The sequence below is a fragment of the Harpia harpyja genome, unplaced genomic scaffold, assembly GCF_026419915.1.
Source record: "Harpia harpyja isolate bHarHar1 unplaced genomic scaffold, bHarHar1 primary haplotype scaffold_55, whole genome shotgun sequence".
NCBI classification, from domain to species: Eukaryota; Metazoa; Chordata; class Aves; order Accipitriformes; family Accipitridae; genus Harpia; species Harpia harpyja.
Window position 1 is genome coordinate 602,853 of NW_026293415.1, and position 71,058 is coordinate 673,910.

Below are 71,058 nucleotides of genomic sequence, written 5' to 3' on the forward strand. Positions count from 1 at the left end.
AAGTCTCAGGGAAGACTTACCCTTACCCAGCTGTGCATGCCATCTCCCAGACATCAATATAGCCAGGCAGTTGTTCTCAGTCCCTGTGCTCTACTGCAGGAGGCTCCTATCAGACTTACTGATCCCTCAGAGTTACAGCTCAGGCATCTCAGTGACTTGTTCAAGCATGACAGCTCCTTTTCCATTTCTCCTAAAAATTCCCCTAGAGTAGGAAACTGAAAAAACAGACTCAGGAAAGATCTCTATGATATAGTAATCCCTGCTTCGACCTTGCCCTTGAAAGGTTGTCTTGAAATTTCCTGGGATGATGTGGAGCTGTGAGTGATCAACACAGCACCCTCTTGTCAGCAGAAGAACCCCGCCCTGCTGCAAGTTGCTTCTTTCATCCACAGCTTCTCCGCACTCTGCTGTTAGAGCTCCCCAGGCAGGCAGAGTACTTACCCTGACCAGCGGCAGAGTCCCTGCCCCAGCACACAGCCCCTGGGGTGCAGGGACCCTGCTCAGAAGGACAGCCCTGGGCACCCCTGGCTGCACACCCAGCTTCACACTCCGCAGCCATCCCCGGGTGAAGGCAGCTGTCATGCCCTGTCCCTCTGAGGGTGCAGCAGGGAAGCTGTGCTCCAAAGCGCGACCTTTTTCTCTACGCTGCACAAACTGTGAGAGTTTTCCTGACAGATCCACTAGGCTGTGGGATGTGCCAGCTTCAGGAGATCATTCCAGGAACCACAGATGCATTGCCCTGCAGCAAGACACTTACCCTGTTAAGGGCTGTGAAAAATTGTCTCCAAGTCAGCTCTTCTCTGTCCTCCCACCCCAGACTGCCTTTAAAATCTCTCTCTGCCTCACTTCTCTCCCCTCGGTGCCTGCAGGCAGTGCCCTCAGCCCTGCTGCGCTTTGCAGAGGAGCTGCTCCTGGGCAGAGCTGTCTCTCTGCAGTGCTGCCTGCTTGCCATGAGCTCCCTCCATCCCAGGTGCCCAGCCTAGCTCAGGAGCAGAGGACCAGCCCAAGGCAGCACTTTCTCTGCCCCCTCTGGGCTCCCTCCAGGTGTCCCTGGGGCTCCAGGGGAACCTGCTGGGAAACAGGCTGAAGCAATCACTGGTGTTGCCTCCCTCAGCTGGGGAGAGACACTTCTTTCCTGAATTAAAATTCTCCTCTCAGAGACAAAGTTACATCTATATGCCACATTTTTTGGTCATATTGTTAGACAGGATACCCAGAGAGAGGCAGGCAGGGATCTCCTTTACCCCTGCTGAGGGAAGGGATCTATGGGTCAATGGAGGCATCTCATCCTGCGTTTCTACTCATGGCATTTGAAGGAGGCTCAGCTCCCTCCCATGCACACCACAAAGCCACAGGAGGTGGGATTCCTCTTGCCTCAGTTCAGGTGTGAGCAAAATAGACACCTGCATGTGAGCTCCTTGTCTCAGCTCCTATCTGAATTAATGGAGAGGAAAGGCAGGAGTCAGGTGTTCAGATGCAAATCCCTGGTGACATTTGAACTGCCCAAGGTGGTCCAAGATACATGTAGGTAACAGCAAACTGTAATGGAGAAGTTCATAGAGACAGGGCAACATCTTGGGAATCACGTATGAGCCTGGTGGGAAATTCCTTTGGCCAAGTGACATGACAGCTTATGCCCAACTAAAGGCCAAAAGAACCTTTTCCTACTCCTTATCTTCATGGCACTTGATACAGGTATTCATATGAACAACTGCAGTCATGTACCATAGCTACAACTGTGTCTCTCTCTTTTCCATCAGCTGAATTTACTATACCTCCACTGACTGTAATGGCATGTGTCCCATGTTCGTCCCCACACTGCCTAACAGAATTCAGGGCAGGTACTCTATTTAATGTCCAGATCCAGGGCCACAGAGCTACATGAGATGCCAAGCCTGGCAGGGACCTCACAGGAGCTACAGGAAAGCAATTCCCATTCAGGGTTGGGTGCGTCATAGACATCCCAGACGACATCACAGAGAGTGCGATTTGGTGCCTGTTTGCCATACACTAAAGCCATCAGTCAGAGGTATCAGTCATCAGACGCCGTCAGAGAGGCAAGGTCTGCTCCTTCTCCACCCAAGAGCTGCAGGCGTTGCATGAACATGAAGCATGTCACACAGGAGTTTTTACTCACTCCCTTGATGATCCAATCAATGAAAAGACCAAGAATTCTCAGAGTGTGCCTGGATACATCTTGTCTGCAAGGACATCATCTTCCAAGCACAGCAATGGTCCATATCAAAACTCAGTGGAAACTCAAAAAGGGTTTCAAGGGCACCAAGATGAACTTTTGATACTTCGGGAACTGTTACAGAAGAAAAAGAGATAAGGTAGGACCACTGCTGAAATGAGGAAATGTAGCTCTAGATAGATCTGAGGTACTCTACGTCACAGCCTCGGTTAATACCAGCCAGGTCTCCCAGGCCTTTGAGCTGTGAGGCAGGACTCTGGAGGAGAACAACCAGCAGTGGATGGGGATCAAGCGCGGGGTTACTCAAGCAAACTACACCCTTACCAGTCCCTGGGAACAATAGGGGCTGCATCCAAGGGTGCTGAGAGTGTTTTTTTCTCGAGGAGGTGCTGGTCTGTTATGACCCCAGTAAGAAAGGAACTCGGACACTGTGGGCTACATTTTAAAATTATGTTCATCATCATTAACACTATAAGGAGAGAATCATACAGATCATCTTAGGTCCCTTTAGATGGTGGGAACCCCAGGTGGTGTAGCATTGAATGGGCCTTCTACCTGACTGCAGCAAACCATGCAGACCCCATCCATAGAAGACAGTCTCCTGTTTTGGTCATTCAAGCTACTGTAGGATTTTCTTACAAGGAACAACTCTACTCATCGTCTCAACAGTCAAACAGAAATGATGTTTTCATGAGAATGTTTTGCTGCACTGTTAGGTACAGGCAAGGCCACGCAGGAGGCATGATGTCCAGGACAGAGTGGGACCTGCCTGCAGGGTCTTGTGTGATAATATGCTGCTGAGGTTGTCCTGTGGCCAAGGGATCTGTGCAGCATAACACAGGTTTGATGGCCGTGCTGTAAGTGCAGCAGGGTGCAGCGCAGTGCAGCCCTAAGAACTCGATGTTCAATATTTTTCTGGTCAGGACCAGAGTTCAGGTTTCCCTGTGGGAAGTCTGTGGTCCACGATGCTGCCACAGCTGAGATGTCGTGGCCCAAATGTGCACTGCCAGGAGGAGCTGGAGACCCATGGCTTGTCACAGAACTGTGATGGTTTTGGATTAAATGAGACGTGGTGGGACAGCTTGCTGAGCTGTGGTGCTGCAATGGAGGGCTACAGGCTCTGCCCAGGGAGCAGCAGGGAGGACAAGGACTATGTCCCTGTATGAAGGGGAAGCTTGGATTTGTGGGGGTCCTCTCTGTGACAGACAACAGGTTGGACTAGCTTTTGTCATTTAGGATCAGAGCAGGAGTCTGCAAGAGTGACCTTGTGTTGGAAGTTGCAAACTGCTTGCTCAGGGAGAGGAAACAGAAAAAGTCTTTTTTCAGCAACCCCAGGAAGGCTCCAGGTTCATGAGCAGGCTCTGTGGAGGGTGGGTGAGGAGGCAACGAGGCACTGGAGCTCTAAGAACCTCATGTCCTTTTGCATGTAGAGAGTGTTTACTGCTGGTGACTACATCCTACGATCAGTACTGGGCTGTGTGCCACCCCCTGCTCTCTACAAGACTCAGGAACTGCCAGGTCTGTCTCCTTTGCTAGGGGGATTTCTGTCAGCTACAGTAATCATTTCAGTCATGACGCAGATACTGTTCTGTGGCCCCAGTGGAGTGGACCACTTCCTCTGTCATTTCGCCCCATTGCTGGAGCTTTCACACACTGGCACTGTGACACTCATGTTCTTTGCTGTCATGACCTGCTTTTTAGATCCCACCCTCCCCTTCCTGTTCACATGGTCATCCTGTGGGCATCAGAGCTGCCACCCTGAGGAACGTCTCCCATCCGGCGCGGGCAGGCAGAAAGACTTCTCCACCTGCTCCTCCCGCCTCACTAGTGCCACTCTTTTCTATGACACCCTCATCCTTGGGTGTGTGATGCCCAGAAGAACCCTCCTGAGATAGGTTGACAAAGCCCCTTGTCTACACCATCCTCACATCCCTGTTCAATCGTCTCATCTGCAGCCTGTGGACCAGAAAGATTGGGGAAGGGGGACACTGAGAAAAATGCTCAGCGAAGCTGTGAGCTGCACGGAGAGCCCATGGGAGTTGTGGGCCTGCAGGAAGAGATCGCTTCTGGTTCTCTTTTAAACCAGCCCAGGGGACCTGGACTGGCACGTGCGGTGTCCTGGGCATTCCCCTGCAAGTGTGGGATATGAAGACGGCTTTTGGTGTGCGATGCAGCAGAGAGGTGCTGGTGGAGCTGGCTGGTGTCATCACGAGGCCTCTCTCAAACATCTTGGAAGGGGCAGAGAGATCAGGGAGGTTCCAAGATCCTCAGAAAAGGCAAATCTCAAACCCGTCTTCAAGAAGGGCGAAAAGGAGGATTGGGAGTGTTACAGGTTGGCCACCTTCACCTCAGTCCCTGGCAAGGTGACAGGGAAAATGCTCTTGCAGCCACCTCCATCATTTGAAGGACAAGAAAAGGATTGCTGAACCCATGTGGGAGGGGAAAGAAGGGCATGCTGTGTACCTGGACTTTTGCAAGTCCTTGGATGTGGTTTCCCATAGTCTCCTTAGAGCGGATTGTTGACATCTGGACTGAAGACATGGACGATGCAGTGCATGGGAAGTTGGCTGGATGATCAGGAATGCATTCCATCAGTGGTACAAAGTCCTCTGAGGAGCCAGATACTAGCAGCACCCCTCCGTGATCAGCAAAATTTCATAAAAGATCATTAAAAGATGGAAATTAAGACTTTTTCTGCTATTCCATAGATTTCTTTTTCAGCATAGGCTTAAATATTTTTCTAAAATTTACATTCTGGTCTTGATTCAGTTGTCCGCACAGAGGTGGCCATGGCATCCAAGCTGCCCTGTGGTAACAGAAGCACCCATGTGGGAAAAGTGATGCAGGAATCCTTCGGATGCACAAGTGGGTTTGCAGGCAGGGAACCTCTGGGGTGGTGCAGGGCATCACCTTCCTCCAGTGCTGCTGGGTAGGCTGTGAAGAGGCCTCTCAAGCACAGCAGACAGTATGTCCCCTTGGATGGTGGCTGTGAGGTCACTTCTCACTGGTCAGCAGCAGCAGGGAGAGAGATACTCTGAGGTCATGAAGGTCATCAAGAAGCTGCCCTCTACAAGATGACACGTTTGGGGAGGTCAGGAGGAGCCTGGGCAAAAGAAATGGGAGTTTTGGGGGAGGGAAGAGGGCCTTGACCAACAGACACGAAAGATTTTGAAGAGGTAAAATGGGTTAAGGGGACGTTGCTGTGAAAACACTGACTGTGAAAACATTCCTGTTAAGGCCTTACATTATATCTAGCCAGTAACCTTAAGCCCTAACCCTACGCCTAAACACTACTCCTCCCCCTGACAGTAATCCACTGTTACTAACCTAGCTGAGCTTAGGCTATCCCTAACCTCAAAGTTTACATCTAAGCCAAATCCCAAACCCGTAACCCCTTACCCTTACACTTACCCGCTTGCTCACCCTAGCCCCTTGCCTCTACCCCTAGTATTAACATGTTGGCCTTAATCCTAGCCCTCACCCCAGCCCTAAACAAAACCCTAACCCACCATGCTAGCCCGCACCTTAAACACTAGCCAGGGAACCTCAGCAGAACACCAAACTCTCTGCCGAAGCCTTTGCCTAATCCCCAACCCTGAAAGGTGAGCTCTAATCCCTAAGCTCCAACCTGAACACTGAATCCCTGAAGCTCTCTTTCCCATGCTCTACTGCCCTCATCTTGGTCACCTCTCCTCAACCTCACTTAAGCTGTCTGGCCCCGTGGGACCGGGGCAGGGATCGTGAGGTCCCAGAACAGTCGCATGGCATTGGGAGAGGAATGTGAGGTGACCTGTATCTGATGAGCTCGTAGGCCACAAGGAGGAGATGGGTGGGAATGCTATGGTGAGATGAGCTGTGCCTCAGGATCTCATGGGACAGCAGGAGGCACAAGGCTGGGAAGGTGGCTGGGAGGTCCCTTCAGTCCTTGGAGTTGACAGGCCAGCAGCAGCAACATGGCTGGGAAAGGGACTGTGAGGTCACTTCTTTCTGAAGGAGCTGCTAGGTCAGCCCTTGACTCATGGCTGGGATATGTGCTTTTATGCTCACATCTGCCAGACCAGCAAAAGCGTGTTGATTGTGAGAATCCCTTTCTCTAAGTACCTGGTAGGCCCGTCCAGGACGAGGGCTCGGGTATGGGTTCTCACACCTCTTCTGCCTGAGTACATGACGGGACAGCAGCAGGCACGTGGCTTGGAAGATCACGGTGAGGTTACTTCTGTCTGGTCAGTTGACATGCCACAAGAAGGCTGATGGGTTGGGCTATCACTCCGACATCAATTATGTCTGAGAAGCTCATAGGCCAGTAGGAGGCACATGGCCATGAAGGCGAGTGTGAGGTCATGGGAACCTCCAATCTCTTGGGGTCATTGGCCATCAGCAGACACATGGCTGGTATGTCGACTATGACATCACTTCTGCCTGAGAATCTGATAGCCAGCAGCAGGCACGTGACTTGGTGGTTGTTCCGTACCTGGAGGTTCTGGTTTCTTACGTCCCCAGTAAGAAAGGCATGCAGCCTCGGTGCAGTATCATTTAAAATGCCATTTGATAGAGCAAACGCTACAAACAGTGAATAAGGCCAACTGCATACAGGGCTGTATTAGGAGAGGCGTGGCCACCCAGGCAAGGGTGTTCTCATCCCTCGGGCCTTGGCACTGGTGTGGCCACATCTGGACTAGTGTGTCTGGGTGTGGGGATCCCCAGTCTGGAGGAGGGGGGAAGAACTGGAGCGGTCCCAGAGGACATCTGCCAGGATGGGGCCTCTTTGGAGAGGCTGAGGGACTTGGGCTTCTTTAGCCTGGTGAAGTGAAGGCTCACGGCACTATAGTAGTAGAGTGTACCTGCTTGAAGGGTGGCTTCAGAGATGATGGAGCTTTTCTTGGTAGTGGGAAGAGAAGGAAACCTGCACAAAGGGCAGCTTGGAAGGCTCAGACTGGATGTGTTGAGAAAGAAATGTCACTCAAAGGGTAGCCTTGTGGTGCAAGAGGTCACCCAGAGAGAGCCCGGATCAGCCCATGGCGTTGTGTTTCAAGGAAAATCCAGCCAGGCTGGAGAGACATCAGTGAAGGAACAGAAATGCTGAGGTGAGAGCTCGGTGGGAAAGCAAGATGGACATCAACAGCCTGAAGGGAAGGAGATAAGGCATGGGACAGGTTATGACAGCCTGCAGTAGAGATGGCCAAGTGCCCTGGCAAGGCTGAAAGGCCAAACAGGTCCAAGGGATTTGTCATCTTGGATTTGACAGTAGCTTCTGTCACTGAGGCCTACCAGGTAAAACTTGTTTTGAGGCTCTGGACTTAGTTTCTTCCTCACCCCTGCTTGGGGAAACCAGGATGCACTGTACAGTTTTCCTACATTTGGCATTGCTCACCCTCACATCTCACTGCCCCCAGGAAGAGCCCTGACTCACCTGTGAGGGACAGAATCTGTCTTCCCAAGGCCTGGAGATCAGGGCTTGGCCTTTCTGCTTTATAAAACAAACCAAATATTTTCTCAGCATTATAGCCACCTTCATAGTGCTTTTGTCTACCTGCAATCACAGCCTCCAATTATCTGCTCTAACGAGTCCCTGGGGAGGCTTTGTCAGTAATGGCCCTCAGTAGGCCCCATTAATGCTTCAAGGTACTTTGCTTCTGGCTTTGGCTTCTTGAGAAGCTTCTTTCAGTCTGCTCTCAGTAGCTAAGGTTCATGGACTCAGCCTCAAACACACCATGGGGCTCATTAAAATACAGAAAGTTCTAACGAGCCTTGTTTCTTCCTGCAATTTTCTCCAAGTCTTCAAGACTTGTGCAGCTAATTAGAAAAATTTCATAGTGTAGTTAAGGAGGAAGATTTCAAACTGCACCTATACCCATGATTTTTTTCTTTTAAAGGATAGTTTTTCTTACTCTTCAGTTTCGAGAAGAGGTGATAGAAGCATTCTCCAAGTGATAATGATCCAGAGTGTCTCCTCAGGAGGTCTGGACAGCTAGGAAAAGCAGTCCCTTGAGCTCTGACACTGTATGGACACCCTTGCTCCTCACCTCTCCAACCTCACCACTTCTGACATTGGCCACCTGGGGCTTACACCACTGTTCCTTGCCTCAGACTTCTCCACTGATCTCTACAGCTGGAGGTTACAGCTCCATTGCATCATCTCCCCCCTGCTCTCCTTAGAGAACTGGCTGCACACAGGCCCAGAAGAATTTTTCCTATTTGCAAGCAAAGCAAAGCAAATCATAATCAAGTTTCATAAACAATAAGTCGCACTCCTCAACAACTTGCAAAGTACAAGCTGCCCCTAATGAGACTGCCTTTCTACAAGGGATAATCTTATGAGAAATGTTTGTGATGGATACGAAAACGTTAGATATAAACACAATTAAAGAATTGGCTAAAGAGACTATTAGACTAGTGGAAGACAGGCAAGCTTTTAACTCCCTGAAGCTCAAAGCAGCTGCATAGGGGAGAGGTATCTGAATGAACAAAGAGCAAGGGAAGGAGAGAAGTGGAGCATAATGGAAAGGGCCTTTGCCTAGGCAGTCTGCATCTGAAAAGATGACTTTCACAAATGGTCGTTTTGTCAGGACAGGTGTAACTACATGAAAGACTAGAGAAACTAGCTACACTGTAGGACAGGCAGAATAGTTGTAACGAAGTTACAGAGAAAGACTGATATTTCTTTGGAATGTCCTCTGTAAAGGGTCATGGAATTGGTAGGGGTCTCTTGAGAGTGAAGACAAAACCAATGTTGCACCCATCTTCTAAAGAGGCCAGAAGTGCAACGCAGGGAACCACAGGCTGTACAAGGTCACTTTGATGAGGAGCGTGCCATTGAATGACTCCTCATGGGTGACATTTCTGGGCACCGAAAAAAGGAGAACATCGGCATGGACTTCCCAAGGGTAAATCAGGCCTTGCCAACCTGACTGCTGTCATGATGAAGGAAGTGCATTTGTGCACGAGGGGAGCACAGTGGATGTTGTTTACCTCCACTTCAGCAAGACTTTTGGCATGGTCTCCCTCAATATTCTTCTGCTCAAGTTAGGACATTGCGGTCTGGATGGATAGACAAAGAGATGGGCAAAACACCAGTTGGATGATGAGGCTGAAGGCGCAGTGGTGAAGGGGCCATACCCTACCTGGAGGCCAGTGGGACATATTGGGGTATTGTGGGGCTGCACAGGGGACTCTCCTGGGCGCTGTGCAGTTTTACACCTGTACCCATGACCCAGAGGAGGCAACTCTCACCACATTTGTTGATGGCACTATATTGGGAGGACTATTCCTGTGCCTTGGGATGCCATTCAGGGGAACCTAACAGGCAGAAGGACTGTCCTGTCAGGAACGTTGTGAGACACAAAAATGACAAAGTCCAGAACCTGTGCCTGGGATAGACTAAAACCCTGCAGTGGCAAGGGAAGGGGACTGCCTGGCCAGAGAGCATCTCTGAGGAAACAGCTCTGGTGGTGGGGGGGGACAGAAGGCAAAACACGATCCAGCAGTGATCCACACGATCCAGGGCTACCTGGTAGCAAAGGTGGCCAGCAGTGTCCTGGAGAGTAGAAAGAGGCACCTCACCAAAAGAGTGAGGGAAAATATTGTCTCCCCTGCCCATCACTTGTCAAACCACCTGTACATTACTGTGTCCATTTTTGGGACCCTGGTTCAAGTGTCCCGGGTCTGGCGGGGGTGGGGTTCACTTTCTTCATAGCAGCCCCTATGGTGTTCTGTTTTGCATTGGTGCCTAAACCAGTGTTGATAACACACCAGTGTTTTAGCTGTTGCTGAATAGTGTTTGCACAGCGTCAAGGCCTTCTCTGTTTCTCACTCTGCTCCCTCCCAGTGAGTAGGCTGGGGGTGGGCGAGAAGTTGGGGGACAATGGGACACAGCCAGGCCAGATGACCCCATCTGACCAAAGGGATATTCCATACCATATGATGTCATGCTCAGGAATAAAATCTCGGGCAGAGGAAGAAGGCGGTGGAGTTTCCTGTTCGTTCAAGGTGTCTGTTGAAGGGAGACTGGCTGGGTGTCAGTCTGCTTGTGGGAGGTGGTAAGTGATTGTCTTTGCATTGCCTGTTGGGTTGGGTTTATATTTGTTTTAATCTTTTTTCATTTACCTATTATATGTTTTCATCCCAACCCACAAGCTGCACAACAACTCCATGCAGCAGCATGGGTAGGGACCTGGCCGGCTAAGGAGTGCTCTGAGGAGAAGGGCCTAGGCAGCAGAATGATGCCATGTGAGCCAGTGGGCCTCCCATTTCAAAAGGAGAGTGGAGAAACTGGAGAAGGTGCGGAGGAGGTCTGCCAAGGTGGAGTGAGGGGCTTAAGGCACAAGCTGTGAGGTGAGTCTGAAGGAACTGAGCCTCTCTAGCCTGCCGAAGGAGGCATGGGGCCACCAAAGAAGAGCCTACAGCTACCTGGAGAGATGGTGGAGCCAAGCTTTCTTCTGCAGTGGCCAATGGTATGACAGAGGCAACAGCCACAAATTGCCTCTTGGGAGCTTTAGGCTGAGCTTTAGGAAAAATAAAATGCACTAGGAGGAGTGTTGTTAGTGATCTCCACCTTTGGAGCTCTTCTTTGCTCCTCAAAGTCACAGCCAGCCTGGAGGCTGGACTAGACACTCCCCAACAGTCTCTCTCCCACCAGCCCTTCCAGAAGCCTGTGCCTTGGCACATGCTAAACAAGAAGAGATCGAGTTGGAGGCGAGGGTCTCTACATCATACGCTTATTGGACAAATCAGGGTGGAAGGGAGCTCAGGTGGACTGTAGTCCAATGCCCAGCTGCAAGCAGGGCCAGCTCTGAGGTCAGACCAGGTTGCTCAGTAAATGTCAGCAGCCACAGAGAGAGTTGACACATGAACCAGGCATCTAGGCCACCATTACAGAAATGGAGACAAGGCATTTGACCAGCTCCCTGAGCACAGCTATGGGTATGCCACGCCTCCTGAGATTCCTGGGAACATCCACCTTCTTGTCCACAGGAGTGGGTTCCTTCTGCAAGTTTCCTGGCATAGCTGCAGACCAATGGGGTGCTTTAGGCTGCAAACAGAATTGAAAGAAAACCTGGGACTGGGGCACTATCAGCTTAATTGCTAAAAGAGAGGGAGATGGAAGGAACTCAGAGCTTCCAGGTTCCTGCTGAAGATTTAAGGTCTCTGAAATAACAGCAGAAGATAACAGTTTTGAACTGGTGTAGCCTTTAGATCATTTCACATGTGATGGCTCTGCTCCCCCAGTTCAATCATTGGCACCTGGAAACCACCCCTGCTTTTCCTTCCTCTCCTCCCAAAACCTGACCAAGTGATGACAGGAAGAAAGGAAGCAGAAAGTCCCTAGGCCTCCATGAATCAGCTGGGGTCTGGCACTTGGAGGGCCACAGAGTCCTTCCATTGTACAACCCATAAAGAATCAAGGTGGGACGTGAGCCTGCAAGTCCGAATCAACGAGGTCCATGGACAGGCAAGGCTGTGTCTATGGCTGTGTCTGGAGACCAGCAGCCCTACAGCATAGATCAAGCTGGGGCTGAAACTCAGGCCTAGGCTTCAGTTGTCTCCTGCGCCCATGGACAGAGGTGTGGGTGGAGGCCGCAGGTGATGCTGCCCAGGGCCCTGACACTGCCATCTTAGACCCCACCTGCCAGTGCCCTCAATTGGCCAAATTCTCATTCCCTGATGTCCAGGGTCTGCTCTCTGCTATTCTCCTTCTTCACATCCCTGGGGATCTGGGAGACCACAATTTCATGGTCACTATGGCCACGGCTGACACCAGTCTTCACATCCCTGACCAGCTCTTCCTCTTCTGGGAGTTCCAGGTCCAGGTGAACATCAGACTGGATGACCTATTTAGAAGCTGACTCACACAGAAGCTCCCACCCAATCAGTTGCCTGTCCCATAGAGAATGTCCACACATATCTGAGCTGCCCTGACATCACACAAGGCATCCCCTGCTTCTCATCTCCTCCGTCGGTCTTTCCTAAACATGTTGTGTCTCCATTCACCAAATAACCCGTGGGAGCCGTCCTTCCTCACCTCAGCAGCTCTTATTCCACTCATGTCACAGCTCTGTCATGGCACACAGGTCTCCCGCTGTCCATGCCCCAGCTGGTGGGCATTGATGCCCATTAGGACTGCAGCACCTCAGATGTGGCACCAGGGCCAAGGGAAGACTTGTAACAAGGAAACCTTCTGCCAGGTGATGGGATCCCTTGTCTAGAAAGGCTTTGCTTCTCAGCAGAGGCATGCTGGAGTAGATGGCAGGTGGCAACATCATGATGAATGAGGTTCCCCCAAAGAGCAAAAGCTGCAGTCCCCAAGGCCAGAGAGAAAGAGGCCTGGGCTGTGCAGCCCTGGCAGGAGAGGGGTTTGCTGTCCCAGGTGACTCTGCAGCACTGTGGGACCTGTGCCAGAGGTGAAGGTCACCTTCAGGAAGGACAAGTCCCTCAGGGAGGACAGCCTGTGATCCAACCACACTGTGGACATCATGCTGGGCTCGACTAGGTACATAGCAGCTCCACAGAGAAGGACCTTGAGGTCCCAGAGGACAAGCAGCTGAGCATGAGCGAGCAATGCACCCTCATGGCGAAGGCCAACAGCCTCCTGGGCTGCATTAGGAGAAGCATTGCTGGCAGAGGGAGGGAGGTGATCCTTCCCCTCTACTCAGCACTGCTGAGGCCACAGCTGGAGTGCTGTGCTGCCCAGTGCATCATACTTGTTGACCTACTCAAGCAAGTCCAGCAAAGGGCCACAAAGCTGGTTTAAGGGACTGGAGCATCTTTCCTAGCAGAAAAGTCTGAAAGATGTGGGACTGTTCAGCCTGAAGAAGAAAAGGCTGAGGGGGATCTTATTAATGTGTATAGAATTCCATCTGAACCCAAGAAAACAGTATTTGACTGTGTGGGTGGTTAAACACTGGAACAGGCTGCCCAGAGAGGTTGTGGAGTCCCCCTCCATGGAGTTATTCCGTACTCACCTAGATAAGGTGCTGAGCAACATACTCCAGCTGACCCTTCCTCAGCTGAGGGGTTGAACTAGATGATCCCCAGAGGTCCCTTCCAATTGCAACATATCTGTGATTCTCTGAGTATAAAGGAGAAAAGTGACACAGAAAGGAATGAACAACACATAGCCTTGACTGCAAATATGGTGGGATCCCATGGAGAAGATCCAAGCTGGAACAGGGGACAGCGTGAGGAGGAAGGAGCAGCAGAGTTGTTCTTTAGTGACTGTTAACCCCCTCTTCACCATCCCCCATCCTCCTCTTGGGGTTGGGATGATGTTGTGGTTTAACCCCAGCCAGCAACTAAGCACCACGCAGCTGCTCACTCACTCCCGCCCACCCAGTGGGATGGGGAAGAAAATCGGGAAAAGAAGTAAAACTCATGGGTTGAGATAAGAACAGTTTAATAGAACAGAAAAGAAGAAACCAATAATGACAGTGATAACAATAATAAAATGACAACAGTAATAATAAAAGGATTGGAATGTACAAATGATACGCAGTGCAATTGCTCTCCACCCACAGATCGACACCCAGTCAGTCCCCAAGCGGCGATTCCCCCCACCCCCACTTCCCCCAGTTTATATACTAGATGTGACGTCACATGGTATGGAATACCCTGTTGGCCACTTTGGGTCAGCTGCCCTGGCTGTGTCTTGTGCCAACTTCTTGTGTCCCTCCAGCTTTTTTGCTGGCTGGGCTTGAGAAGCTAAAAATCCTTGACTTTAGACTAAACACTACTTAGCAACAACTGAAAACATCAGTGTTATCAACGTTCTTCTCATAGTAAATGCAAAACATAGCACTATACCAGCTACTAGATAGAAAATTAACTCTACCCCAGCCAAAACCAGGAAAACATCACACTGAGGAGAGCACACACTACACTGGAGGGCAGGGCTGCCATCTCACAAGGACACAGACAGGCTGGAGGGATGGGCCAAAAGGAACATCATGATATCCAATAAAGACAAATCCAAAGTCCATCCCCCAAGGTGAACTAAGCCCCTGCAATGACAGAGGCCAGGGGCTGCATGCCTCATTAGCAGCTCTATGGGAAAGGCTCTGGTGGTCCTTGGGTTTCATTAGGCAAAAGATGAGCCATCAGCAAAGGCGGCCAATGGCATCCTGGGTGTATGAGAAGGAGCACAGACAGTGGAAGTGATTATCCCCCTCTGCTCAGCACATTTTAGAACAGATCCAGAATACTTGCCAAGGTTTTGACCCCACAATACCCGAGAGATATTGGTAAACTGGAGCCAGTTCAAAGGAGGGGCACCACAGTGGTCAGGGCAGGAGCACTTGGAATGTGAAAAGAAGCTAAAAGAGCTGGGCTTGTTTGGCCGGGAGAAAAGAAGATCTTGGGGGAACGTGCAGCAGCATTGCAGTGTTCCCAGGAAGACTGAGTCAGGCTCATGTCCATGGTACAAGACACAAGGACAAGAAGCAATGGGCTGAAACAAGAGAAGGTCAGGGTACATGCAGGAAGAAACCTTTCCAACATGACAACAGTCAAGTGCTGGAAGGCATTACCCAGAGACTGTGTGCCAGCTCTATCCCAGAAAGTGACCAAGCCGTGTTTGGATGAAGCCCTGCGGAATCTGGTCTGACACTGTCTTGGGCAGGAGGTTGGTCAAGAAACTTCCCAAGGTCCTTTCCAGCCTGAATGATGCTGTCCTTCCTTCCCCTTCATGTCTTCAAATGAGAGAAAGCTCTCAGGTTCTCCCTGACCACAGAAGTACTTCACATCAGGTGCAGGGCTGCTTCACAGGTGTCCCCAAACAGCCCTGACCACATCCTTTGCTTCCCTTTTCATTTCCCTCTGCCCAAGCTGTTCTCTGCTACCCTCCAATAGAATAGCCTGCCATGATAATCCTTTCCCCATTGGCCCTGCACCTCTTGTTTTGTACCCTCTTATAGTACTTCTGAGATGGTTGCTGTAATGTTTATGACCATGGGTGTCACTCAGTTAACCACATCGTTGTCTTTCTCTACCCGTAGTGTCCTGCAGTTCCCCATATTGCTATCTTGCCAGAGGCATTGGCCCACAAATCTTAAATGTTGACACATTGGAGTTTCTGTCCAGAGGCACTTTCACGCCCTTGTGGCTTTGGCCAACAGAAACCTCCTGAAGTTTTTCAAGGGGAAGGGGGCAAGGTCTGCACTGGGAGCGGAATAAACCCCATGATGTTTCAGCCAACCTGACCCTGGAACTGGCGATACCCCACCCTTTGCTGGGAGGCTGGACCAGAGATCCCAGCACTCCCTTTCCCAACAACCCTTCCATAAGCCTCTGCCTTGCAGTGTGCCCCAGGAGAAAGGATTCAGCTGGAGGTGGGGGTCTCTACAGCAGAGGGTCATAGGACAACTCAGGGTGGAATGGTCATGTACTCAGGAGGTCTCAAGTTCTACCTTTGATTCCAAGCAGGGCCAGCCAGCCCTCAGGTCCGAGCAGATTGCTCCATGAATGTCAGCATCCCTGTACAGAGTCTGCACATGGGCCAGGCATCGAGGCCACCATTACGGAAATGGAGACAAGGCATTTGACCAGCTCCTTGAACCCAGGAATCGGTATGCCGTGCCTCCTGAGATTCCTGGGAACACCTAAGCTTTATGTGCAGAGGAGTGTGAGTCCTCTTTTGGTGTCCTGGGCAGTCTCCTGGCAAATGCGGAGCTTCAGGCTGTGAAGAGAATCCAAAGAATCTTTTTGACTAGGTTAGTTTCATTTTACATGTTGAGATGCAGGACAGATGAAAGGAGCTCAGAGCTTCCAGGGTCTCTGCTGCACAATTTGGACTTCAGAGACTGGAAATGTGGGTAACAGTGTTGTGTTAGTGTACACCACAGGGCAATGTTGGCTTCCTTTGTGCCTTTGCACTAATCTGGGATGTGTCCCTCTGCCGCCTTTGGCTAAAAAAGAAACATCTCCCCTCTTCCATCTCCCTCTCCTCCACAAAACAGGGAGAAAAGATATGAAGCAGGCATAATTTAAAGGGCAATGCTGTCTAAGAAGTGTAACATGTAAATGATAACAAAGAGCTAGCCGTGAGAGAAAAACGACTGCTTTAAGAACTCATGCCAGAGGCTAACTACCGAGAACTTATGGCTCTTTTGTCATGTGAAAACGAATGTTGGGAATGAAATGAAAGTGCTTTAATTAATCATAATGAAGAATAAGAAGGAATTCCCTTACAGCACTGTGCTGTTACTGTTCTTAGCGATAGCACTACTAATTCCACAACATCCTTGAGAGCTGCTTTATTTTTCTCATTTCCAAAGCTCAGCCTGCTCAGAACATCCAAGGACTACCTCAAATCTCTGAAGCCCAAATCTCTCCAACCTTCTCTCATCCACACGCTTTTACCCCACGACACTTCTCACCATCACTTCAATACACTGCCCAGTCTCTATTTTGCAGCTGGGTGCAGTCAGGGTATGCCCTTGCAAAGCCTTCCCTTCAAAAGTCTTTCCTATGTGCTAATCCCACTGGTGTCACCTCATGCTGTGTACCGCTCCTTCCTCCTTCTGAAAAGCTCCATTGGATGGGCAGTTTTCCTGTTTCTGTCCTATCCATTCACCTTCGCAATCTTTTTGTATTGTATGCATATCAAATATTGTCTCAGGAAACACATTTATCCCCTCCCAGCATCAGCCATTTCCAATTGCAGGCTGAGATATTGCCCCTCTTGGAGCAGACATTGTGTAAAGCTGCTCCATATGTGGAAACACACTTCAGTGCTGCACAGGCATATGGGCTAAAAACCCCCACCAGGCTAGTTTTTCAAAGAGACAGTTTCAGAGTGGCAAAGCAGATTCCGTACATAAATGCTTGTGCTGGTTTTGGCTGGGAGAGAGTTCATTTTCTCCATAGATGCTTGTGTGGGACTATGTTTTGGATTTTTGCTGAAAACAGTGTTGATAACACAGGGATGTTTTAGTTTCTGCTGAGCAGTGCTTGCACAATGTCAAGGCCTTTTCTGCTTCTCACGCCGCCCTGCCAGCGAGTAGGCTGGGGGTGCACAAGAAGTTGGGAGGGGACACAGCTGGGACAGCTGACCCCAACTGACTAAAGGGATATCCCAGACCATATGTCATCGTGCTCAGCAATAAAAGCTGGCAGAAGAAGTAAGGGGTGGGGGGGTGTTGGAGTGATGGCGTTTGTCTTCCCAAGTAACTGTTATGCATGATGGAGCCCTGCTTTCCTGGAGATGGGTGAAGACCTGCCTGCTGATAGGAAGGAGTGAATGAATTCTTTCTTTTGTTTTGATTGTGTGCCCAGCTTTTGCTTTACCTATTTAACTGCCTTTAACTCAACCCACCAGTTTTCTCACTTTTCCTCTTCCAATTCTCTCCCCCACCTCACCGCTGCGGACTGAGCGAGTAACTCTGTAGTGCTTAGTTGCCTCTTGGTGTTAAACCATGACAAACAGATACTCCACAGCTCTCTGGGATGCTGTTCCAGTGCTGGACTGTCCCCCTGGTGATCTTTTTTTATTATTCTTTATGTCAAGATAGTCAAGCATTACACAACTCAGTGCAAGACATCGTAGCAGGGGAAGATGACGTTCATGTCTTTTAACATTTTTTAGCTGGTTGCACGCAGGGACACTGTAGATAGTCCATGGGGTCTAGCAAGTGATTTTTCAAACCTGAAGGTAGTCATCTCTTCGTCGGTTGTGTCACCCTCTGGGCTTCATTGACTACAGACCATGCTTTGACTATTTCCCTTTCATATTACATAGGTCAGACACAGCTTGAAGTAGCTGTTTGCATTAAAATACTTAGGGGCACTGAAGATGCTCTAGAGTACAAAGATATTGTGGGGGGGCATGACCTAACAGGAGTGCCTCAGGACACCTTTCCCCTTCTTGAGGAGGATGAAAGCCAGGCTGGACATGTAGTTTTCTTTGAGCAAATATGGGATGCTTTTGTTCAGGCAACCACGTACCCCAGTGGAACATCTGGGACTATTTGGGACTATATTTCACATACCCCGTAGTATCACTTTGTCTGTAGGAGTCTCCTCAAGGCAATTCTCACTTCCTTATTCCTCAGGCTATAGATGACAGGGTTAAACGTGGGGGTCACAACTGTGTAAAGCAGGGCAAGGTATTTGTCAGCATCTGCAGAATCTCTTGACCGTTGCTTTAAGTAGGTGACTGTGGCTGAGCAGTAGAAGAGCATCACAACCCCGAGGTGCGAAGAGCAGGTGGAAGAGGTTTTGTGCCTGCCCAGAGCTGAAGGTATTTTCAGAATTGCCCTGATAATTTGAATGTAAGAAATAACTATTAAGGAGAAGGGAAGGATTGCAAATACCAGGATGATGGTGTACAGCATCACTTGGTGCCAGAAAGTGTCAGCACAGGCCAGTTCCAGCAGAGGGGGATCATCACAGAAAAAGTGGTGAAGGTCATGGGATGCACAGAAGGGCAAAGTGAACACCTGGTAGGTCTGTCCGACTTGCACTGGAATGACAGCCATCCACGACCCCACCACCAGTCTGATGCAGAGACCCCTGCTCATGATGAGGGTATAGTGCAGGGGGTCACATCTGGCTGTGTAGCGGTCGTAGGCCATGGCAGCCAGGAGAAGGCATTCGATGCTGCCCAACAAAACCAGGAAATACAGCTGGGCAGCACAGCCAAGGAAGGAGATCCGGCCATCTTCCATCAGGAAACCCACCAGCATTTTTGGCAGAGTGACCGACGTGTAGCAGACCTCCAGGAAGGACAAGTTCCTCAGGAAGAAATACATGGGGCTGTGGAGGCTTGAGTCCACCACTGTGATGAGAGCAATCAGGCTGTTCCCTGTGAGGACCACAAGGTAGATGACCAGGAATACTGCGAAGCACAGGCCCTGCAAGCTGGAGTGGTCAGAAAATCCCAGAAGAATGAATCCAGATCCAACAGTGTGATTCTCCAAGCCTTTTCTTTGGGACATTTTCCCTATACAGAGCAATCCAAACAACAGGCTCTTAGAGGATGCTGATGGCCTGTCCACCATCACACACACTTCAAGCCTAGAGAAAGACTACAAACATCCGCATACAGGTGATTGCAGGGTTAGGCGAGCTTGACCAAGATCGGCATGAATGTTTGCAAATCTAACACGGGTTGCTTGCTGCAGGGAGGTTTGTAAAGAGAGGAGAGAACAGAATCCTTGACCCTGAATGACTGGGTTTTGTCATCTGCAGAAAAGAAACTTGACTTTCTTTTTTAGAGAATAGAATACCTGGTGACAGCTGAGAAAAAAGGCAGAAAAGGGATAAATACTAGCCACTTCAGTAACAGTATTGCTTACATTCCTTGTCCGGATCTTGTAAGAGCTGCTTTTAGTGTAAGACAATTAAGAAGAAATAGGGTGCAAAGGAGGAAAGGGAGGAAAAAGGGAAAGGCAGAGCAAGGCAAGGCATGACTTGACTCTTAGACCTTAGTGAGAGAGGTCAGTCCCAGCTCTCCTCGCTCACATGTAAGAGCTCACCCCCTGATGTTGTGTCCACACACAAAGATCTGGGATACTATCTTAGATTCGAAGCATTAATTTTTACATGGTGAAGGGTGAATCCCATCAGAAGTAAAACAAGCTGCTATCTGCCAGTGAATCCAGTGACACTGAGGCATGCATGGGACATTTTAACAAGACAGATCAGCAGCAGTTTATGCATAAATCACAAGTTTTCAGGGTGCTAAAAGACATTCTTATGCAAGCAATCAAATAGCTTCATGCAGTTTTCAGTCATACAGAGAAGAAAGTGACCAAAAGTGGGTGATGGCCCCACGGTACCCCATTTTCCTGAACAGGTCAGGCTTTTATAACTTCTGAATGAGTCCTGGATAATTCTGCATTCTTAAACTTGCTGCTCTGTCACCTGGGTTTCTGAAGCGCTTACAAATCCAGCTGAGGGCCCATTCGCTCTGATCCCAAGCCTGCAATGCTTCCCAGTCCCCTGCAAGCCCTCGTAGAGGCAGAGCAATGCTCTTGCTGCCTGGGGAACTGAGCCTTCCCTTTGCATTTCTCACCTTCCCAGAGCATAAAGACTTCTTGCTGGACACACTTGAAGGATGTGAGCTGTAAGCAAGCAGCACTGCACTAGCGGGTCACTTCTTAGGAAGAAGTGACTCAGCTGAAAGATGTTTAAGACTCTTGGTCTGACATGGGGAAGCAATAGCCTCTTCCAGGCAGGGGACTGAGGATGCTGGCTGTGTCTCTCCAGCTATCAATAACACCCTTTGAGAAGTCTTCTTAAACTCGGACGCATTAATGATGATGAGAACAACAGGTCAGAAAACATGTGATAAAAGCATTCAGATTAGCCAAGTGAAAATTGCACGGCAGTTTTCTCACAAGAAAAATTGGAATTCACAAAAACACGTGGTCCTAATACTTTGATTGTTTTTCCAAGGTATTCCTGCCTTTTTCCTGTGAGTTTTATCTATCTCCTAAGGGTGCCATTCAACATTTACAAGTTAACATCAGGGTTTGCGTGAGGCAAAAGTCACCATGATTGTTTCCTAATCTGCCTACTTATTCATATAAATGTACAGAAAAATGAAATACTTCTATTTTCTGAAAAAAAAACCCTGTGACTTACCCACATTTATTTTAAATTAATGCTTTAACTCAAAGCTACCACTTACATGCAGATTATCCACATACCAGCATTTCCTGCTTGTTTCAAAATGTTCTCAAGCCTACAGCCTATTCTTTTTAACTCTCAGATGTGTCAGTGCTTCCCAAGATCACAGGTAGAGCACAGTTCAGCCTAGCTTTGCTCACGGGAAACTGCCAGAGTACTTCTTACGTGGTGACTATCTTACAGGTAGCATTTCTCAAAGCTGAAGGATGCCCATTCCAGTGAGCTCAGCCAAGCTGGATAGATGCCTGCAGCTGCTTCTGGTAGTGTCTGTGCTGACGCACTATCTCCATATTCCAGGGCATGCCAAAAGGGATTTACCGTTGCCAGGAGCCAAGAGGCAGGAACACGCTCCTCAGTCCATGATGCTGCAGGAGGCAGTGCTTACCTTTTTTCGCTCCTTCTTTCCCCTGGAAACCACCTGGGTATGGTTCTCCGGACACCTCTCTGTCACTCTCACCTGGTTATAAGACAGTTAGTAAGCAGCCTCAGGAGAGAAGGTGGGGACGCCGGTGCTGCCACTGCTCCTCCCTGGATGCCCACGGCACCATGAATGATTTGAGAAAGACTGTCAGAAGCATGGGCGTTAGCCTGACTAGCAACTTCCAGCATAACTATAGGTCTTTAAACAGTAGAAAAACTGAGGCGTGAGGTTTAGCTGCTCAAAGGACAAGTGGCAAACTTGTGGAAGGAAAACCAAACCAAACCAAAAAGGCAAGCAGAAAATAAGCCTATTCAACCTGTGCTTAACTTCCCTGTGCAGCAACAGAAAAGGCCTCTCTGTACCTCCACCTCCCCGGGTCCCATGTTATCCTCAAGGCGGAGGTGGCCCTGAGAGCTTGAACTCTGTTCTACGGAAGAAAGTGAAGATGGTCTTCAAGAACATGGACAAAGGGCAATGAACTAAATTTGAGATGGGCCATGAGAGACATTTTTCTTTGATGCAGCTAAATCTGCTTCTGAAGAGGAGCGCCCTAATCTTCCTAGGTATTTAGTGCTGAGAGAGAAAGGTGAAATTTGTGACTGCCAGCTAACAGAAACTTCTCCATAAGGAGATTCAAATGGTAATTAGCAGGTCCAGTGGGTCATTTAGCTCTTTTTCCTGCTGAGGAGGATGACACTGTTGAGTAGTTTTAGCCTGCTTTCAGTTCATTCTGTTATTTTGGGTATCTCTCTTGAAAATCAGCCCACAGCCTTTCTTCCACCAAGATGCTGCTCCTCTAATGATGGGAGAAGGGAGTGTTCCTTGGAGGTTTCCCCTGTATGGGGACACTGTGACCACAGATGAACTCCCTAGCTCTCTCCGAGGCTGGTCAGCACAATTTTGTCACATCTTTAAGCTGTGACCTAATCTGTAGAGGGGAAACTAGCTCTAGGAAGCTGGCTTCCTAAGGAAGAAGACATCCCTTTTTTCTGCTGTTCATGCCTGCCTGTGTATGTAGAGAAGCCATGTGGGCTTTCCAGAGTCAGGGTGCCACTAGCATGTGCTCCTCTGTTACTGCTCCCTGCAGACACTGTACAGGAGAGCCCTGTACAGTTGATTTGTTGATCTCATAAAACTGAATACTTTGTTGGGCAGAAGAAGCCTCTCTCACTTCCCTGACACCTTGAAGCTTCATCACAAGCAGATCCCATCACAGGTGGCCTCAGCTAAGCCTGCAGGATTTCTCTGCCTCCTCCCTGCCCATACCATCAGGTATTTTTCTTTTTACTCCCTAGCACTCGGTGCTGGTACCGCATGAGAAGGGAAGGTGCTGGGAGCAGCGGCTGTAGCAGTGGAGCTGTTAGCAAAGGGGCTGAGAGGTTCCTAGCAGCCAAAGTCCACCTCAAAACACAAACTCAAGAGCACTGGGGCTGTTTCCAGCCAGACTGACCTTTTCCTGGTGATGGATCTGTCTGCAGGGATTACACAAACCCCACGTGCGATCCCAGAATTGCTCATGGGGGCAGAAGGGAATGAAGTCCACACATATATACCATGGTGCGAACACGCGCACCCCTACTCCTGCAAGTCCCAACACACTGTCCACACCACATGTGCGCACGCACGTACGGAGATCTCACATTTCTCATTCAAAAGGATCCTAAGGCACGGTCAGGACTGCTCACCAGCACTGTGCACACACACACCCCCCACGTTGTCACCTGTACACAAACACAGGCACACAAAGCACACTTACTTCACAACCCACACACAAACCGCAGGCTGACCCACCTGGAGAGGAGAGCTTTAAACTAAGAACAAGAGGGGAAGGCAATGGTGACCCGCAGCCAAGTGGGGAAGGGGAGGACTTGGTTGGAATGCAAAGGGTGCTGGGTGATGTTGACAGGAGAGACCTTGAAAACCAGAAGAACGGGGCTCGGGGGGCCCCCCTCAAGTGTATGCAAACAAGTCAGGCAGTGCCAAGAGGGCAGCGAGGTGGAGGAAGCTCTCAAGCTCTGCAGCGATACGGCTGTGCCCTGGGCCTCTGTATGTCTGACACTTGGTGGGACAAGGTGTTGTGCCAGTGCACAGCCTGTAAAGATTTGGCCAGTTCTTCCTTCTGTGTTTTTACTGCACCTGGACGTGTCCCTTGGTCTTCCAAACAACAAACAAAAAGTCTCTGAGAAAATCAACAGGGTGGTTTCAGGGAAGAAGTAACGGCCGGAGGCATTAGTGTATAGCAAAAAAAATGATAATGAGGAAAAAAGCAATCCCCTAAAATCTCCATGCAAGATGACAACAATGGAGGGTGTCAGCTCTTTTTTCTCAACTAAGATGGCAGAGCAGAGCCTTTTCTGAAGAGCTGGCACCCCGGCAGGCAGTCCCTTCTGTCACTGCAGGGGCTTCGTCCACCCCAGGGCATGATTTTAGGTTTGGCCTTCTTGGCCCCTTGGGATGGCAGTGCTACCCTCTGATGCAGGATCTGCTCCCCTCAATGTGGTGCAGATTATTGGTGAAAGTCTGGTAAGACCTGAGGTCATTGATTCAAAGACATGCTTGGGCTGCTTAAGTAAGACTCTGTCCACTTCCTCACCCTGATTGCAGGTTCTTTATCTCCCACCATGATGTCTCCCTCACTGGCCTCTCCTGTGACCTTCGCCCACAAGAGCTCATCCAACTCGTTGCCTGTGCCAATGAGGAGCTCCATGCACTTGAGCAGATCCTTCACACAGAGGGCATCCCCCTCCTGTTCTTCCTGAGAAGGTCCTTGGGTATGGACATCCTGTGATCCAGCAACACCGTGCTAACCATTGGCCTGTTCCTTGATGTACCATCAATGGGATGTGTAAAGGACAGGAGAGAGAAGAACCAGCCGAGTTCGGGAGCAGAGACACACAACTGCAGACCCTGGTGGAACGTGCTTCATATTCATGCTCTGCCTGTATCTAATGGATGGAGATGGGACAGACCTTGTCCCAACACAGTGGTGGCAACCAGTCACTGGTCCACAGAAACTGAGTGTGTCTGAGATGCCCTGGGTGATGTCTGTCACACACCTGCTCTGAGTGGCGATGCCTTTCCTGTTGGTCCTGTGCTGTCCCTGCCAGTTAAATGCAGTTGTGCTGGAGAGCCCTGCCATCTCATGTACTACTGTAGGCCTGGATTTGGCCATGGTATTGAGCAGCTGCCCTGAATCGGGTTAGGTCATGGAGGGATGTACCTGAGGCCATTATTCTCAGTGGAAGCCTAGTAAAAACAGCTGATGGAGAAGAGAAGGAGAAAGGCTGAGCTCTTCCTATGTCTGGAATAACTACTGGAGGTGCCTTACTTAGAAACTAAACCTGTATTAAAGGCACGGCATTGTTCACACATTAAGGAAAGATATAACATCGAAGAAGCTTTCAGGGTGGAATGCAACTGGTATGCAAGGAATCCATTCCACAGTGGTTCCCTTGACAACATTACGTGCAAACTGACATGGAGGGTGGAACGGGGTGAAGACTCCGTGGCCAGGCTCTGTGAATCACTGCAGAAATAGGAACTTCATGGTACTATGGTACTGATAAACCGCATATTTGCCACCCTGGGCCAACGGTCTGTCATGTTTTGACAGAATGCTGTCCTTTGTGCGAACTTTGCCCATTATAATGTCATTATAATACCAAAACACACCTCCATCCCGAAGACTACCCGCATCCAAGGTGTGACCACCTCCTCACTGAGCCTGCGCTCTGAATTTTTGTTAATCTTTAATACCTTTAAAAGTGAAGTGAGAGAATTTTATACTAATCACAATAAAGGTATGTATGACTAGACTCACTCAAGCTCCACCTTGAAGTAAAAATTGTATAAAAATGACCTAAGGAAGGGGGAATGTTAGGGAAGGCAACATCGAAGACAAGTCAGGGAAGATACCATCGCGGACCACCTCTGTCTCCTGGGATCAGTCGATGGGCTGAGCCTCCCTTCCCCCCCATAGGGATGCCTTTGGCTGAGATACGGATTACTTAGTAATCTCTCCCTCTATAGAATCGCTTTTCTTTTTGATTTCATGCACTGTATTTAATGTTTGCACGTGCTTTTGCAGACAGTGTATTTATCACCGGCAATCCACAAGAACCTGTAAATCTGTTGCTTTAATTAACTGCACTATTCATTAAGCTAGCCATAAAAGTTTCTCACTGGGCTCCGCCAGCTCTCTTGGTCTGGCCGTGTGAGTCCATGGAGCGCGACTAAGCTGAAAGTGCGGTGTGCTATTAGTGAATCCGTAATCGTGAGTTCAACAAGTTGAACGCGACCAGACTAATAGTGCCAAATTGGATATCACTCAGAATCTAAACCTAGCCACCCCCAGCCCCTCTGATATCTGAGGATAAGCTGGAACGCAAGGGGGTTTATTTTCTGCCACATTACTCTACCTTTTACGCGACAACAGCCCTGAACACTGTAAGTCTCTGGGTGCAGGGCAATGCACATGACTTCCTGCAGGGATCTCCTAAAGCTGGCATAGCCCATGGTAGGTGTGCAGGAGAAGGATGAGTTTCAGAGCAGGGATTCCCTGTTGCACCGTCAGAAGGAAAGGCCATGACAGCTTACTTTTTTGGGGGAGAGCTGCAGATCGTGAAGCTGGGAGCTGTGTGGCAGTACATTCCCCCCCCACCCCCATCCTGCCAGCAGGAAACAAAACTTCTCCAGGAAGGGAGAAGGGGAAGGAAACCCTGGAGGCTGCAGGTTGAAATTTCAACTGGCTAATCGAGATGCGCCAGGTACACTGAGGTGACCCTCCTGGCCAGTAGAATTAAATGACCACAGGTCAGATTCGACAGGGGTATAAACGGGGTCCCGCCGGAGGACACGTTGGCAGTCCTCTTCGGAGCAGCGGGTCTGCAGTCAGGGACTCCCCCTCGGGCCGGGGCACTGCCTGAGGTAACTCCTCGAGGGAGAGAGCCCTCAGCTTTTAGGTGAGTGATACGCGCGTTTTGAGCCATCACTTAAATCTTGGGAATTCTTAAGTCGGCCATGTAGAATTAATTCTCTTTACATCATTGAGCCTGTGATTTTATAGAATGTTATCGGACTTCTAACTAACTTTTCCTGAAGAATAAATCTGAGTTTTAACACCTGTTGGATTTGGATAGTCGTGCATCCGTAACAATAGGGCACCAAGGGACCGTGAAGAGCAGCAACATCTTTCAGGGATTGGCCCTTCCTTGTGGGAGAAAGAGCCGGACGTTTGCCTATTCGGAAAGAGGCTGTGCTACGGCCGAACGCCATGTGATGTTGCGTCTCTGGGAAAGCACAGATCCCCAGTGCTGTTGTGCCTGTAGATAGGGTTCCAAGGGACCGTGAAGAGCAGCAAGAGCTTTCAAGGCTGGGCCCTTCCTTGTGGGAGAAGGAGCCAGACGTTTGCCTTTTTGGAAGAGACTCTGCCGCGGCCAAGCACCATGTGATGTTGCGTCCCTGGGAAAGCAGAGATCCCCAGTGCTGTTGTGCGTGTAGGTAGGGCAACAAGGGACCGTGAGGAGCAGCAACAGCTTTCAGGTCTGGGCCCTTCCTTGTGGGAGAAGGAGCCGGACGTTTGCCTTTTCGGAAAGAGGATTTGCCAAGGACGAGAGCCATGAGAAGTTGTGTCTCTGGATAAGCACAGATCCCCAGTGCTGTTGTGCCTGTGGATAGGGCGCCATGGGACCGTGAAGAGCAGCAACAGCTTTAAGGGCTGGGCCCTTCCTTGTGGGAGAAGTAGCCGGAAGTTTGCTTTTTAGGAAAGAGGATCTGCCGAGGACGAGCGCCATGAGATGTTCTTTCTCTGGGTAAGCACAGTTCCCCAGTGCTGTTGTGCCTCTAGATAGGGCGCCAAGGCACATTGAAGAGCAGCAACAGCTTTCATGGCTGGGCCCATCCTTGTGGGAAAAGGAGCCAGACGTTTGCCTTTTCGGAAAGAGGATCTGCTGAGGAAAAGCGCCATGAGATGTTGCGTCTCTAGGAAAGCACAGATCCCCAGTGCTGTTGTGCCTTAGGATAGGGTACCAAGGGACCAAGAAGAGCAGCAAGATCTTTCAGGGCTGGGCCCTTCCTTGTGGGAAAAGGAGCCGGACATTTGCCTTTTTGGAAAGAGGCTCTGCCGAGGCGGAGCGCCATGAGATCTTCTGTCTCTGGGAAAGCACAGATCCCCAGTGCTGTTGTGCCTGTAGATAGGGTGTAAAGGGACCGTGAAGAGCAGCAAGAGCTTTCAGGGCTGGGCCCTTCCTTGTGGGAGAAGGAGCCAGACCTTTGGCTTTTCGGAAAGAGGCTCTGCCGAGGACAAGCGCCATGAGATGTTCCGTCTCTGGGAAAGCACTGATACCCAGTGCTGTTGTGCCTGTATATAGGGTGCAAACAGACCATGAAGAGCAGCAACAGCTTTCAGGGCTGGGCCCTTCCTTCTGGGAGAAGGAGCCAGACGTTTGCCTTTTCGGAAAGCGTCTCTGCCGCGGCGATCTCCATGAGATTTTACCTCTCTGGTAAAGCACAGATGCCCAGTGCTGTTGTGCCTTAGGATAGGGCTCCAAGGGACCCTGAAGACCACCAGCAGCTTTCAGGGCTGGGCCCTTCCTTGTGGGAGAAGGAGCTGGATGTTTGCCTATTTGGAAAGAGGCTCAGCCGCAGACAAGCGCCATGAGATGTTCTGTCTCTGGGAAAGCACAGATTGCCAGTGCTGTTGTGCCTGTAGATAGGGTGCCAAGGGGATGTTTAGAGCAGCAAGAGCTTTCAGGGCTGGGCCCTTCCTTGTGGGAGAAGGAGCCAGACATTTGCCTATTCGGATAGAGGCTCTGCCGCGGCCGAGCTCCGAGATTTTACGTCACTGGGAAAGCACAGATCCCCAGTGCTGTTGTGCCTGTAGATAGGGCACCGAGGACAGGTTAAGACCAGCAACATCCTTCAGGCCTGGGCCCTTCCTTGTGGGAGAATGAGCCAACGTTTGCCTTTTCGGAAAGAGGCTCTGCTGTGGCTGAGCGCCATGACATGTTCCGTCTCTGGGAAAGCACAGATCCCCAGTGCTGTTGTGCCTGTAGATAGGGCACCAAGCATAGGTTAATGTGGGATACTTGGAAAGTAATGGGCTTGATACTTGAAAGTAATGGAATTGATAAATTCCATCGAGTATGGATTGATCACTACATGCCCATTACTTTCCAAGTATCCCACATTAACCTATGCTTGGTGCCCTATCTACAGGCACAACAGCACTGGGGATCTGTGCTTTCCCAGAGACGGAACATGTCATGGTCGTGGTGCTCGGCTGAGCCTCTTTCCGAAAAGACAAACATCCAGCTCCTTCTTCCACTGAGGAAGGTGCCAGCCCTGAAATCTGTTTCTGCTCTTCACCGTCCCTTGGCAGCGTATTCACAAAAAAAATAAACTTTTATGTTGCTCTTGCAAAACCTTGCGTTGGGTATTGCATATCGTTGTTGTTGGTATTGCAAAACACATTGCTGTTTCTATTGCAAAAATTTTTGGTGTTGCTATTGAAAAGACATTGTGTCTGCTATTGCAAAACATGTTGTGGTTCCTATTGCAAAACACATTGAGGTTGCTATCTCAAAACAACATTGATTTTTCTATCTCCCGATGAGACAGGGGAGAGCTCTACACAAAACCCTCTGTCTCAAACACCATTTTGATTGTGGTTTCTTAGCAATGGGAGTGCAGATGCTGACAAGCACTTTTACATTACGAGTAGTTTAATCTCAGAATTGAAATAGCAGCACTGACCCCCTGACCAACACTATTCCCAGAAATCCACTGCTGCTGAGTGGGGCTGACTCCTCGGCAGTCAGTGGGCAGAGGTCCTGCTCCTCATGGCACATTCAGCTAGCATCAACGAGAGCTCCAGCTATGGAGCTGAACATACATCTTCTTTGAAATGGAAAAGCTGTGGTGAGTATGTAGTATGAGAAATTACTTTGATTTTTGTCGGAGAATAATGCCCTAACTTCTCGCTGTCCTTTCCTCCTTGTTCAGTGCTCCACACCCAGGGGCAGCAGATATCCGACAGCAGCTCCATCACTGAGTTCCTCCTTGCTGTTGCCTCCTTCTCCTCCTGTTGCCTCCTTCAGCATCCTGCTGCCAACTCCTCTCTGTTAGTGTTGCCTCCACTTACCTCCTGTTTCATCCTATTATCTCCTCCTTTTTCTCTTTTTGTTGACTCCTGTTGCCGCCTCCTTCTTTTGTCTCTGGTCTCCTACTCTGTCCTCCTCTTGCCTCCTCTTTCTTCCTTCTCCTGTGGCCTCCTATTGCCTCCTCCTCCTCCACTTGCCTCCTCTTACCTCATCTGGCATCCTGTGGTCTCCTCCTTTTTCTCTTTCTGTTGCCTCCTCCTCCTTCTTGTCCTGCTCCCTCCTTTTGCCTCCTCCTCCTTCACCTGTCTCCAGCTGTGTCCTCCTCCTGCCTCCAGAATTCTGGCCCCCACCATTGCCTCCTCCTCCTCCTCCTGTTTCCTACTCCTACTCCTCTCGCTGACCTTTGTCTCCTGGTACCTCTTCCTCCTAAGCCCCTCTTGCCTCCTTTTGCCTCTCTCCTTTGCTTCATCTCGTAAGCCTCCTCTCCTCAACTCTTGCTTTCTGCTGCCTCCTCTTGCCTCCACTTCCTCATCCTCCTCTTCTCTCTTCTTTCTTCCTCCTGCTCCTCCTCCTCCTTTCGCTGCCTTCTCTTGACCCTTGGTATGTCCTCCTCCTCCTCCTTGCCCTCTTCCTCTTTTCTCCTCTTGCCTCCTGTTGCTACTTGTTTTGTCCTCGGCCTCCTCCTCCTCATGTTCCCTTCTCCTCCAGGAGGCAAGAGGGGATCCCAGGAGAGGGAGGGAAGAGCAGGCAGGGAAAGGCAGCAGGAGGCAAGAGGATGTGGAGACTGGAGGAAGAGGAGGATGCAACAGGAGGCAACAGCAGTCAATATTAGGAGGAGGAGGCAAGGGCAGGATGAGGTAGAGGAGCGAAAGGGAGGCAGGAGGATGCAAGAGCAGGAGGTGGAGGAGGAGGCAACAAGAAGCAAGAGGAGGCAAGAGGAAGAAAGAGAGGAGGGGGAGGAGGAGGAACAGAGAGGGAAGTAGGCAAGAGGAGGCCACCTGAGCCAGATTGGGCAGCAGGAGGCAAAGAGAGTAAAGGGGAGGAGGAAGAGGAGGCAAGAGGATGATGAGGCAAAAGAAGGCCAAAGGAGGAGAAGGAGAAGGAAATTGGAGGCAGCAGGAGGCAAGACGAGAACAGTAAAGCAGGTGGAGGAGGAGGCACTAAAAGGCCAGTGGAGCCCCTAGAAGGAGGAAGACACCTTTTCCTTCTGCCTCCTGTTGCCTCCTCCCTCGTCATGTTGTGTCCTGTTTCTCCTCTTGCCTTCACTGATTCTTCCATCCTCCTCCACCTCCTCCTCCTCCATTACCTCTTTTATCCCGTTTCCTCTTCATGCATCTTATGGCATACCGTTGCCACCTCCTGGTTTGCTTCCTCTTGCCTCCTTTTGCCTCCTCCTGCTTTACCTCTGGTGTCCTCCTCTGTCCGCTCTTGCCTCAAGTTTGTCTTACTTCTAGTGCCTCCTGTTGCCTCCTGTGGCCTCCTCCTCCTTTTCCTGTTGATTTGATTTGTAGTAAATTAAATTGATTTTGTTTCTTCCTCAAGTTGAGCCTGTCTTTTGCCCGTGACCATAAGTGGTGAGTGGTCCCTCCCAGTCCTTATCTCGACCCAGGCACCTGCCTTTTTATTTCTCCTCATCCCACCGGGGGCAAGGGGGAGGGAGTGAGCAGCTGCATGGTGCTTTGATACTGGCTGGGCTTAAACCATGACAGCCTCCTGGTACCTCTTCCTCCTAAGACCCTCTTGCCTACTGTTGCCTCTCACCTTTGATCCTTCCCGTAGGCCTCCTCTCCTCAACTGTTGCCTTCTGCTGCCTCCTCTTGCCTCCACTTCTTCATCCTCCTCTTGTCTCCTCTTGCTTCCTCCTCCCCCTCCCCTTCTTGCTCATTTCTCCTCTTGCCTCCTCTTGCCACTTGTTTTTTCCTGTTGCCTCCTCCTCCTCTTCACTTCGCCTCTTACTCTTGCATCATGTTGCATCCTCCTCTGTGCATCCTGTTGCCTCTTACTGCCCCTAATGCCTACTCCTCCACCTCCTCCAGATTTGTACTCTTGCCTCCTCTTGTCTCCTCCTCTTCCCTATATTGTCTCCTCTTGCCTCCTCTTGTCTTCTACTTCACCTGCTCATCATCAACATCCTCCTGTTGCTTTCTCTTACCTCCTTTTTACTCCTTCTGTATGTACCTCCTTTTGCTTCCTTCTCCTCCTGTTGCTTCCTGTCCCCTTCTCCTCCTCCTCCTCTGTTTGCCTCATTTTCATGTCCTTTTTCCTTGTCCTCTTGTTTCCTCCTGTGCTCTCCTTTTCCTGTTGCCTCTTATTGTCTCCTCCTTCTGTTTCCTCCACCAGCTTTCTCCTGCTCCTCCTCAGCTATTTCTCCTTTTGCCTACTCTTGCCTCCTGTTTTTGTTCAATCCTACTCATGTTGCCTCTGGTCTCCTCATTCTTCCATTTCCTCCTCCTCCTTATCCTCCTCATATTACCTCTTCCTTCTCTTGCCACCTTTTCCCTTCCATTGTCTCTTGTTTCCTCCTCTTGCCGCCTTCTCTTTCTCCTCCTGTTGCCTCTTGTTGGTTCCTTTTCCCTTCTCTCCTGTGTGCTGCTTTGTCCTTCTATTGACTCCTCTTTTTCCTTCTCCTCTTAACTCCTGTTGACTTACTGCCTCTTCCTCCTCCTCCTGTTGCCTCCTCCTGCCTCTCGTTTCATCCTGTTGTCTCCTTTTTCTGTTTTTCTTGCCCCCTCTGGCCTCCTTCTCCTTTTCCTCCTGGGTCCTCCTGTTGCCTCCTGGCTTTTTATAGACAGAGCACTGTCTGTAGATCAAGCATTTACAAGTCCTAAGGGGGCAACTTGGACTGGAACTGCTGCAGGACAGTGAGATCTGTGACACCCCTGTGGCCAGGGATGCCTCCACCATTGTCTGCTTCTGCTGAGGACTGAGGCAGTGACTCATATTCTTTTATATGGGTTTCAAGTCCAGATTAGGATTCTTGTACTGAGACAGCAAGCCACGTACTCAGATTTGACCTGATCTGCAGAGGGTCCAGGTAGTTAGGAAACATAAGTTAAGTTATATTAGGATCCAGGTGATTAGAATTTATAAGTTCAGTTGTATTATAAATTCTGTATTATGATACTTATAAATTGTTCTACATTGATTCTGCTTGTAGAAATCCTGTGCTATTCTACTCATAAATTTGGCGCTCTACTAATCCTAGTATCCTATTAAGAAAAGAAAGCTTAATTATAACTATGATTTAGTGCCATAATCATTCTGGCAAGAATTCCTAAAAGAACCTGTCTGTCCCCTTAGTCTCGGCTGATACTCTTGCACACAGTTCTCCACAATGTGCCATGGGAAGGAGGTGGCTCATGATAGCTGCTTGTAGTTCAGCAGCTCAAACTTGACATCGTCTGCAAAGAGGAGGAATGTCGTCACTGCTACAGCAGGTAAAATTTCCAGGAAAGATTCATAACAAAGTTCTAGAGAAAAGGTCATTTACAGAAACAGCTTTTGGGGAGTCAGTTGTTTTGCAGGAGCTCAAGCTGTCCCCTGACCTTTGGTGGTAATTGTCTACTTCTCCCAGCCCTTTCCAAGGAACAGGAAGCACACAATCCACGATCCCCAAGACCTTGAGAGGGAAAGGGGAGGGCAGCTGCTTCCTTCTCCCCAGGGATAATCACTGTGGGGAACGCAAGCTCCCGCAGCCATCATTCATCAATATCCAGCTGGAAGATGGGTCTGTGAACCACAAATATGACTCATTTGCCGTGGAATTGCTCTTGGACCACAGCAAAGATCCTGAGGTTCCTGAGTCCTGCAAGGAGAACACGCTGCCCAGGGAAAAGACAAAAAGGCTGATGAGTGAGTACTTTAGAGATAGGAAAAGTGAAAGCTTTTGAAAAAAACCCCCATGTTCTCCATTTTTTTCTTTCACCTCCTTAAAATATTTGCTGACATCTCTTGGCTAGAGAAGATCCAAGGCATTTCCACATGTGGAATACCCCTAAGACTTATTCCCATGGATTATCTTTGGCACAGACCCAGCATCATCCCCTGTCTCTCTGCTTGGTCTCTCCACTGACCGCAGGGAAGAGTGAAGCCCTGTGGGGTGCTGAATACCTTCTCAGACTGGATCGCGACTTGTTTTCTCTCCCGGTTTGCCAAGAAGCTGCTCTGGGCACATGAGGTGATCTCAGTGTGCTGCTGTGATGCTCAGGGAAGGATCGCTCCTCAGGGCCCAGGTTCTCAGGAAGACTGAAGCCCTACAGGGCGAGGGGGACCAGGATGCCAGCCCACCTTGTCCAGCTTCAGCTGTGCCAGCATGTAATCAGACACAGCTCCCCAGACAGCCACTATCTCTGGAAAGTAAGGAAAAGAGGTCCCAGGCTCCAGGCTAGACAGCTCACGGACTCTTGGCAAGCTCCTTGCCCCGGGCATGGCAGATGCTGGCGTACACAGAGAGCCCAGAAAAACACTGCCATGGCTGTGGAGCTCCCAGAGAAAGCTGGCTCGGAATGGTCCCACTTTTGAGGGGACTGAGCCCTGCCCACAGGAGCCTCGATACTCAGGGCAGCCCCAGTACCAGGACCTGGCAGTCCTGGCAGCCACATTGTCCCCCGAGCCCGGTGGAATCCACAGGCAGGGCTCTCGTGACAGTCCCCAGCCCTGTCCAGCCTCCCCACAGCCCAGCTTTTGACAGCTGACAGCCCCACTGCGACCCCTGGGGAAGGAGCTCCCCAAACCCTCACCCTTGGTGGAAAGCTGCAGGAGTGTGGGCAACAAGCAGCCCAGCTCCAAGCTGATGGCCATGGTGCAGCAGCCCTCCATTCACCTTGCTGCTTGCCCTCAGCTCAGGAGAAGGGACACTCTTCCCGGCTCCTCACCCCAAACTCCTCTCTGACGGTCTCCTGTCTGTCAGCGAGGGTCCCCCAGCGCATCCCTGCTGCCTCCTGACCCCGCTCTCAGCCGCGGAGCAGCTCCGAAGGGCAGCGGTGGGGAGTCCCTGAGCAGTGCCCGGCAGCACCCAAGCCTCGCTGGGAAGTGCCGGCACTGCCGTGGCGCTGGGGACACCTCCCTCTGATGCACTGCACCCCCCTGTGACATCAGCCCACGTCATTTGAAGGTCCATTGTGACATCAGCAGGGAGATGGCACAGCTGGGCAGGGAGGCGAGAGATTTTCCCCCTTGTCCTGAGAAACAGTCACCCCCTTTCTCCCCAGTCCTTTTCCAGATATTGTGTCTGCCCCCTGCACCAACAGGGCTCTGCTACTGGGACCCTCTCTGGTCAGGTGGGGTTCTGGGGTTGGCTGCAGTTGGGATGTTTTCAAGAGATGGGATTGAAGGCCCGTGGGGTACAGCAGCCCCTCCCGTGTTACTGAACACTCTCTACGTTGTCTCGCTCTCATCGTAGGAACAGCACATGCTTCACTGCACTAGTTTTGGCTGGGATGCAGTTAGTTTTCTTCATGGCAGCCCATAGGGTAATGTGGTTTGGTTTTAGGACCAAAGCAGTCCTGATAAACCACTGATGATTCAGCTATTGCTGAACAGTGCTTGCACAGCATCAAGGGCTTCTCTGTTCCTCACTCTTGCCCACCAGCAAGTAGGCTGGGGGTGGGCAAGAAGCTGCAAGGGGACATAGCCGGGACAGCTGACCCCGGCAGACCAAAGGGATATTCCATGCATTACGACGTCATGCTTAGCAATCAAACTGGGGCAAGGAGGAGTAAGGCGGTGAGGTGGGTATGTTCAAGGCTATGACGTTTGTCTTTCCAGCTAATTCCCTCAGATACTGCATATGTCCCTCAGCAGTGGTCCACTTGGTAACCTGCATGATCTTCTTTGAAGGGATACCTTTCCTTCACACTCAACTGGTGCCAACTGTAGGGGCACCTGATAGAGTTGGGGGCTGGGTCTCCGGTTTAGCCACAATGTCTGTGTGTGTGTGTTCAGATCCAGAGACCCTCTTTTCTCCTTGAGGGTGCTGAATAGTCATGAATAGTGCTCTGTAGGCACAGGCCAGGTCCCCCAACAGTGCCACAACTTGTGCCTCTGGCATAGCCAGGGCCAGGGCATGCTCTTTTCAAACATTCTGGCACTTCATTAGGATCCCACACTTGTTCGGGGGTGAAGTCCCAGACCACCAGAGGTGACAACCATTCCGGGTACCTGCCCAGATTCTTCCATGTGCCTTGCCACCTAATACTGCACTGCTTTGGGTCATATCCCTGTGCCGATCTCTCTAAAGAGCTGCTTTACCTTTGAAAGAGCAGAAACAATATTCCTGAGAAGTACCAATAGGAGTATTTTGCTCACCCAAGGATGCTCACGATACTGAAAAGTTATTGTAGGAAGAGACAAAATACTTACCTCACAGGAGAAAAAGGGGAAGGTGCCCTTCTCTTTCCTCCACTGATTGGCTCTTGGAAGAGAAAAGGGAAAAAATGTAATTGTGAAGTGTCTCCGTAAGGTGGTTCCCAAAATACAGGCAAGGCATAAATGCAGGGCTCAAATACCAAATTAGGATCAAGGCCACTGCTTTTATCATAATTCTTCCAGGCAAAACACTACCAACTGCTACACAGCACAGCAAAAAAGGGAGCATGGCACAGATCAGATTAAGCAATGTTGAGAACAGAGAAGTCAACATCATGACCAGCAACTCTTCAAGAGATGTAATAATTATAGGTTCCCTCTAGTACACTCTGGTCAAACCCTTTGAGCCCCATGTTGGGTTTAACCCCAGTAGGCAGCTAAGCATCACGCAGCTACTCGATCACTTCCCAACCTGCAATGGAAAATGGAATTATTTCTACATCTATCAAGAGTAATAATGGAAGATGAACATGAAGATTTACATGCGAGACTACATGTCATTACAACGTGACTACTCACTGCCTTTCAAAGTTCTGGGATGATACCATACACAAACTGTTATTTTGGAAAAAATACTCTCAACAGGCATTAACAACTTATTTTAGAGCCTGATACAGTTAATTCCCACTTTCAAAGTTCAGCAACTGACAACAGTTTTTGACAAGTTTAGCTACACCCTGTAAATGGACATCTCCTGGCTTCACATCTGACTGTCCACCTCATGAATCGCAGTTCCTTTGTGAGAGTTTACTATCATCTGCAGAGCTGTTCTTTCACATGTGGTATATGGTATAGGACTTCAGTACAAACTTTTGTTTCAAGATGGACTTACTGTGCCAAAGTGTCAAAACAGTATGTTTTTCAGGCTAATCTTCTATGTGTCGCGCTCTATAGAAATATCTAATAGCTAATACCAGAAGGAAGCACAATTCACTTTGTGAAGCAACTTGCACTAGAATAAAAAAATGAAACCCTACAAGACTACAGCAAAATATAGGCTTACCTTTGAACCACTGTATAACATACGTTAAATCAACGTTAACACTTGCTGCATTTTCCACTTTCCTAAATACAATTCCAAGAAACCACATTGACACATACCCACTCCTAAAAAGACAGATTCACAATCTATCATTTATGCCAGATGACAGTTATCTGGATGCTAGTGTGTACTCTCAGGAAGGGAGTAAGCAAAACAGTTTAGTTGTATGCAGCAGTTAAAGATTAGAGTCAGCCCATACTTAAGTTCTCTGAGAACTCCTCCCTGAAGTTCTCCCTTCTTTAAAAAGATCCTACATGCTCAGAACCTTGCCTGTCAGGCCTCATACCTACAAAACAATAGGTACGTAACCGAACGTCTCTCGCAGGTGACCTGAGGTGAATGAATATAAACAAAGTGCAATACTGTGGTGGGTTGACCCTGGCTGGACACCAGGGGCCCACCAAAGCCGTTCTATCACTCCCCCTCCTCAGCTGGACAGGGGAGAGAAAATAAAACAAAGAGTTTGTGGATCAAGATAAGAACAGGAGAGATCACTCACCAATTACCGTCACAGGCAAAACAGACTCAGCTTGGGGAAAATTAACTCAATTTATTACAAATCAACCAGAGTAGGGTAATGAGAAATGAAAACAAATCTTAAAACACCCTCCCTCGACCCCTCCCTTCTTCCTGGGCTGCAGCTTCACTCCCAGATTCTCTACCAACGCTCCCAACGGCGCAGGGGGATGGGGAATGGGGTTAATGATCAGTTCGTCATACGTTGTTTTCTGCCGCTTCATCATCCTAAGGGGCAGGACTCGTCACACTCTTCCCCTGCTCCAGCGTGGGGTCCCTCCCACGGGAGACAGTCCTCCACAAACTTCTCCAACGTGGGTCCTTCCCACAGGCTGCAGTTCTTCACAAACTGCTCCAGCTCTTCACGAATTGCTCCAGCATGGGTCCTTTCCATGGCGTGCAGTCCTTCAGGAGCACACTGCTCCAGCGTGGGTCCCCCACGGGGTCACAAGTCCTGCCAGAAAGCCTGCTCCAGCGTGGACTCCTCTCTCCACAGATCCGCAGGTCCTGCCAGGACCCTGCTCCAGCGTGGGGTTCCCACGGGGTCACAGCCTCCTTCGGGAACCCACCTGCTCCGGCGTGGGGTCCTCCACGGGCTGCAGGTGGATATCTGCTCCACCGTGGACCTCCATGGACTGTAGGGGGACAGCCTGCCTCACCATGGTCTTCACCACGGGCTGCAGGGGAATCTCTGCTCCGGCGCCTGGAGCATCTCCTCCCCCTCCTTCTTCACTGACCTTGGTGTCTGCAAGGTTGTTTCTCTTACATGTTCTCACTCCTCTCTCCAGCTGCCATTTCTGTCTGTCCCAACTTTTTTTTCCTTCTTAAAAATGTTATCACAGAGGCGTTACCACTATCGCTGATTGGCTCGGCCTTGGCTGGCAGCGGGTCCGTCTTAGAGCCGGCTGGTATTGGCTCTGTCGGTCATGGGGGAAGCTTCCAGGAGCTTCTCACAGAAGCCACCCCTGCAACACCCCCCATTACCAAAACCTTGCCACACAAAGCCAATACAGCAGGGCATGTTCAGACCTCCTCTGGGCACACTTCTGTTCCTCCCCACCTGCCTACAGCAGGAATTCCCATGAAGGGACACACTAGTCTGGGTGTGGCCACACCAATGCTCCCTGGAGAGGGATGAAAACTCCAGATGTCTGGGTGGCCACGCTCATCCTACTACATTCACCTAACCAGCTGGCCTTGTTCACGGTGAGCGCTCACCACTAGCCTGTATGGTGTCCCTTCTAGTGCCCAGGCCATTCTCCTGAGGGTCACTGCTCATCCAATCAGGTTCCGGTTGCCTCTGGTTTATGGGGTTATGCTTCCCCCGATGCAGGACCAGTCACTTCTTGTAAAACTTAAGAGGTTTCTGTTGGCTGAATCCCAGAGTTTGTTTCTCAAGGTCCCCCTGGACTCAAGTTCCATTTGGTCCACTCTTAATGTTTGCATGGAGGTGGCTCACCCTGGTTGTGGTGAGCCATCACCACAAGAGAACGGCATGAGGAGTTGCAGGGCACTACAATAAAAAGAGTTACTGGTTTTGTACTGTGTGAGAGACTGAAAGAGTTAATGTCTCAAACATTGTGGTGGGGCAAGTTCTGCTCAAAGACAAAGCCTGCACAGCAAGGAAACAAGGTGAAAAGCCCATCAGCTCAGGCATCAGCAACAGGAGGGGGAGGGCCTGCTGGAGGGTGCTCAGCTCCCTGTTCTGATAAGCTGTTCTGATACAAAGATCAAACCATGGCCACATCAGCAGGGAAGGAGTAGTTACTCCACAAATGACCCCCAAGCCCAAAGGCTCACAAACTGTTCATTAACCTGATGAGTTCTGGTGCCCGCCCGAAGGAGGGACAAGGATGATAAAAGGACACAAACTGAAGCCCCAGGTGGGCAAGCCCACCGGGACGGGACCCCTCGGCTGACTGAACCAACGCTGGACCCAGGACCGGTGAAATCTTTCTCTCTTCCTTTTTCTCTCTCTGTCTTCTTCTCTCTTTCCTTTTCCACAATCCTTACATCTCATCCATTTCAAGACATAAACCATTGACCAAGTCTGAGACTAAGAGTGAATCCAGCTGCCCCTAGGCCCTTCTCTGAGGAGGAGTCTAGGAAGCAAGGAGGTCTGCTCTGAACCTCAGGACTCAACGGGAGGGATCTCCTTATTCCCTGAATTGATCTCTGAAAAGATGATATGAAACCCTGGGTTACATAGTTTACAGAAGTAGTCTTATGCCAATTCCTGTTTTGAGGGACCCTGCCACCTCCTACCAAGTTCACTTTGCTTCTGTCATGAATAAAATCTTTAACTGATCCTTTGGTGCCCTTTCACCTTAATTTAGCCCAAGGGAATTTTGACTCCCTGGTCTGTCCAGTCTGGGTGGTGACACAGGGGAACCTACTGGGAAACAGGCTGAAGGTATCACTGATGTTCCCTCCCTCAGCTGGGGAGAGACACTTCTTTCCAGAAATAAAATTCTGCTCTCAATGTTACATCTACATGCCAACTTTTGGGTCTTATAATTAGACAGGATACCCTTAGAGTGAAAGGCAGGGATATCCTTTGCAGGGATCTCCTTTACTCCTGCAGAGGGAAGGGATCCATGGGTCAATGGAGGGGGTCAAGGGATGTCAGGGAGACACAAGGGGATGGCAGATAGCTTTAGCAAATCCTTACAACCATGTCTGAGCCCAGAAATGGAAAGGGTTGATGTCTGTGTGTGGAGGAGGAAGATTGTCCTGGGAAGATGGCAGGAAGGAAGGCCCTTCCTGTGCAAAGAGGGATGATAGAGACTATTCCATCTGGTGTGCATGGCTCAGCCTGGCAGAAGGGCAATGCCCACTGCTGGGGGTGAAAGTGCTCAGTAATGCCCCACGAGCTGACATGATCTCTTTTCTTCCTTCACTCCCCACACTTGGATGGACCTCCAGAAAACATCCATGAGCCTGGAGAATGCACAGACCTCCTGGGCTGATGTTGCATGACTGCAGGGGAAGAGGAAGGGTTTCTGAGACACAAGGGCATGCAGGCAGAGACTGGGGGGGGGGGTTGTGTGTTAAAGGCAGGAAGATGCCGTGAAAGAGCGGGGAGTGGGAGGGTGTCATGCTGTAGTGAAATAGGTTGAGTTTTGATTTTGAGGCAGCAGAAGGAGGATGTGCAGTTTACTGCTGGGATGTGGAGATAAATAGAGGATTCAACTGAGCTTGGGGGCTGGGACATCTTGAGTGACTGAGGAGCATTTGCAGGGCTCTGGAAGAAGCTGCACAGGTTATCGAGAATGAACAGCCTTTGGCAAAACCTCAGAAAACCACAGCTTTGTGTTTGAAGGAATAGTCAGTGAGGACAGAAAGTCATCCATAAAGCTTGGGACATCATGGGGTCAGAGCGAGGTGAGGAAGCAGGAGTGGTGGTTAAAATCTGCAGAGAAAGAGTCACGGGCATAGAGGAGTGTGTTGGGGATGGCCCCTTTGAGGGGTCAGGCATCCCCCAGCAGAACTGAAATCCTGGTCTGTTTGCCTCTGGCTGCTGTCTCTTCCACTGTAGCCCCTGAGAGGACACTAGTTCCTTACAACCCCAGCGCTTTGTTGCCTCCTCACCCCCCGTCCGTAGAGCCTGGGAGGAGTCCTATCACGGTCCTGCACTTGGCATCATCACACACCCCCACATCTCAGTGCTCCCTGCAAGAGTCCTGAGCATGCCGTGAGGGAAAGGATCCCCATTCCTAGGGTATGGGGGTCAGTGCTTGAACATCCTGCTTGATGAAACACATCAAGGACATTCACAGCTGCCTGCACGGTTGATTTTCAACCTCTAACCAGTGCCTCTGCGTCCCTGCTTCACCAGCCCCCAGGGACAGTCACCTTGTCATCTCATTCCCTCCATGATCACTTCAACTATGGCCCTCAGTGGGACTAAATAACACCTTCAGGAACTTGGAGACGTGCTGCTGACTTGTGCTTCTCTAGAGGCCAGTGAAATTTTCTTTCAGTATCTGCAGTTCAGGAACTTGGGACCAGAGGGCTCATTAACATGCCAAATGCCCTAACAAGCCAAGCCTCTTTGTATAACTTTCCTTCCTTCCTCAGTTCTTAGGTGGTTAGTTTGAAAGGTTTCTGGAGTGCAGTCCAAGTGAAAAGTTTTCAGTACCAAATATCAGTAAGAAACAATTTCATCTTTTTCCGCTTCTTATTTTTCTGCTCACACATTAAGGGATACCAGCAAACTGCAACTGATACTGACCCTCAGCATCTCCTAATGGGCTCTGAATATGCAGAGAAGCCAAGACCCTGTATGTCAGACACTCTATGGGCAGTCTTTGTCCCTGCCTCCAACCCCAACACTTCTCTCATCAGCCACCTGGGACTTACAGCACCTTTGTTCAATTCTGAGCTTTCTCCACTACAGTCTGTAGCTGCATGTTTCAGCCAATTGACACCAGTTGCCACCTGCTTCACTTGGAGAACAGGCTGCACACAGATACAGAAGGATGTTTCTTAATTGCCAAAAAACAAAACCAAAGGCAGGCGTGGTTCAAGAAAAAATAAACCACCCTCCTCTGCTGTATATTAAGTCCCCCTTACCTCCTCTGAAGTGTACTTTCCACAGTGGATGGTCTTAGAGGAATGGAAAACACATTTTTGTGTCAAGCACAGATCCCAATAACCCCAAAAGACCTCCCTGTCTCAGGCTCTGTTTGTCCATATTCACTCACAGTGAGTCACATGCTGAAGTCAGGAGCTCCCTCCATTCACAGAAGGAAGCAAAGAGACAAAGTGAACAAAATGTTACCTTTTGAATAGCCAAATCTGTGCTAATCCCAACATATCTGGGTTACAAGAGCATCATCAAGTAGACTCTGCAGCATCTAGACCCACTCGTTTCTCATTCTTCTCCAGCACTGGACACGTTGAGTGCAATTGTCCAGGCTTGCCTTTCTACTCAAGGGAGAAAAATCAGTTGTGTCAAGTGAGATGCTTTGGCCTACTCTGCCTGTCCACCAGCTCCTGCTCCAGAAAGGTTCCTGACAGCCCTGGGTCACATTTCCCAGTGCCATGTGGGGTCTTCAGCTACCCCTGGGAATCTTGGAGGCTGTGGCCATCTCTACGTGGGGAACTGCATCAATCCCTGAAAGAAGATTTAGGCAGAATTTGAAACATGCAGAAAAGATGTCGTGTAAAACGTGTGTAAGTATTCTTTTTGACAACCTTGACACTGACCTGTAAATTCTCATTATTTTTTAGGAGGCCATGGATATGGACCAGCAAGCTGATGACACATTCTCTCCCCCTATGTAAATACATATTTATACATCCAGTCTCTTTGGAATAGTAACATTTGAGTTTGCTCAAGTAGCCCCTGATTTGATTCCTATCCACCTTTGCCTGTTTTCTGCCAGAGTCCTGCCTTGAGGCACCAAGGCCTGGGAGACCTTGCTGGTGATAAGAGCACATAAAATCTCTCAGATCTATCTATACATACTCTTACTAAACTTAGGAGTGATCCCATATAATCTTTACTTCTTCTTTACCTGTCCCTGAAGTAATAACAGCTCGTTATGATGGCGTTTAATTTCCTTTCAAGTTTCAACTCATTTTCAGTATAGGTCATTACCATGTTGGAGGATGCTGTCCTTGGAGAGCACTGTATGAAGCTCTGCTGCCCTTCAATGCTGATGGCCATGAGACCCCACTAAAACTCCCCAGAATAAGACAAAGTCTGCTCTTCTAATGTCCGGCATCTGCAGTCTTCTATTTTCCTTCCTCACTCCCCTCAGGAGCTGGGACCTCACTATTTCATTTTCATCACAGAAAAGGCTTACACTGACCTTCAGTTCCCTGGCCAGCTCTGCCTTGCTGGCAAGTATCAGATCCAAGACAGTGAGCAAACTCTGCTATCCCCAAGGACAGAAAGAAGAAGGGCTGGGAAGGGCAGCCCTGCCAGGGAATGGGGTTTTTGTCAGTGGTGGCTCTGCTGCCCCTGAGGGCCGTAGGTGGAGCTGATGCTGATCTCTAGGAATGACAAGGTGCTGCTGACAGGCCCCCTGTGAAAACTGTTGGTCATTTCCTTGACTATGTATTCAAGGGGGTGAGTAAATGTAGGAGGAGAGAAAAAACAGAAGTTTGAAAGTGCAGGCATATGCGTGGTGACCCCAGTGTGATGTTCTTCCTGTCTAAAGAAGGGAGAATTAAAAGGTGATTCTTGCACCTCACTCTTTCAGATAGGAGAAATGTCACTGCTGAAAGAAGTGTCTCTCCCCAGCTGAGGGAGGCAACACCAGTGATTGCTTCAGCCTGTTTCCCAGCAGGTTCCCCTGGAGCCCCAGGGACACCCAGAGGCAGCCCAAGGGGGCAGAGAAAGTGCTGCCTTGGGCTGGTCCTCTGCTGCTGAGCTGGGCTGGGCTCCTGGGCTGGAGGGAGCTCATGGCAAGCAGGCAGCACTGCAGAGAGACAGCTCTGCCCAGGAGCAGCTCCTCTGCAAAGCGCAGCAGGGCTGAGGGCACTGCCTGCAGGCACCGAGGGGAGAGAAGTGAGGCAGAGAGAGATGTTAAAGGCAGTCTGGGGTGGGAGGACAGAGAAGAGCTCACTTGGAGACAATTTTACACAGCCCTTGACAGGGTAAGTGTCTTGCTGCAGGGCAATGTAGTTGTGGTTCCTGGAATTATATCCTGAAGCTGGCACATCCCACAGCCTAGCAGATCTCTCAGGAAATCTCTCACAGTTTGTGCAGTTTAGAGAAAAAGGACACGCTTTGGAGCACAGCTTCCCTGCTGCACCCTCAGAGGGACAGGGCATGTCAGCTGCCTTCACCCGGGGATGGCTGCGGAGTGTGAAGCTGGGTGTGCAGCCAGGGGTACCCAGGGCTGTCCTTCTGAGCAGGGTCCCTGCACCCCAGGGGGCTGTGTGCTGGGGCAGGGACTCTGCTGCTGGTCAGGGTAAGTACTCTGCCTGCCTGGGGAACTCTAACAGCAGAGTGGGGAGAAGCTGTGGGTGGAAAAACAACTTGCAGCAAGGCAGGGTCCTTCTGCTGACAAGAGAGCGCTGTGTGGATCAGGGCTGCTCACAGCTCCAGATCATCCCCAAGATATTTCCAAGGGCACTTTTCAAGGCAAAGGTCAAAGCTAGGATTGCTATAATCATAAGGAGCTTTCCTGAGTTTGTACTTTCTCTTTCTTACTCTTGGGCAATTTTCAGGAGAAATGGAAAAGGAGCTGTCATGCTTGAACAAGTCACTGAGACTCCTGAGCTGTAACTCTGAGGGATCAGTAAGTCTGATAGGAACCTCCTGAAGTAGATCACAGGGACTGAGAACAACTGCCTGGCTCTGTTGGTGTCTGGGAGGTGGCAGGCACAGCTGGGTAAGGGTAACTCCTTCTTGGGTGCCCGGCTGCCTCTTCCCTTGTCTCTCTGAGGCAGATCCTCACTCTTTTTTATCTTGTTTCTCCACTAGTCTGTGTTATTGCTATTGTTACCTTGTTCCTGTTGTCAGGCTCTCTGGGGGTGGGAGTTTCAGCTGCAGAGTCACACACTGATCTTGTGTGTCCTCCCATTCAGGTGTGTCCATGGGAACAAGGTTACAGGTGTCCAAGCTCTCCTCCAAGCTATGGGCAATGCAGCCTGTGTCATTCCCTAGGAAATGAGCTGACTCTCCCTTCCTGAGATACCATCATCAGGACACTTGGCTACCTTTTTAGGGTGAACTTCCAAGCTGTGAGCTGCCCTCCAGGATGCAGGTCTGTCCCATGGCATCTTGCTGTTACCTGAATGCCCAATGCAAAATCACAGAGTCACCATGACTGAGGAAATGCAGTTGGGATTGTGAAATGAACCATGTGAGTCCTTGGCAAGAAGTGGGGTGCAGAGACCTTGAGAAAGGGGGAGTCACTTGGTGTTGGACAGTGGGTCTCTGCACTCAGTAGTGCCTGGAGTCTTTTCATGTTAACATGGGGGTGTGATTACCCTCCATCTCAGAAAGGTGCAAGCCCAGGGTAGCTAGCAACAAGACAGAGTGACAGACCAGCTCCCCTCGCTCTGCACTGCGGTGCAGGCAGTACTCTTTCCTCGCAGGACCCACTTTATTTTCTCTGAGTGCAGCAGAAATGATGAGGGTTTCTGAAATCCAAGATTATTACCAGGTGAGATGGGGGAGAGTTGTAAAAAAACCCCTCTTAAACAATGATTTGACTGTGTTTTCGTAGCCCTGGGAGTGCAGATGTTGACAAACACTTTTACATTAGGAGTGTTTTCATCTGACCAATTCAAACACCAGGACTGACCCCCCTGACTGACACCATTCCCAGAAACCCACTGCTGCAGAGCAGGGCTGATTCCTTGGCAGCCAGTAGGCAAAGGTCCTGATCCTCAGAGCACACTCAGCCAGCACCAACCACAGCTCCAGCAATGGAGCTGAACAAAAATATCATTGCAATAGTAAAGGTGCTGTGAACGTCTAGTATGAGAAATGGCTTTGATTTTGGTTAGAGACTAATGCCCTAACTTGTCACTGCCCTTGCCTCCCTGTTCAGTGCTCCACACCCAGAGGCAGCAGATGTCTAACAGCAGCTCCATCACTGAGTTCCTCCTCCTGGCATTTGCAGACACGCGGGAGCTGCAGCTCTTGCACTTCTGGCTCTTCCTGGGCATCTACCTGGCTGCCCTCCTCGCCAATGGCCTCATCATCACCGCCGTAGCCTGTGACCACCGCCTCCACACACCCATGTACTTCTTCCTCCTCAACCTCTCCCTCCTTGACCTGGGATCCATCTCCACCACTGTCCCCAAAGCCATGGCCAACTCCCTCTGGGACACCAGGGCCATCTCCTACCCAGGATGTGCTGCACAGCTCTTTCTGTTAAACTTTTTGATGTCAGCAGAGTATTTTCTTTTCACTGTCATGGCCTATGACCGCTACGTTGCCATCTGCAAACCCCTGCACTACGGCACCCTCCTGGGCAGCAGAGCTTGTGTCCACATGGCAGCAGCTGCCTGGGGCACTGGTTTCCTCACTGCTGTGCTGCACACTGCCAATACATTTTCAGTACCCCTCTGCAAGGGCAATGCTGTGGACCAGTTCTTCTGCGAAATCCCCCAGATCCTCAAGCTTGCCTGCTCAGATGCCTACCTCAGGGAAGTTGGGGTACTTGTAGTTGGTGTCTGTTTAGCTGTTGGGTGTTTTACTTTCATTGTGCTGTCCTATGGGCAGATCTTCAGAGCCGTGCTGAGGATCCCCTCTGAGCAGGGACAGCACAAAACCTTTTCCACCTGCATCCCTCACCTCGCCGTGGTCTCCTTGTTTGTAAGCACTGGCATGTTTGCCTACCTGAAGCCCCCCTCCATCTCCTCCCCATCCCTGGACCTGCTGGTGGCAGTTCTGTACTCAGTGGTGCCTCCAGCAGTGAACCCCCTCATCTACAGCATGAGAAACCATGAGATCAAGGATGCCCTGAGAAAACTAATCACTGGATGCTTTTCAGAAGGAATAAACTGCATGTTGTCCTTTGCACAGGACTCATATCTCAATACAGGCCCAGCCTCTTCTCGTGTTTCTTTTCTGAAGTTTTTTAGTTTCATGCTTTCTTCATTTGTTTTGTTCTGTTTTTTTTTTTTTCCTTTGTTTTACTCATCTGAATGCTTTCCACAAAGAAATGTCTTTATTCCTCTTGTTTCTAATTCACAGTCTATCCAGATTTTCTGTGACCCACAGGCTGTGCAAAAGAGGAGCCGTACCCTCCGTGTATTTAGCCAAAATAAAGTTCCCTGCAGTGACTTGTTTTTCTGAGATCCTTCCTCCAAGACCTTGTCTGCAGCTGCAGGGAGCAGTGCCTGTGTGCAGAGGGGAAGAAGAAAAGAGTCCCGCCACAGCAGCACTGCCAGGGAGCACCAGCGCTCGGTCTTTCCCGAGCTGCTCTCTTCCCACTTCCATGCTTTCCTTCTGAACCCTTTGGTTGGTGCAAGGCCTGAGTGCTCTTCCAGCATGGTTACAGTCCTGCTGTGTGGCAGGCCTGAGGCCGCAGGCAAGGACAGGCAGTGGGCACTTGTGTGACAGAGCTGGCCTCCATTGCAGCATTTCCATCATACAAGGGGATCTCCTCAGGCCTTGTACCACGGATGCCCCCCACCCCTGGGGCTCACCCCTCTCCACCCCCGAGGAGCTGCTGTGCCCTTCAGAGGGTCTGGGGCTGTGGGGTGAGTGCCCAGAGCTCTGCCGCACCCTGTGGTGGGCACTGCTGTGGGGCCATGCCAGACTGGGCTAAACTGGGGAGAGGTCAGGGGAGGTGGAGAGAGTTTAGGGGGAGCTGATCTGGGCTGGAAAATGCCCAGGAGAGAAAAATATCAGTGTATAGCTTGCAGTGTGTGACCATGCAGGGTGAGGACTGACACCAGGGGTTTGTGGTGCAGAAGCAGTGCCTGTGGAAAGCATGGAAGACATGCAGGTGCAGGAGAGAGGAGGAGGCCGGTCTGTGGCCTTGGTTGTGTGGACAGCGTGCGAAGGTTGCTCGGGGCCTTTATCATCCCAATTTTTGTCCATTTCCAGCACTTGCCAGTCATCTCACTGAGACAAGGGGAGTCAAAAGACTCCCAGTAGACATAATAAAGGGGGATGAGAGATGATGTTTAGCGCTTACATTGTTGAAATTAGCTGCGGCAGGGACAGTCTTTGATAAGAAGAGCTGGTCCCAAGAACCAGCCAATGAGGCAGAGACAGTTCCTGATAAGAAGCAGGAGCAGGCCCCAAGAGCCAGCTAAGACTGGTCTTGTGGCTTGGGTAAATACCAAGAAACCACTGAGCCTGCGCAAGAAAAGAGGTTACTAGCGGTGACGAAGTGGAGTCATCTATCTTCATTTCTGCGACCACCAGACGACCACCATAAAGAGGCACTGCGCAAGCGCAGTTGAGAGGAGACTATGGAAATGACCTCTCAGAGGTAATTTTATGTATGAAGCAGGGATAGGTCATGCATATGTATAGGCATATTGTGAATATGTAACACTTGACTGTATAAATTTGAAGTGAACTGCCAAGTCAGGCACACACGACTTTGGCGGGACTACCCCCCGTGCTGCCCAGCGCTGAATGAACATACCTACTTTACAATCTCACCGATTGTGGAGTCTGTTTTCCGCACGTCACCAGGTTTACAGGTGAGTTTTGCTGTGAGGCCACCTCCACCTTCCTGGTGCTCCAAAGGCTGGTGTGGGGGAACGGACAGCCCTGCCCAGCCTCTCTCCTTCCCTAGACCCTGGCAGACCCTGGAGCAGAGCTTTCTGCAAAGCCTCACTTGGGACAAGGCTGGGGCAGGGGAGGGGTCGGGTGCTGGGGGAGGCTGCAGAAGTAGGAGGGTCATGGGGGAGCTGTGATCTGAAGGCCACCACTGGGATCACAAATTGGGGAAATTACCCCGCCCCCGACTCTCCCCTTGCCCATGCTGTGCCTGTAGAGTAGGACTATGTATGGGCAGTAGGGCTGGGCCAGCACAAGAACAGGGTGCTGACAGGGGCCATGAAGCAGCTACCAGGAGGTGCCATCATGGACACTTGTTCTAAGAATTGCATACCAGAGGCTCATCGCTGAGAACTTATAGCTATTCTGTCAAGTAAAAAGAAAATTAAAAAGCTTTAGTTCAACATCGAGAAAACAAAGGATTTCCTTTCAGCACTGTCCTGTTACTGCTAGTAGTGATAGTTCCACTAATTCCAAAAGGTTCTTGAGAGCTGCTTTGTTTTTCCTCAGCTCCAAACCTCAGACTGCTCAGACCTGGGTAGTACTACCTCAAATCTCTGCAAACCAAATCTCTCCCACATTCTCTCATCCACACTCTTTTATCCCAGGACACTTCTAACCATCATGTCAGCACTCTACTTGGTCTCTTTTTTATCTGGGTGAGGTCAGGGTGCTCCCTCGTAAAGCATTCCCTACAGGAGTCTTCTCTACCTGCTGATCCTGCTTGTATCACCTCGCACAACGTACAGCTCCAACTTCCTTCTGCAGAGCTCCATGGGATGGACAGTTTTCCTGGTTCTTTCATGAGAAAAGGTGACAAACAGGAGAGACTCCTTGCCAGGAAGCCGCAGCCTTGGGTGTTGCTCACTTGGTTCTTACTGGCACTTCACTCAGACTCTGTCTTTCTGTATTTGGTGCTTTTCTGTGGCTACTCTTTCTGCAGAGAAGATCTTAAAAAGACAATGATTTCATAAAAGATGGTCATAAAGGCTCTGTTGTAGACAACAAAGTTTGCCATGAGCTCTGGAGGGAGTCAGGAAGATAGTTAATAAGCACCAGGAATATGTAAGAATCTCAAGGCCTCTTCTGAAGAGCAAGCAGCTCTGAGCAGCAGTGATTGGCCATGTGTAGGTCTCACAGAGAGGGTCGAGGGATGTCAGTGAGAAACAAGGAGGTGGCCGATGGCTTTAGCAAATTCTTAAACCTTCTCTGAGCCCAGAAATGGAAAGCAGTGGATGTCTGTGGATGGAGAAGAGGAGGAGGTGTGTCCTAGGAAGATGTCAGGAAGGAAGACCCCTCTTCTGCAAGTCAGGGATGAAAGAGATTTTTCCATGTTGTGTGCATGCCTAGGAGATGGAGAAGGCCTGCTGATTCACGGGCACTGACACCTCAGAGAGGTGCCCAGCAGCACTGATTTTCCTGAAAGGGTATCACAGAATCACAAAATTACAGTAGAGTTGAGGTTTGAAGGGACAGGACTGGACCCAGTATTGACCCCTGCAGTGCACCACTGGGGACCTGCCTCCAGGGAGACCTTGTGCCACTGATCACCATTCTGTGGGGCCGGCCATTCAGCCACTTTTTCAATCCACCTCACTGTCTGCTCATCCAGCCTCCGCTTCAGCAGCTTCCCTATGAGGATTTTATGGGAGACAGTGTCAGAAGCCTTACTCATCTACCAAGGCAGCCATTGGATTGGAGAAGTTTATCAGGTTATCAGATAGGAATGGCATTTCCTTTCATCGGCTGTGCTCTGGGCCTCTGTGGTGTATCGGTTGGGGTCTGGCACTTGGAGGGCCATGATGTTATGGCATTGTATAGCCCATAAAGATTTGGCCACCTCACAAAAGGGATGCTAGGTGGGCAGTGCTACCAATTTTGGACATTGCTTGATAGCAAAGAAATAATGGTGGGCTCTTCCCAACCTCCATTGCTCTCAGCTCTGTTTAGCTATGAAATGCAAATGTCAAATGTTTTAATATAAACATGTCCTGAGAACAGTTTCTCCATTTAAAGTCTTCATAGGTAATGCATTTTAGAAATGACTGTATAAATCTAGATTTACGTAGAGGGAGAGAAAGGGTAAGCAGCTTGCTGTTCCATGTCAATGGCCAATAGAGAAAACAATCAGGAGGATTTATAGAAAACCCTCAAAACTCTGAAAATGAAGACTTCTTACACACTTATTACACCAACCTCTTTTCTGCATATGTTTCCACTTATACCTATCATCTCCACTCACAGGTTGATGCAGTTGCCAACACGGGGGTGGGCACTGCCTCCAAGATACCCTGAGGTAGCTGAAGACCTCATGTGGGACATAGAAATTTGATGCACACCGATGGCAGAACTTCTGGAGCATGAGCTGGTGGACAGGCAGGGTGCATCAAAGCCTCTTGGGTGAGACAAGTGATTTCTCTCCCTTGACTAGCAAGGGAAGCCTGGGCAATTGCACCCAAGGTGTCTAGTGTTAGAGGTGATCACTCTCATCCCTGCCTTCTCCTACAATGGCATCACCTGTAATTTTCCATGCAGCAAATGAAAAACAAGTCTGTCTATATGATGCAGAGTCTGCTTGAAGATGTGCCTATAACCCAGATATGTTGGGGTTGGTTGGTGCAGATTTGGCTATTCAGAAGGGAGCATTCCATTCCCTTTGTCTCTTTGCTTCCCTCTGCGAGTCGAGGGAGCTCGTGACTTCAGTGTGTGACACGCTGTCTGCAAAAGAACGAATATGGACAAACAAATTCCAGGACAGGGAACATTTTGGGAGGTCTTGGGATCTCTGACTAAACACAAAAAATTTGTTTTCCATTTGTCTAAGGTTATCCTCTGTAGGAAGCAGGTTTCAGTGGAGGTAATGTGGACTTAATACTTCGCTGAAGAATGTCTTATTTTTTACTGAACTATTCCTTCCTTTGTTTTTGCTTGTCGGCAATTAAGAAACACCCTGCTGTGTCTGTGTGCCTCTCATTCTCCAAATAAAACAGCTGGGAATTGGTGCCAACAGGCTGAAACATGCAGCTACAGCCTTCAGTGGCAAAAGCTCAGATTGGAACAGGGCTGCTCCAAGTCCCAGGTGGCTGATGAGAGACATGGTAGGTTGGGGGTAGGGATGAAGAATGACCATAGGTTGTGGAAGATGAAGGCTCTGGATTTTCATATCTATTCAGACTGCATTAAGAGATGCACAGGAGTAATATCAATTAGAGATTGCTGATAGCAATTCATGTATAAGCAGAGTAATAACGTGGAGAAAAAGAAACCCTTTCTTTTTGGTGTTGTTTAGTGTTCCTATCATTTCACTTTGATTAAACTCCTGAAACTGCTCTAATTAACCACATCAGAATTGAAAGCTTAAAGGAAAATGATGCACAGTGACTTGACTTGTTAGGGTGCTTTGCATGTTAATGAGCCCTCTGGTGCTGACTTTCTGAACTGCAGATCCTGAAAGATTGAAGAAGCCCCTAGAGACTTAAAAGTCAGCAGCAAGCCTCCAAGTTTCCGAGCGTGTTAGTGGGCTCCAGTGAGGGCCATCCCTGAAAAGACCATGGAGGGAATGACCAGAAAGGGGACCATCCCTGGGGGCTGGTGAAGCAGGAAGTAGGAGGCACTGCTTAGAGGTGGAAAATCATGCGTGGAATGTGGCTGTGAAAACCCTTGATGTGTTTCACCAAGCAGGACAGCCAAGCCCTGAGCCCCATTCTCTGGGAAAGGGGTCCCATTACCTCATGGGATGCTTGGGGCTCTTCCAAGGAGCAGTGGGGGTGTGCAATGCTGAGTGCAGGACAGGATCCACAGGGGGTGAGTGAGGAGGCAACAACACACTGGGGCTGTAAGGACCTGGTGTCTTCTCATGGGCCTCAGTGGAAGAGACAGCAGCCAGGGTGGAGAGGATAAGGATCTCAGTTGTGTTGACTGGTGGTGATCTCACCTGCTGCAATGCCCTCAGTCATCCCCATTGCAGGCTGTCCTACACTGTCCTATGCCTATGCTGGTTTCCCAGCAGACTTTAGCTATGCCCCCATTTCCCCACCGCACTCGGACCCTGGGATCTCCCAAGCCATACTGATGCCCTTCTGTCCTTACTGGCTGTTCCTTCAAACATGGAACTGTGGTCAAGGAAGGATTGGTCAAGGTCTGTGAGTTCCCCACAACCTGTCTGCCTTCTTCCAATACCCTCATCATGCTCCTCTCGCACCCAAGCTGTTAGAGCCCCACACTTGCTTGAATCTTCTATTTCTCTCTGTATGCCAGCCCTGAAATACATGTCCTCCTTCTGCTACCTCAAAATCAAAACTTAACTTATTTCACTTCAGCAGGATGCCCTGCTACCCCTTCCACTACTTCAAGTCTGCTACCATAGATACAGAATGCTGTGTTGCATATATTTATGTTTTGGAAGAAGAATAACTTGTTTTTCTTCTTTCTTTCTTTTTTTTTTTGGTTAAATAGATACTGATAGTCTTGGGGAAATCACACAAACACCTATTGAAGGATTCTTGATATGGTCAGGGCTTTATGTATGGGGACATGTATAAATCATCCCTGCACCTGATGTGAATTACTTCTGTGGCCAGGGAGATCCTGAGAGCTTTCCCTCATTTGAAAACATGAAGGGGATGGAAGAACAGCATCTTTCAGGATGGAAGGGACATCAGGAACTTTCTGGAAAAAACCTGCTGCTCAAAGCAGGGCTAGACCAGATTACTCAGGGCTTCATCCAAACATGCCTTGGTCACTTTCTGGGATAGAGCTGGCACAAACTCCCTGGGAAACAGCTTCCAGCCTTTGGCTATCCTCATGTTGGAAAAGTATTTCTCTATATGTACACTAACGCCCTTCTTTCAGCCCATTGCCTCTTGTCCTTGTGTCTTGTACCATGGACATGAGCCTGACTCAGTCTTCCTGGGAACACTGCAATGCTGCTACATGTTTTGCCCAAGATCTTCCTTTCTCCAGGCTGGACAAGCCCAGCTCCCTCAGCCTCTCCTCACAGGTAGTCTTCCTGCCTCGGACCATTATGGGGGCCCTTTGCTAAACTGGCTCCAGCGCGCCGACATCTTTCCTATATTGGGATCTGAAATCTGGACACAGTGTTCTGTAGAATCTCTTCCCTCAATCACCTGGCCATGCTCCTGTTCATATAGCCCAGGGTGCTCCTGTCCTCCCTTGCTTCCAAAGCACACACCTGCATCCTGTCCACCTCACTGTCCACCAAGACTTTTCCAAAACGCCTCCTTCCAGCCAGGCAGCCCCCAGCCTGTGTCATTGCCAGGGTTAGTCCCCTGCAGGGGCAGAAACTGGCATCAGTCCTTGCGCGATTTCCTGACTTTCCTGCCAATGCATGCTCTCCTCTTCCTTGAAGCCTTTCCCTGAGCACAGGGGCCTGGAGACCATTTCAGTAAAGACTCAGGCACAGCAGGCATTCATTCCTTCAGCCCCAGCTGTGTCTGCTCTTCTTAAATCACCTTCCCCATTCAGCAGCAGCCCTGCATTTCCCTTGTTCAGCCTTGGTCTCTCAGAAGTGACCAAAGCTCTTCTGTTTCCTTTGACTTCCCTTGCAACAAGCATCTCCAGGTGAGCTTTTCTTCTCCTACACACATACCTCCACAACAAAGGCAATAGAAATTCCTGCTTTGTAACTGTCCTTGCTGACAGCTCCTGGCAGCTGCTTCGTGGCCCCTGTCAGTGCCCTGTCCCTGTGCTGGCCCAGCCCCACTGCCCATACACAGTCCCACAGCCCCAATGTGCAGGCACAGCACGGGAGAGGGTAGAGTCAGGGGTGGGAAACTTCCCCCCATTGTGAGCCCTATGATGGCCTTCAGATCACAGTTCCCCCATGACCCTCCTACTTTTGCAGCTACCCAGCCCCTGACCCCAGCCCTGCCGCAGCATTGTCCCATGTGGAGCTTTGCAGACAGCTCTGCTCCAGGGTCTGCCAAGGTCTGGGGAAGGAGCGGGACTGGGCAGGGCTGTCCATTCCCCCAAACCAGCCCTTGGCCCAGCAGGAAGATGGAGATGGCCTCACAGCAAAACTTACCTGTAAACCTGGAATAACTGGCAAGTGCTAGAAATGGCCAAAAAGACACATTGGGAGTAACAAAGACCCCGAGCCACCTTCCCAGTGTGTCCACACCACCAAGGGCACAGACCGGCGTCTTCTGTGCTCTGCACCAGCATGTCTTCCATGCTTGCCACAAGCCCTGCCTCTGCACCACAAACCCCCAGTGTCAGTTCTCACCCTGCATGGTCACATGCTGCAAGCTATACATTGATATTTTTCTCTCCTGGGCACTTTCCAGCCCAGATCAGCTCCCCCTAAACTCTCCCCACCTCCCCTGACCTCCCTCCACGTCCCCTGCCCTCTCCCCAGCACAGCCCAATCTGGCATGGCCCCACATCAGTGCCCACCACAGGGTGCTGCAGAGCTCTGGGCACTCACCCCACAGCCCCAGACCCTCTGAAGGGCACAGCATCTCCTCGGGGGTGGAGAGGGGTGAGCCCCAGGGGTGGGGGGCATCTGTGGTACAAGGCCTGAGGAGATCCCCTTGCATGATGGAAATGCTGCAATGGAGGCCAGCTCTGTCACACAAGTGCCCACTGCCTGTCCTTGCCTGCGGCCACAGGCCTGCCACACAGCAGGACTGTCACCATGCTTGAAGAGCACTCAGGCCTTCCACCAACCAAAGGGTTCAGAAGGAAAGCATGGAAGTGGGAAGAGAGCAGCTCGGGAAAGACCAAGCGCTGGTGCTCCCTGGCAGTGCTGCTGTGGTGGGACTCTTTTCTTCTTCCCCTCTGCACACAGGCACTGCTCCCTGCAGCTGCAGACAAGGTCTTGGAGGAAGGATCTCAGAAAAAGAAGTCACTGCAGGGCCCTTTATTTTGGGTAAATACACAGAGGGTATGGGTCCTCATTTGCACAGCCTGTGGGGCACACAAAATCTGAATAGAGTGTGAATTAGAAACCAGAGGAAGAAACATTTCTTTCTGGAAAGCTTTCAGATAAGTAAAACAAAGCAAAAAGAGCAATCAAAAACCACACTCAAAACCAAAAATCACCCTAAAAAACCCACCAGAAGACAGGCTGAGCTTGTAATGAGATATGAGTCCTATGCAAAACATAACAGGAAGTTTATTCCTTCTGAAAAGCATCCAGTGATTAGTTTTCTCAGGGCATCCTTGATCTCATGGTTTCTCATGCTGTAGATGAGGGGGTTCAAGGCTTGAGGTACCACTGAGTACAGAACTGCCACCAGCAGGTCCAGGGATGGGGAGGAAATGGAGGGGAGCTTCAGGTAGGCAAACATGCCAGTGCTTACAAACAAGGAGACCACAGCCAGGTGAGGGATGCAGGTGGAAAAGGCTTTGTGCTGTCCCTGCCCAGAGGGGATCCTCAGCACAGCCCTGAAGATCTGCACATAGGACAGCACAATGAAAACAAAACACCCAAATACAAAACAGACACCAACTACAACTACTCCAACTTCCCTGAGGTAGGTATCTGAGCAGGCAAGCTTGAGTATCTGGGGGATTTCGCAGAAGAACTGGTCCACAGCATTGCCTTGGCAGAGGGGTAGTGAAAATGTATTGGCAGTGTGCAGCACAGCAGTGAGGAAACCAGTGCCCCAGGCAGCTGCTGCCATGTGGACACAAGCTCTGCTGCCCAGGAGGGTGCCGTAGTGCAGGGGTTTACAGATGGCAACGTAGCGGTCGTGGGCCATGACAGTGAGAAGAAAATACTCTGCTGACATCAAAAAGACAAACATAAAGACCTGTGCAGCACATCCTGCATAGGAGATGGCCCTGGTGTCCCAGAGGGAGTTGGCCATGGCTTTGGGGACAGTGGTGGAGATGGAGCCCAGGTCAAGGAGGGAGAGGTTGAGGAGGAAGAAGTACATGGGTGTGTGGAGGCGGTGGTCACAGGCTACGGCGGTGATGATGAGGCCATTGCCCAAGAGGGCAGCCAGGTAGATGCCCAGGAAGAGCCAGAAGTGCAAGAGCTGCAGCTCCCGCGTGTCTGCAAATGCCAGGAGGAGGAACTCAGTGATGGAGCTGCTGTTGGACATCTGCTGCCTCTGGGTGTGGAGCACAGAAAAGGGAGGCAAGGGCAGTGACAAGTTAGGGCATTATTCTCTGATGAAAATCAAAGCCATTTCTCACACTACATGTTCACCGCATTTTTTCCATTTCAACAAGATCTCTGTTCAGCTCTGTGGATGGAGGTCTGGTTGGTGTTGGCTGCGTGTGTTTAGAGGAACAGGACCTATGCGTATTGGCTGCCAAGATGTCAGCCCTGCTATGTAGCAGTGGGTTTCTGAGAATGGTGTCTATCAGGGGGTCAGTCCTGATGTTTGAATTGGTCAGATGTAACTGCTCCTGATGTAAAAGTGCTTGTCAGCATCTGCACTCCGAGGGCTAAGAAACCACAATCAAAACAGTGTTTGAGTGAGAGGTGGGGGTTAAGAGCTCTCCACTATCTAACCTGGAGTTTTTCTTGGATTTTAGAAACCCTCACCACTTCTGCTTCACTCGGAGAAAACAAAGTGTGTCCTGTGAGGCAAGAGGATTGTCTCTGGCTTAGTGCAGAGTGAGGGGAGCTGCTCTGTCACTCTGTCTTCTTGCCAGCTACCCTAGGCACTCACCTTTCTGAGATGGAGTGTATTCACAGCCCTGTGTTAACCTGAAAAGACTCCAGGCACTACTGAAAGCAGAGACACCCACTGTCCAACACCAAGAGTCTCCCCCATTCTCAAGGTCTCTGTACCCCACTTCTTGCCAAAGACACACATGGTTCGTTTCACAATCCCAACAGCATTTCCTCAGTCATAGTGTCTCTGTGCTTCTCCATGGGGCATTCAGAAACACCAAGATGCTATGGGACAGACCTGCATCCTGGAGGGCAGCTCACAGCTTGGAAGGACACCCCAAGAATATAGCCAAGTGTCCTGATGATGGTATCTCAGGAAGGGAGAGTCAGTTCCTTTGATAAGGAATGATGCAGACTGCATTGCCCACAGCCCCACAGCTTGGAGGAGAGCTTGGACACCTGTAACCTTGTTCCCATGGACACAGCTGCATGGGAGGACCCACAAGATCAGTGTGTGACTCTGCAGCTGAAACTCCCACCCCAGAGAAACAGACAGCAAGAACAACAATACCAATAACAGAGACTAGTGGAGAATCAAGGAAAAATGCAGTGATTGACTGGCTCAGAGAGGCAAAAACAGAGACAGCTGAAGTCTCAGGGAAGACTTACCCTTACCCAGCTGTGCATGCCATCTCCCAGACATCAATATAGCCAGGCAGTTGTTCTCAGTCCCTGTGCTCTACTACAGGAGGCTCCTATCAGACTTAGTGATCCCTCAGAGTTACACCTCAGGAGTCTCAGTGACTTGTTCAAGCATGACAGCTCCTTTTCCATTTCTCCTGAAAATTCCCCAAGAGTAGGAAACTGAAAAAACAGACTCAGGAAAGATCTTTATGATAGAGTAATCCCTGCTTCGACCTTGCCCTTGAAAGGTTGTCTTGAAATGTCCTGGGATGATGTGGAGCTGTGAGTGATCAACACAGCACCCTCCTGTCAGGAGAAGGACCCTGCCCTGCTGCAAGTTGCTTCTTTCATCCACAGCTTCTCCCCACTCTGCTGTTAGAGTTCCCCAGGCAGGCTGAGTACTTACCCTGACCAGCGGCAGAGTCCCTGCCCCAGCACACAGCCCCCTGGGGTGCAGGGACCCTGCTCAGAAGGACAGCCCTGGGCACCCCTGGCTGCACACCCAGCTTCACACTCCGCAGCCATCCCCGGGTGAAGGCAGCTGACATGCCCTGTCCCTCCGAGGGTGCAGCAGGGAAGCTGTGCTCCAAAACGCATCTTTTTCTCTACACTGCACAAACTGTGAGAATTTGCCTAAGAGATCCTATAGGCTGTGGGATGTGCCAGCTTTAGGAGATCATTCCAGGAACCACAGCTGCATTGCCCTGCAGCAAGACACTTACCCTGTTAAGGACTGTGAAAAATTGTCTCCAAGTGAGCTCTCCTCTGTCCTCCCACCCCAGACTGCCTTTAACATCTCTCTCTGCCTCACTTCTCTCCCCTCGGTGCCTGCAGGCAGTGCCCTCAGCCCTGCTGCGCTTTGCAGAGGAGCTGCTCCTGGGCAGAGCTGTCTCTCTGCAGTGCTGCCTGCTTGCCATGAGCTCCCTCCAGCCCAGGAGCCCAGCCCAGCTCAGCAGCAGAGGACCAGCCCAAGGCAGAACCTTCTCTGCCCCCTTGGGCTGCCTCCGGGTTTCCCTGGGGCTCCAGGGGAACCTGCTGGGAAACAGGCTGAAGCAATCACTGGTGTTGCCTCCCTCAGCTGGGGAGAGACACTTCTTTCCTGAAGTGAAATTCTCCTCTCAGAGACAAAGTTACATCTACATGCTACATTTTTTGGTCGTATTGTTAGACAGGATACCCAGAGAGAGGCAGGCAGGGATCTCCTTTACCCCTGCTGAGGGAAGGGATCCATGGCTCAATGGAGGCATCTCATCCTGCGTTTCTACTCATGGCATTTGAAGGAGGCTCAGCTCCCTCCCATGCACACCACAAAGCCACAGGAGGTGGGATTCCTCTTGCCTCAATTCAGGTGTGAGCAAAATAGACACCTGCATGTGAGCTCCTTGTCTCAGCTCCCATCTGAATTAATGGAGAGGAAAGGCAGGGGTCAGGTGTTCAGATGCAAATCCCTGGTGACATTTGACCTGCCAGAGGTGTTCCAAGATACATGTAGGTAACAGCAAAGTTCATAGAGACAGGGCAACATCTTGGGAATCACGTATGAGCCTGGTGGTAAATTCCTTTGGCCAAGTGACATGACAGCTTATGCCCAACTAAAGGCCAAAAGAACCTTTTCCTACTCCTTACCTTCATGGCACATGATACAGGTATTCATATGAACGATTGCAGTCATGTACCATAACAAGAGCTGGGTCTCTCTCTTTTCCATCAGCTGAATTTACTATTCCTCCACTGACTGTAATGGCATGTGTCCCATGTTCGTCCCCACACTGCCTAACAGAATTCAGGGCAGGTACTCTATTTAATGTCCAAATCCAGGGCCACAGATCTACACGAGATGCCAAGGCTGGCAGGGACCTCACAGGAGCTGCAGGAAAGCAATTCCCATTCAGGGTGGGTGCGTCATAGACGTCCCAGATGGCATCACAGAGAGTGTGATTTGGTGCCTGTTTGCCATACACTAAAGCCATCAGTAAGAGGCATCAGTCATCAGACGCCATCAGAGAGGCAAGGTCTGCTCCTTCTCCACCCAAGAGCTGCAGGCATTGCATGAACAGGAAACATGTCACGCAGGGGTTTTTACTCACTCCCTTGATGATCCAATCAATGAAAAGACCAAGAATTTTCAGAGCCTGGATACATCTTGTCTTCAAGGACATCATCCTCTCAGCACAGCAATGGTCCATATCAAAACTCAGTGGAAGCTCAGAAAGGATTTCAAGGGCACCAAGATGAACTTTTGATACTTCGGGAACTGTTACAGAAGAAAAAGAGATAAGGTAGGACCACTGCTGAAATGAGGAAGAGTAGCTCTAGATAGATCTGACGTACTCTACGTCACAGCCTCGGTTAATAGCAGCAAGGTCTCCCAGGCCTTTGAGCTGTGAGGCAGGACTCTGGAGGAGAACAACCAGCAGTGGATGGGGATCAAGCGCGGGGTTACTCAAGCAAACTGCACCCTTACCAGTCCCTGGGAACCATAGGGGCTGCATCCAAGGGTGCTGAGAGAGTGTTTTTTTCTCGAGGAGTTGCTGGTCTGTTATGACCCCAGTAAGAAAGGAACTCGGACACTGTGAGCTACATTTTAAAATTATCTTCAGTAGTAGTGTAGTGGGTTGACCCTGGCTGGATGCCAGGTGCCCACTAAAGCTGCTCTATCACTCCCCCTTCTCAGCTGGACAGGGGGTAGAAAATATAACAAAAGGCTCGTGGGTCAACATAAGGACAGTTTAATAAACTGAAAGCCAAGGTCACGCGCGAAAGCAAAGAAAAACAAATGATATTATTCTCTACTTCCCATCAGCAGGCAATGTCTAGCCACTTCCTGGGAAGCAGGGCTTCAGAACGCGTAGTGGTTGCTCCGGAAGACAAAAATACCCCCCTTTTGTCTCCCTTTACTTAGCTTTTATATCTGAGCTGACATCATATGGTATGGAATATCTGTTTGGTTAGTTTAGGTCAGCTGTCCTGGTTATGTCCCCTCCCGAGATCTCGCCCTGCCCCAGCCTGCCGTTGGGGGGGGGGGGCAAAAATGTTGGGGAGACAGCCTTGATGCTGTGCCAGCACTGCTCAGCAGTAGCCAAAACACTGGTGTGTTATCAACACCTTTCTAGCTACTGATGCAGAGCACAGTGCTATGAGGGCTGCTATGGGGAGTATTAACTCCATCTCAGCCAGACCCAATACAGTCGTTAACACTATAAGGAGAGAACGATGCAGATCATCTTAGGCCCCTTTAGATGGTGGGAACCCCAGGGGGTGTAGCATTGAACGGGCCTTCTACCTGAATGCAGCAAACCATGCAGACCCTATCCATAGAAGACAGTCTCCTGTTTTGGTCATTCAAGTTACTGTAGGATTTTCTTACAAGGACCAAGTCTAGTCATCGTCTCAACAGTCTAACAGAAATTGAGGAGATTGAAGTAGACGGACGCCTGTAATCTTGAGAGCAGACAGCAGACGACGCTTTATTGCTAAAACACACACATACTTATAGTCACATATTCTGCAAAGTCACTGTACACGCGCACAAGCATGAAATATAATTGGTTATATCAACGCTGTACTCGCGCATAAACATAAGATATAATTGGTTATATCAACTAAAACACGCGAAACTTGTCTCAGTCTAATTGTTCAAGATAAACTGCCGAATTGCGGTTCTTTGTGCCAAGTTCCCTTTATCTTGGAATGTGCACCTGTGTTGTTCTAATTGGCATCTTTCTTTTTTTGTCTTCTTGTTTATTCTGTTCAAGGTCTTCTAAAGGTATCTGGAATGCTCTTGCGACCGTTAGCTAAATATGTGTCCACAATTCCCCCTTTTTTGCTTTTCGACAAGTAACAACATGCTGTATTGCCCTTTGCAAAAACCTATGAACGCAGCTAATTAAACACGGCAAAAGCAACATTATACCTAATAAAATCCATAAGAATAAAAGACTGTTCAGGTAATGCCAATGACACACAAAAAGAGGTTTGATTAATAGCTTTTGTCAGTGTCACCCAAACATACTTGGCACTGGTGAGGCCGCACCTCGAGTACTGTGTTCAGTTTTGGGCCCCTCACTACAAGAAAGACATTGAGCTGCTTGAGTGTGTCCAGAGAAGGGCAACCAAGTTGGTGAGGGGCCTTGAGCACAAGTCTTATGAGGAGCAGCTGAGGGATCTGGGGCTGTTCAGTCTAGAAAAGAGGAGGCTGAGGGGAGACCTTATCGCTCTCTACAACTACCTGAAAGGGGGTTGTAGTGAGGAGGGTGTTGGTCTCTTCTGTCAGGTGTCTGGAGATAGGACAAGAGGAAATGGCCTCAAGTTGAGGCAAGGGAGATTTAGGTTAGATATTAGGAAAAATTTTTTTACTGAGAGGGTTGTCAAACATTGGAATGGGCTGCCCAGGGAAGTGGTTGAGTCACCATCCCTGGAGGTATTCAAAAAGCGAGTGGACAGGGTACTCCAGGGCATGGTTTAGGGGGCATGGTTAACGGTTGGACTCGATGATCTTGAAGGTCTTTTCCAACCGAAATGATTCTATGATTCTATGATTCTATGATTCTTACTGTCCCATGGTGTTAAATGATGTGGATCAATCACCGGTGCCACTGTCATGCTGCTTACTACAGTCAGCCTGTTCCATATCAATCTCAGCATAAGGTTTTGTCCATTTAGTTGGAATCCACTTCGGCCCATTTTCTGTAATGACACAAGCATAACCTTGGCCCCACGTTATTACTTTAAAAGGTCCCTCCCATTGCTGACGCTCAATATTTTTAACCCAGACTTTCCACCCATTATCAATATTTTGAATCCCACTATTCATTGTTTGAAAATGCCGAACTACAGGGGGGACAACTGACTCTCCACGCAGGGACAAAAAATTCATCACATATATTGCTTTCATGAGTCTATTTGAAGGAGGTTCCCCTAATTCCCCCTTTTTTTGTTTTTCCAAAAAGTCTTTTAACACTTTATGAGTACGTTCGATTATAGCTTGACCTGTGGGAGAATGAGGAATGCCGGTAATATGAGTAACTCCCCATTGCTGAAAAAATTCCTGAGTCCGTTGTGCTATAAAACATGGTCCGTTATCTGTTTTTATCTGGGCCGGGACACCCATTACTGCAAATGCTTGTCGTAAGTGTGTTTGTAGATGTCGACTTGTTTCGCCCGCAAGTGCTGTGGCCCATATCATGAAGGAATATGTATCAACAGAAACATGAGCATAACACAATTTTCCAAAAGCTGGTACATGAGTCACATCAGTCTGCCACAATTGCAAGGATTGCAGACCCCTAGGATTTACAGCGCCATCTCTGTGCCCAGATAATTTCTGGCACTCAGCACAGGATTGAATGATGGCTTTGGCATCTGCTACAGAAATTTGAAACTGTTTGGCTAATACTTTCGCTGGTTGGTGGAAAAAACTATGAGCTCTGCGTGCCTGTAGAAGTTTATTGGGGGGTGGCCCAGTCCATACAGGATTAGCTGGCAAATCAGCTCGTTTATTCCCTTCTGTGATCCATCCGGGCAAACTGGTGTGACTTCGCACATGCATTATGTAATAACACTTTGTCCGTTGGTTTAACAGAAACAGCAGCATCTTAAATTTTTCAAACAATGTGATGTTATCAATTTCTTTCAAATAAGCCCTTCTCAAGCGTTTTACTACACCTACCACATATAAAGAATCAGCAATAATATTGACCTCAACATCCTGCCACTTTTTAAATACTTCTATTACAGCTTGAAGTTCCACCACTTGGGGGGAGCCTTCACATGTGACAATGTGATTTTTCCATACCTGACCTTCTTTCCAAACTACTACTGCCTTTCCTGTTTTTCCACTGCCATCCGTAAATACTGTAGGACCATCAGTAGGTAACTCTGCACACAATTCTTTTTCTTCTAGTTGTATATTTTGTAGCAAGGTAAACATTTTGTGTGCAGGAAGATGAATATCTATCTTTCCTTCGAAATCTGCAAAAGCAATTTGTAAAGTTAGACTATTCTGTAGACACCATTGTCAATATCCTTGAGTCAAAGGAACGACAATCGTGTGTGGTTCTTGTCCACAAATCTCAGTAATCCGACGTCTCCCCTTTATAATGAATTCTGAAATCATTTCAGTTCGAGAAAATATGGTTTTTCGGGCCTGGTGAGCTAAAAAGATCCATTCTATTATTAACAAGTCTTTGTGACTTCCCTCCCATTGATATATGATCCCGAGGGGTTGTTTTTCTTGGTTTAAAATGCTAAGATTAATGTCAAGATTTTCTTTAATTCTAAAAGCCTGACTCTGGGATATTAGATCTGCTATCTTTTGTAATGCTTGTTTACCTTGAGGGGTCAATTGTCGAGGTGCCATTAAGGTAGTGTCGCCTCGTAACATTTCAAATAAAGGGGTCAGAAGCTCATTATCTATTCCCAATTGATTGTCCCCAGTAATTTTTGCACATCATTCAGTGTTTCAATCTTGTCTGTAATTTCCAGTTTTTGTAGAACTATAGTTTTTTCTAAAATCTTCCAGCCTAAATATTTCCATGGTTGCATTTTTTGTACCTTTTCTGGTGCTATTTTTAAACCAAAATCAGACAATTGTGTAGTCAATTCTTTGAGCTTTTCGGATAACTCTCTTTTCCCTGCTATCAAGATATCATCCATATAGTGATAAATAATCAAGTCTGGATTTTGTTGTCTAAACCCTTTTAGAGCTTGGGATACATAGGATTGGCATATGGTTGGAGAATTTTTCATTCCTTGTGGCAGAACTACCCAATGGTAACGTTCCATGGGTTCCTGTTTGTTTATGGTGGGGATAGAAAAGGCAATTTTTTCCGCATCTTTTGGGTCTAAATATATTGTAAAGAAACAATCCTTTAAATCAATAATCAAAATGTTCCATCCTTGTGGAATCATGGTAGGCGTGGGTAACCCTAATTGAAGGGCTCCCATATTTTCCATTACTTCATTTATCTTTCTTAAATCATGCAGTAGTCTCCATTTCCCAGATTTTTTTGGAATGACAAAAACTGGTGTATTCCAAGGGCTCGTGGTATTCACCAAGTGCCCTTGTTCCAATTGCTCCTGTACTAACTGTTTCAAGATGGCGACCTTAGATTCAGTCAGCGGCCATTGATCTACCCAAATCGGTTCCTCTGTTTTCCATTTCAGTTTTAGGCATGGTCGCCCGTCAATGGCCGCGCCACAAAATTGTCTCCTGTACTAAGCACACATCCCATTTGACTTAATGCATCCCTGCCTATCAGGTTCATAGGGATATTGGTTACATAAGGTTTGATATAAGAAACTGAATTTTGACAAATCAATTGAATCATATATTTGCTTTGTCGAGTTTTTGATAATCCTCCCACACCGAACAGTTTCGAATCCATCTCAGAAAGCTCCCAAGTAACAGGCCAGTCCTCCCACGACAGAACTGTTACATCTGCTCCAGTGTCCACTAATGCTTGTAATTTTATTTTTTCTGGCCTGTTCTTGGCATTTTGTAACTCTGCTGATAGACTAGGTTTTGTTTTATTGATCTCCATTGACCACATAATTTGAGCTTCTAATCCCGTAGATCCAAACCCTGCATTGCCACGCTGTTGATTAACCTTACATGGTACATTTGCTTTAAAAGGGACTAGCTGTGCAATTCTGCTTCCTTCCTGTATCGATACTGGTGGAGACGGCATCCAAATCATAGCATAAATACGGCCTGTGTAGTCTGCATCAATCACCCCGGGAAGCACAAAAATTCCTTGTAATGTTATACTAGACCATCCCAACAACAGGGCACTAAGCCCATTACCTGATGGTCCTTGTGCGTTTACTGGCACACGGTGTACCTGAGAGTTCCAGAGTAGAATGGTTTCTATTGTTGAGACATCCACTCCGGCAATTCCAGCTGTTTGGGCTGGCAATTCTGCCAGACATCCTTCTTGGTGCCGTTCTGGGATCCTTTCGGAGCTGTTGGGGTCATCGCACTGCTCCTCGCACTCTTCTTGTAGTTTCCCAGCGATGGGGTACCTCGAGGTGGCAGAGCTACACCTTCATTTGTGAAACAAGATCTACATTGGTTAGCATAACGTCTCCCTTTATGACAATGAGGGCATATATTAGGCCCAGCTTCCACTTTGTTTCGCCCTTCTTTACGCTGAAATTGCAAATGTCCCGGTTGTCCACATTTATAGCATTTCTTAACATTTTTTGTATCCATTCACATGGCTACAGCAAAAACATTGGCCATTAATGTAGTTTTATGCTCCAGAGACCCAACTTTGTTACAGGCCTCTATCATATCTACTAGCGTCACTCTTCCTGGCATCGATTGTAGTATTTTTTTACAGTCTGCATTTGCATTTTCCACAGCCAATTTTATTATCAATGCTTCTTTGGCATCAGCATTATCTATTTGCTTTTCAATAGCATCTCGCAGACGATCAATAAAGGACAGATAAGGTTCCGTATTACCCTGCCTTATACTTGTAAATGATTGTTCTGGCTTTCCAGCTTCAGGCAAGGTTACCATTGCCTTCAGAGCCAAGGAAGCTGATTCTTGTAATACTTCCACGGGTAGCCTCGCTTGCCTATTAACATCTGCAAAGTCACCGGTCCCCATCATTTGTGCAGAAGTGATCATATACCTCGGATCTCCTTCTGGGCGGTCCAAATTTCTTAGTGCCGCTAAATCACATAATTCTGCCCATTTCACCTTCCATAATAGATGCTGAGTTGGGGTTAAAATCATTGTAGCCAATTGTGTACAGTCAAAGCCCGTTAAAATTTGACCAGAAAATATATTCTCCAATAACGCCTGACTAAACGGAGCAGACAGTCCATTAGCCATTACTGTTTTCCGTACTTCTTTTATTAAATCCCAACTGAACGGTTGGCACACGTTTGGGGCATTCTGCCTGACTGTAACTGGAAAAGCTACAGGATTTAGACCTTCGGTTAACATTTTATCATTTATGTCCTTCCATCGCTTTCTTATAGCTTCTCCTGGGGATGTATCTGTCTCATAGGGAGGTGCAGAGGGGATAGGTCTCTGCTCGAGAGGCAGGTTACTTAAAGGTTGATCGTTGCCTCCATTAATGACATCTCCCTCGGTGTTTAATTCCTCCTCACTGTCCGAATTATTTACCACCTCGCCACACGCACTTCTCTTTTTTTCCGGGGTATCTTCAATTGAAATTTTAACAGCAGCAACCACCTCCTTTTCTGCCTTAAGGGCTTCCAACATTTCCAGCACCAATCTCCACGTAGCAGAGATTTTCTGAGCCTTCACGTCCCCACACGATACAAAGTCCCAAATTACTTTTCCCATTTCTTCCCAATTTTTAACTTCAAAGACTTCTACATTCAAAGTGGGGGCACCATGGTCCTTAAGCCACTTCAGCATCATACGTAAAGTATTTGAATCATACTTAATCTCTCTCACGGAGAGGATATGCGAAAGCATTCGTACAATTGCCCCTTCTTCCACAGACATCTGGGCACCCATTTTAATTCTCTTAGCCGCTCACTTTACTTCCAAACGAGCAGGGTGATTGATCTCCTGGGAGAAGGTTGTCCGCTCAGTCCAGCTGGCTAGACGATCGTTCGACTAGAGACTCCTCCAGATGCACTTCCAGCAATTCCAGCGTTTTCTCGGCCCGCAATCACGTCGGGGTCACCATTTGAGGAGATTGAAGTAGACGGATGCCTGTAATCTTGAGAGCAGACAGCAGACGAGGCTTTATTGCTAAAACACACACATACTTATAGTCACATATTCTGCAAAGTCACTGTACACGCGCACAAACATAAAATATGATTGGTTATATCAACGCTGTACACGCGCATAAACATAGACACAAATGGTTACATTAACTAAAACACGCGAAACTTGTCTCAGTCTAATTGTTCAAGATAAACTGCCGAATTGCGGTTCTTTCTGTCAAGTTCCCTTTATCTTGGAATGTGCACCTGTGTTCTTCTAATTGGCATCTTTCTTTTTTTGTCGTCTTGTTTATTCTGTTCAAGGTCTTCTAAAGGCATCTGGAATGCTCTTGTGACCATTAGCTAAATATGTGTCCACACCCGTCAAGGACGAGGGCTCGGATATGGGTTCTCACACCTCTTCTGCCTGAGTACATGACGGGACAGCAGCAGGCACGTGGCTTGGAAGATCACGGTGAGGTTACTTCTGTCTGGTCAGTTGACATGCCACAAGAAGGCTGATGGGTTGGGCTATCACTCCGACACCCATTATGTCTGAGAAGCTCATAGGCCAGTAGGAGGCACATGGCCATGAAGGCGAGTGTGAGGTCATTGGAACCTCCAGTCTCTTGGGGTCATTGGCCATCAGCAGACACATGGCTGGCATGTCGACTATGACATCACTTCTGCCTGAGAATCTGATAGCCAGCAGCAGGCACGTGACCTGGTGGTTGTTCTGTACCTGGAGGTTCTGGTTTCTTACGTCCCCAGTAAGAAAGGCACGCAGCCTCGGTGCAGTATCATTTAAAATGCCATTTGATAGAGCAAACGCTACAGACAGTGAATAAGGCCAACTGCATACAGGGCTGTATTAGGAGAGGCATGGCCACCCAGGCAAGGGTGTGCTCATCCCTCGGGCCTCGGCACTAGTGTGGCCACATCTGGACTAGTGTGTCTGGGTGTGGGGTTCCCCGGTCTGGAGGAGCGGGGAAGAACTGGAGCAGTCCCGGAGGACATCTGACAGGATGGGGCCTCTTTGGAGAGGCTGAGGGACTTGGGCTTCTTTAGCCTGGTGAAGTGAAGGCTCACAGCACTATAGTAGTAAAGTGCACCTGCTTGAAGGGTGGCTTCAGAGATGATGGAGCTTTTCTTAGTGGTGGGAAGAGAAGGAAACCTGCACAAAGGGCAGCTTGGAAGGCTCAGACTGGATGTGTTGAGAAAGAAATATCAGTCAAAGGGTAGCCTTGTGGTGCAAGAGGTCACCCAGAGAGAGCCCGGATCAGCCCATGGCGTTGTGTTTCAAGGAAAATACAGCCAGGCTGGAGAGACATCAGTGAAGGAACAGAAATGCTGGGGTGAGAGCTTGGTGGGAAAGCAAGACGGACGTCAACAGCCTGAAGGGAAGGAGGTAAGGCATGGGACAGGTTATGACAGCCTGCAGTAGAGATGGCCAAGTGCCCTTGCAAGGCTGAAAGGCCAAACAGGTCCAAGGGATTTGTCATCTTGGATTTGACAGTAGCTTCTGCCACTGAGGCCTACCAGGTAAAACTTGTTTTGAGGCTCTGGACTTAGTTTCTTCCTCACCCCTGCTTGGGGAAACCAGGATGCACTGTACAGTTTTCCTACACTTGGCATTGCTCCCCCTCACATCTCACTGCCCCCAGGAAGAGCCCTGACTCACCTGTGAGGGACAGAATCTGTCTTCCCAAGGCCTGGAGATCAGGGCTTGGCCTTTCTGCTTCATAAAACAAACCAAATATTTTCTCAGCATTATAGCCACCTTCACAGTGCTTTTGCCTACCTGCAATCACAGCCTCCAATTATCTACTATAATGAGTCCCTGGGGAGGCTTTGTCAGTAATGGCCCTCAGTGGGGCCCATTAATGCTTCAAGGTACTTTGCTTCTGACTTTGGCTTCTTGAGAAGCATCTTTCGGTCTGCTCTCAGTAGCTGAGGTTCATGGACTCAGCTTCAAACACACCATGGGACTCATTAAAATACAGAAAGTTCTAACAAGCTTTGTTTCTTCCTGCAATTTTCTCCAAGTCTTCAAGACTTGTACAGCTAATTAGAAAAATTTCATAGTGTAGTTAAGGAGGAAGATTTCAAACTGCACCTATACCCATGATTTTTTTCTTTTAAAGGATAGTTTTTCTTACTCTTCAGTTTCGAGAAGAGGTGATAGAAGCATTCTCCAAGTGATAATGATCCAGAGTGTCTCCTCAGGAGGTCTGGACAGCTAGGAAAAGCAGTCCCTTGAGCTCTGACACTGTATGGACACCCTTGCTCCTCACCTCTCAAACCTCACCACTTCTGACATTGGCCACCTGGGGCTTACACCACTGTTCCTTGCCTCAGACTTCTCCACTGATCTCTACAGCTGGAGGTTACAGCTCCATTGCATCATCTCCCCCCTGCTCTCCTTAGAGAACTGGCTACACAAAGGCCCAGAAGAATTTTTCCTATTTGCAAGCAAAGCAAAGCAAATCCTAATCAAGTTTCATAAACAATAAGTCGCACTCCTCAACAACTTGCGAAGTACAAGCTGCCCCTAATGAGGCTGCCTTTCTACAAGGGATAATCTTATGAGAAATGTTTGTGATGGATATGAAAAAGTTAGATATAAACACAATTAAGGAATTGGCTAAAGAGACTATTAGACTAGTGGAAGTCAGGCAAGCTTTTAACTCCCTGAAGCTCAAAGCAGCTGCATAGGGGAGAGGTATCTGAATGAACAAAGAGCAAGGGAAGGAGAGAAGTGGAGCATAATGGAAAGGGCCTTTGCCTAGGCAGTCTGCATCTGAAAAGATGACTTTCACAAATGGTCGTTTTGTCAGGACAGGTGTTATAATCACAGGGACCAAAAATATTTTTAAGTTAAAAATATTAATTTATTGGTGGCAAATGAGCAAAGCAGCGCTGGGCGGCCGGGGAGTCTCTGCTCCACCAACGGTCCGCAAACTCAGGAAATTACAGTCCATGTTTTATGCCTCCCGCGACTTCCTTATTCTCAGCAATCTCCTGCCTGCTTTTACATCATTAGTCCTTTCTGCGCAAACTCGGTCTTGTTGTTAGGAGGTCAGTCCTCTTTTTTTTTTTGGTGGTCCTGGGATGAGGGCAGTAGGTCTTCCTCAAGCTGCTTTATCTCTTGTGCTTGCGTATTTTGTTCGTCTTACATAATTCTATACATTTCTTCCTTATAAGTACATTTCAAGGTTTACAGTTATCACAACAGGATATCACTCAAGATCTACAGCTAACATAACAGGATATAGCTTTCAATATTGCGGTTTGGACATTTAGCAATATACATAAATCTTTGACTACAAGCCCTATTTGATCAGCAAATTATCTGTTCTTATCTCTCGTTAACTATTACACAGGTGTAACTACATGAAAGACTAGAGAAACTAGCTACACTATAGAACAGGCAGAATAGTGGTAACGAAGTTACAGGGAAAGACTGATATTTCTTTGGAATGTCCTCTGTAAAGGGTCATGGAATTGGTAGGGGTCTCTTGAGAGTGAAGACAAACCAATGTTGCACCCATCTTCTAAAGAGGCCAGAAGTGCAACCCAGGGAACCACAGGCTGTACAAGGTCACTTTGATGAGGAA

General features: G+C 49.1%; 2 protein-coding genes and 1 pseudogene across 2 annotated transcripts; 1 reads left to right on the forward strand and 2 right to left on the reverse strand.

Moving 5' to 3' along the window:
* Nucleotides 1–18,180: 18,180 nt before the first annotated feature.
* On the reverse strand, nt 18,181–19,119 carry LOC128138550 (olfactory receptor 10AG1-like). The gene has a single exon (XM_052779753.1). The coding sequence runs from the start codon at nt 19,117–19,119 to the stop codon at nt 18,181–18,183; it is 939 nt and encodes a 312-aa protein (XP_052635713.1).
* Nucleotides 19,120–45,798: 26,679 nt separating this feature from the next.
* LOC128138551 (olfactory receptor 14A16-like) lies at nt 45,799–50,766 on the forward strand. Its single transcript, XM_052779754.1, has 2 exons — nt 45,799–46,791; nt 50,716–50,766. Exons 1-2 carry the CDS (start codon nt 45,799–45,801, stop codon nt 50,764–50,766), a joined length of 1,044 nt encoding a protein of 347 aa, XP_052635714.1.
* Nucleotides 50,767–55,642: 4,876 nt separating this feature from the next.
* LOC128138588 (olfactory receptor 14C36-like) lies at nt 55,643–56,540 on the reverse strand (annotated as a pseudogene).
* Between the last annotated feature and the right edge of the window lie 14,518 nt (nt 56,541–71,058).

Coding starts and splice junctions, on each gene's coding strand:
- LOC128138550 (XM_052779753.1), bottom strand. CDS start 19,119: ATGTCCCAAAGAAAAGGCTTGGAGAATCACACTGTTGGATCTGGATTC.
- LOC128138551 (XM_052779754.1), top strand. CDS start 45,799: ATGTCTAACAGCAGCTCCATCACTGAGTTCCTCCTCCTGGCATTTGCA. Junction 46,792..50,715: donor CAGGCCCAGCCTCTTCTCGT/GTTTCTTTTCTG, acceptor CTCCACTCACAG/GTTGATGCAGTTGCCAACAC.